At 42.7% G+C, this 72,089-nt stretch overlaps 1 protein-coding gene across 1 annotated transcript; it reads left to right on the forward strand.

The window, feature by feature from the left end:
• The first annotated feature begins 3,310 nt into the window (after positions 1–3,310).
• On the forward strand, positions 3,311–58,757 carry LOC306932855 (fibulin-2-like). The gene is made up of 17 exons (XM_079514813.1): positions 3,311–3,395; positions 7,560–9,082; positions 25,744–25,858; positions 27,300–27,429; positions 30,865–31,072; positions 34,246–34,482; positions 38,580–38,693; positions 41,313–41,414; positions 45,345–45,476; positions 49,374–49,511; positions 50,518–50,661; positions 51,009–51,137; positions 53,071–53,196; positions 54,294–54,410; positions 55,729–55,857; positions 56,386–56,509; positions 57,937–58,757. Exons 2-17 carry the CDS (start codon positions 7,675–7,677, stop codon positions 58,295–58,297), a joined length of 3,714 nt encoding a protein of 1,237 aa, XP_079370939.1. The 5' UTR covers positions 3,311–3,395; positions 7,560–7,674; the 3' UTR covers positions 58,298–58,757.
• The last annotated feature ends 13,332 nt before the right edge of the window (positions 58,758–72,089 follow it).

Consider the following 72,089-nt stretch of genomic DNA (forward strand, 5'->3'; position numbering starts at 1 on the left):
ATAAACATTAAACAAACAAACAAACACATTTTTATTTTTATTTGATCTAACACTGATTGGGCTATGCTGTCAAACAAATCTATGAATCCATCAGCGCTGCATCATCACTTGGAGGCGACCCATTGGCACACAAGAAAAACCTGTGGAGTACTTCCAAGGTCTCAACTTTATCAACGGTCAACACACATTGATGAGGCAATCGGCTAAATCTGGTGAGTTAGCTTATTAGAAAACCTCTCATCTAGCTGGAAGGAAGGCTTTCTAAAACAAATACTAAATAAATCAAGTTAAATATGCAACACAATTTTATACGATAGGCTATACAAAGTGGGAGTCCCCGCTTCATCTCTCTCAGATAGCTAAGCCAAGGGGTCCTTGGCCTGAAACAACAGTGAAGATGCTACAGCATTGGTTCTCAACCTTTTCAGGCTGTACGTGACCCCCCGGAAAGAATCATAGTTGAACTGGGGAGCGGCGGGAGCCCCACCCTGACAAGCACTTAGAATTGTAAAAAGTTGAGGCATTAGGCTACATTTAGTTTGACTTGGTGGCGATAAATATTGTGAAAATGGAGATGAGCTTGTAGATCAGCTACAAGTTTTGCCTCTGTTATATTGTTTCACAATTTGGCCAATGTTTGACCCATGCAGTTATTATAGTATAAGTCACTATTATAATACCGTAGTATTTTATAGTATTGTCACTTTACTGTCCCCCAAAAATAATGTGGGGACCCCCTGGGGGTCCCGACCCACAGATTGAGAACCACTGCTCTACAGTGTCTCTGTGAACACTGTTGGGGAGGGGGAGGGGGGGGCATGCAGGCCATTAGGCGGATTTATCCAGAGGCGGCGCTGCAGTCAGTGCTCTCTGCGAATTAGTATTGGCAGAAGTCACCTTTCCAGCATGCATGGATGGGAAATCACAACAGAGCGGGGCGCAATTACCTTTGGAAACTCCAGCGTGTGTCAGGTTACGTTACTGTGCACTGGAGAAACCAGGCGTTACTGCAACCAGGTCGTCTCGCCCCAGGGAGCAGGGAGAGGTCAACTACTGGGAGTGCAGGACCATTTGGTCTCCGCTGGTGTGACAAGATGACGTCCCCCTGCAGGAGTCAGGGGGTTTCAAGGGTTGTGAACCCATTAAGCATACGTGCTGTTGTGTGAGCCTTCCATGTCAGGGAAACTCTCAGTTTGCGGCCATTGATCATGAAAAAAATAGGTTTTCATTTCTGCAGTGGATGAAAAATGTGCATATTTTCCCCATTCGCAAGTGTGAGGAGATCACATTTTAAACACCACAAAGGGAGACATTGCCATTACTTCCCAAGTGGAACCTCCTTAATTAGTCCAGTAGTATTGTTACCCACACAGTGGGTGGTCAATGCATTTAGCCGTGTTACATAATCTACAGTATATCAAGTGTACAACCTTTGCAAAGAAGAAAAGCAGACTTCAAATTTAATTTCCTCTCCTGGGGTGTTTTTGCATGCCTGTCATACTGGGGGTGAACCCGTAGGTCCAGAGTACTGTAGGTCTGTGGACAGGCCATGGCGGAGTGACAACAACCCTATATAGGGACTTAGGTATAGGCCTTGTTCCAGGGACATTAAACTCACGTGTCCAGAGTTATTAAAAGTCGGCCTGGCACAGGTCAAGCTGAGATCACACTTATAACTTTGGACCAGAACACAATGTGGCTCTCTGCATGCGGTGTGCAGCCCCAGATACACACTGTGTACAAATCACAATATTGGATGAGATTATGAATGTACTCGGTGACATAGCCTACTGTAGCCTACTTTGTGGAACCTATTAGGTCCAGATGTCTAGTGTTCCAAGATTGGCTTTTGAGATGCTTGCACAGTATAAACCTTTAACTCTGTAAGTGTAACCAAATGATTTGGTTACATTAAGTATACACTCTCAGAGTTACGTACATTGAGGATTTTACTGCGTGTGTGTGTGTGTGTGTGTGTGTGTGTGTGTGTGTGTGTGTGTGGGGGGGTCCATTTAGTTATAAATACATTTATACATTCTCTGTATACTGAGCAGTGAGGATTTTACTGTGTGTGTGTGTGTGTGTGTGTGTGTGTGTGTGTTTGTGCGTGCATGCGTGCGCGCGCGTGTGTACAGTATGTGACGTGTGTGTGTGTGTGTGTGTGTGTGTGTGTGTTGCTGTGCGTGCGTGCGTGCGTGCGTGCGTGCGTGCGTGCGTGTTTGCACAGACTTTTATTCAACTGTTAACAATTACTGAACTGAAATGTGAAATTCAGAGGAAAACAAGCAGTGAAGAAACAAACATTATAAGTGTTACAGAGCCAAGTCCGAGAAGATATTGTATCACTTTCGATGATTCCGATTCACATAAAAAAACATCCTTGTGTGTTTTCCTCTCTTGGCAGCTGTGTGCATATTCATGAGACTGAGCACAGAAAAGACCACTAATGGGGCCACTGACTCTCTGTCATTGATTAGTCAAGGGGGGCCCCTAAAACAAAGTAGCCAATGGCCCCCACTGGCCCTTGGGTTTGTGTGATCAATCTCTTCATCCACTGAAGCTGCCTTTGTCTTCACTTTATGCTGCTGACCCAAGTGACCCCAGAGTTCAAACTCATCAGTTATATTGCAGAAGTGAGGAGGATTGCTTTATAGGCTATACATAGTATACAACCAGTGTGCACCAGGATAAAATTAGGTTAGATACTATTTGAACACTTTAAAAGAGTCTGTATATATGAATTACAGCCACAGAGACAGCCAGATATGATGTAAATGCAATTATACGAAAAGATAGTTTGATGTAGGCTAAAGACATCATGTGATTACATTTGTCTGTGTGAGTTTGATTTAGGACAGACTAGAGTGTAGTGGTGGTGGCTATTTAAGGGAAGAAATTAAGTGAAACGATAACCTGGGCTAAATTGATAGGCCATGCTTCACTGTTAGAACAGAGATAGTTTTTCCACGTCTAAATTAACCACTTACAACAACCTTGCACAAAATAGCATAGGCTAATTATACCAAGTAAATTGATCGGCTGTTCGTCGCACATCATTCCTTTGAAAAGTATGCAGGCTCGCTAGAGCAATTGAATTCACAGATGTTCGCAAGAGAGGCATATTGATTCAAGCGATGATGAAGAATAATTTTGCAGTCATTATAAAGGCGAATAAATATGAAGTTGAATTCATTCCTGACCGCGAAGTTATTTTGGAACAATTCCACAGCAGCAGCATGTTGTCCCGCCCTCCTAAAAAGGGGAGAGGGGCGCTGCTGCACTCACACCCTCCCGAACGGAGCAGAACGCACAGAACGCACAACGTACAAACTTCATGGACAAGTTTCCTTCTGAAGCGCACCGCACACTGACAAGCAACGCAACATCAACGCAAGGTGAGCACATGAAGTTCCATTAGTATTGTTTTAAAATGTCGTTGTCCCGTGTGTGGGACGGGACAGTTTTGTGTGTGTTGTTTATTTTTGTGGAGGATGATGAGATGCTACATGTTTTCCATTCAGCGTGCCAGTGCATAATAATAATACACACTTGCTTCAGTCGGTAAAGCCTGTTCAACACAGATGGAGTGGAGAACATGACATGTTTCATTTAAAATTCGAACGACAATTTACTCAGAGGAAAAAGTAACAATAAGCCATTATATTATTAACCAGATTAAATTGTAGCCATAGGCCTATTAACCAATTTAGATGCTTAAAATCAACCCAAATGAACATTGTATAAATTGTATTTATCAATTTATAGCTATAGAAATATTAGAATATCTATAGAAATTATTATTATTATGAATTCATTGAACAAATGGTTCCTCAGCATGTGGTCTAAATGTTCTAGTCTAGTAAATGGTCACAGGTCAGTGGGAAAAGAAACTGCATTCTCCACTTGCACTTTCACAATGTGTTTTCCTAAGAATCATCATCATCATTAAATGATTCAATTTTGTGGGAACTGGGAAGAGAAACACTACACGCTACGCTACACTACATCATATCATCAGCATCACTGTTTACGGGGGTTTAAAACTTGTCTGTCTGTGATATGTGCTCAATGCACTGCTGACTGACTGAGGACTTTATCTTATCTATCTCTACAGATGCTGGAATTCATTGTATGTTGGAGTATGTGAGTGTGCAACTGTGTGTGTGTGTGTGTGTGTGTGTGTGTGTGTGTGTGTGTGTGTGTGTGTGTGTGTGTGTGTGTGTGTGTGTGTGTGTGTGTGTGTGTGACTGACTGTGTGTGTGACTGACTGTGTGTGTGTGTGTGTAAACTGTATGTGTCACAGTCACTTTGAGCAAAGGGATAAAGGTCACACAAACGTGGCTACTGGGCAGACAAAGCATACAATGACTGTTTGGAATGTCTTGTAGGGCACTGAACTGGTATAGTGAAACAAAACAGTCCAGCCAATACATCTCATTCACAGAAAACAGCCTTATCAAGATTCATTATTTAAAGCTGTCTGTTATGTCAGAAATCAATCATCAATTACATTTTCACGTTCAGTTACAGCAGATGATGTTGAGAGTTTACTACAGTGTATGTCAATTGTCAACAACATTGAGTTTGAACTTTGGCGGTTCACCGCAAGAGCACCAAACCGGTGGGCCATGTGCCAGTTATGTTCAAGATCTGGTGAGATGATTTCATACCCGGACACACAAAGACATCATTATTCCTCAAGCAGTACTGCACTATACTTCATATCACTGCTGTCGGCCAGAAACCTCTTATCTCCATATTCTAACTTTGTGTGTGTGTTTCCCCCCCCCCCGTAAATTAACTCCCGACTTGATCATACTAAAGCATCACACAAATGCATCGACAAGTAGCAGATCTGTTTCGAGCTTGTAGATCTGCTACTTTTGAATTGAAAGTAACAGTTTTGGACATGTGAGGTGAGGTTTCCACCCGACAGAGACGATATCATTCCGTGGCTTTGTCTGGCTGATGAAGTGATAGAGACAGATGTGAGAGTTTGCCAAACTTATATTCCTATATTTTCGTTACCTCTTTCTTTTAAAATGGACAATGCTTCAATGCATTTTGCTTTGACAGAGAAGAGCCTCCTGTCCACCATCCCTGCCTCATGAGGTAGAGAATAATTCCCTTCATTCCCATGGCTATATGAGCACAAGCAGAAATTTCCACCTGCCATGACACATGTTGTTCTCAAAGTGAGGTCTGGACTGTCCGGGAAAGTCCACTAGCTCTTTGGGGGGTTCCAGGAGGAGGTCCCCAGCAAAGTTGAAGCACCCTATTTTATTTTTGCTATACTCAAAAATAGCCGATCTAAACTCACAACGTGTCACAATGTAAGTCATTGTGAAATTGTAGAGCACGGTATTTTCGAGAACAAAATCTATTCAAAAGGGGGGCGAGGAGGCCAAATACATATCAAATTGGAGGTCAAGGGTCATTTATAATAATTAATGTACTGTGTGCTTCAGGTATTGTCTTAATGTAGAGATGGAGAGTTGTGAATTGTAACTCGGTACTGAGAGACGTGTTGGAGCAGGTTTCTCTCATACAACAAGGTGCACAATGAGCAAGGAACAAAAGATATAGCATGTCAACATGGACACACTTTGTTTTGGCCTCTGTCTCTGCCCTGCTTCCTGTTACAATATAATGATATGGTCTTCCATATAGCCTGCCCTACTGTGTGTACGATGTAGGCCTACGCATGTGTGTTGAGTACATACAGTACTGTGCATATACGTTTGAGAAATAGCTCTAAACAATGCACTATTGGCATTATATCAAACATATTTTTTTATACAGAAACAAGCTTGTTCTACAAATTGAATAATATTCAGTCTGTGGTTATGGATATTCAATCTGGACTTTGCTTTAATCTCTGATTTTTAAGATAGACCGTTGAGACATTTCAGCATGAAATGTCATGTCCCTTGGCCCGTGGCATTTATACGGAGGGAGAAACAGGAACGTTCAATATAAAACACCTGTTTTTCAATATGCTCTTTGATTTGAAGTCATATCACTGACTCATGAGACTAAAGCGTAATACTGCTGCTGTAGGCTATGTCAGAAATAATACCAGTTATAACTGAATGCTAACCATGCAGGTATATTATTTGTATGCATTTGATTTTAATGCATGTTTGCAAGAATACTGACAACAACACCTCTAAAACCGGGTTAAATGCATCCATTCTAATCCCAGTGTAAATTTCTCTATAAATTGTCTGTCGGGTGGAAACCTCATTATAAAACAGTTACTTTTCAGGATTCAAATTCAAATTTCCACACAACAGCTCTAAGGTATATTAATGAGTGGTATTCCCCTTTAACTGCTACTTTCGATGTTTTTGTGCGACACTGTATGATGATCAAGTAAGGCATTCATTTACGGAAAAGAAAACACAAAAATATGGAGACAAGAGGTTTCTGCCCAACAGCAACAAAATCCTAATTCATACTGAACTAAGCTGAAGAACCAGTAGAGAGCATCTAAAGTGTGTGTGTGTGTGTGTGTGTGTGTGTGTGTGTGTGTGTGTGTGTGTGTGTGTGTGTGTGTGTGTGTGTGTGTGTGTGTGTGTGTGTGTGTGTGTGTAATTGTATCACACTTTAGCAAATAGCAATGACTTCTATCAGAATATAGCACTATAGCACTTATCTTAACCGAAAAATAAATAAATAAAATATCACTTATACAGCCCCATTAATGGTATGGCACAAGTTTATTATTATTTCTATGTTAGATTTGTTGCAGCTGGAATGGTTTATTATTCCAGCAGCTACTATACTGTAGTGTAGGGCAGGCAGACATGAATCCTGCTGCTGAGTGGATTCATATGCCTGTATGCTGCATGGCATCCGCACACATCTGCTACAGATTCTAGAGAAGAAAACACTTTCTACCAAAATGTGCTATCCCAAACAGTAAATCACTATCTTTGATACGTTGTCATCTCATCTTACTGTTCTGTACAGTGCATTAAAACTGGGGATTTTATGGCAAAGTACAGTATGTCCTGATTTGCTTTTTCTTTTCAACTCTATTTTTACCACCAGACAGAATAATGTCTACAATTTAACATTCTTACCTTTGGCCAAAAGCACCATGCTCCTTCTAGCACTGTGGCAACGGAGAAGGCATGTACACATAATGCATTAGGTAGTAGATGATAAAGGCTTTCAAATTATTACTCATCATAATGCATGGCATGATGCATATACTGTAGTATATAAAACACTAAAAACAGTACATAAAGGTAGCATTATTAAAAGACTGAAAATAAGTGCAGGTGAGAAAGGAACCCATAATCTTAAACAAAGTATTCAAACATAAACATAAGGGCCTGGCTGGAAACAAGTTCTTGAGCTTAGCCCAGATACCCTGGGTAAATATATAGTAATCATTTCATTTCATTTCATTTCAGGTATGACAAACAACAAATACACTTGTGTGCAGTTGAATGTGTGGGTGCCTGAGTCTGTGTGTGAGCAGTGTGCGTATGTGAAATCCTTGTTTGTATTCAAATCAAATGTAATTGTATTATGTTTTACTTTTACAGACTTAAAGAGGCCAGTGAAGAAACTCCAAATCGGAAATCTAGACATCTGAAGAGGAGCAGCCGTCTAACATTCAACTTAAAATTGTAACCTCAAGTATTACTTTTTTGTGCAAAAATGTACAGTCAGAAGTTGACATTATTGTTTCTATGTTGGACGATACTGTGTCTAGAGACCTGTAGTGCACAGTCGTGCATAAACGTGGACTGCCCCGTTCTGCAGAACTGCATCGAGGAGGTTTTGAACCGGGGTGCCTGCTGTCCCACGTGTGTCCGAAGGGGATGCATGTGCGAGGGCTACCAGTACTATGACTGTCTCTCCATGGGCTTCCAGACAGGGAAGGTTCCAGAGGGAAAGTCTTACTTTGTGGATTTTGGAAGCACAGAGTGCTCCTGTCCTCGGGGCGGCGGTAAAATAAGCTGCCGTTTTATTCCGTGCCCCGAGATTCCAGCCAACTGCATCGACGTGGCGCAACCCGCTGATGGATGCCAGCAGTGCAAGCGCATCGGCTGTGTGCAAGGCAACAGGAAATACGAGGCGGGCCACTCCATTCAGATGGACCACTGTCAGGTGTGTCACTGTCCGAACGACGGCGGGCGCTTGATGTGCTCGCCCATCCCTGGCTGCAACGCGCGTAGCATTAAGAAGCCCATGTCGACCACCACCGCCGTGGACAACAACAACAACCCAGGGAGAGACATGAGCCCCCCGCTTGACAGGAGACAACCAGACCCTCCCGCCGGACCGTTCTCCAAACTGGCATTTGGCAACACGTTGCCATTGTATAAGCCAGATCCACCCAATGTGGGCACAGAGGATTATGACTACAACACACTGGCGGAGCCGACTTTATCCACTCAACAGGACCCTGCCCGGTTCCTGGAACCCACCACCATACCACCACCAGCGCATCACGTAACGTTGGGCTCCTCTTCCTCCAGCGTCCACCATGACAGGAGACAGGAACTTAGAGCTCAAGCTGGATGGAGGGGTGCTGGGGACCACCATCACCGCTTGGACCAAACCAACACTCGAGCTGCGGAGGAATCGTCGACACCAGTAACGACAGCAGCAGCAGCCACCACCACCACGCAGAGAGACTCCACAGAGGACCTGCGGCCTCCACAGGAAGCTGCTGATAGGCCCATCAGACGGCCGGCCGAGCTGGACAGAGTGCTGCAGAACTCTCTGAAGGACATTAGTCAAGTGGCACGCGGGAGACACGCTGGTGGTCACCACCACAGACACAGAGATGGTCAGAGGAGCAGCAGCCACGCGGCCAAAGCTCATGGTGACTCCCGCTCCTCTCAAGGCGAGAAGGAGCCAGAGAAGAACAACCCGATGGAGGGCAGACATCCAGATGGGGAAGACGTAGAGCACGGTTCTTCTTCTCACCCAACGGTTCAGTTCAGTCCCACCAGAGCTCCGGTCAATAGGGTTCTAGAGGAGGGGGATCAACTGAGGAGACAAGCCCAAACGCTGCACAACTACCAGTCCCTGCACAGGGAGTCAGACGCATCAGAGCGTAAGTTGATGGTTCTTTTTTTGTTGCAATAGTCTTGTTTGAGTTTATTCGAGCAGTGGTTCTCAAACTGTTTCATGCCAAGGATCCCCAAATTGATATGTATTTTGGCCGCAGACCCCCATCTGAAAGTGTTTTGTGCCAGTAAGACCCCCAGAAGAGAAGATTAGGGTAATTATTTTCCCAAATGATTCGAAAGTTTCCAAACACTTTGAGACCCACTGCAGGATTAGAGTGAGCACAACAAATATACAGTATGCAGCAGTTCCTTTCAAGTGCTGCCTTCTATAGTTATAACCAACATCAACCCAAGATTTCAGGTCAATTATGTAATGTTTTAATATGGAGTAAACACATTAGAGATATTAAGAACAAGAAAGCAATTTAGTTAAATATCTAAATGTACAGTATGTGAAATATGGGTCTTAATTAATTAAGGTAAAATGACATAAATACACTTTTATTCACATTTATTTCTCGATATATTCTAATATTAATTGACAGTACTTTATGGATGCGTTGAAAGCAATTTTATTGTAAAATAAATCAGTTTCAGCGGCCTTCAGATTTCTTCTAAAACAAACTGTAAAGTCATCACTGTGTGATGATGGCTCATAGTGCAGTGATGACAGATGCTGGTTGTCTCTCCATTTTAAATAATAACTATACTTTTCTTCGTTCGTCTTTCACTTCCTGTGCTCGGGCTGAAGAAATCATAATCACTCCGTACAAGCTGGCTTTAGTCCAGGAAAAACAATGATTCATGGAAAGCCTGGGTTCCTTAGAAAGCACTTCTCTACCTTACTCACACTTGTGATTGCACAAAGTATGAAGTCAGTAACTGGAATGCATACAGTATTACACTGTTACACCTAGAAACCCTACCAGAATGATGAAATTATAATTCACCACCCTCCCAACTTGACCCAGTATTTGCTCCTACACAGTCATATGTTCAGTGTAATATACTCTTAACCACTTGAACCCTACAGCACAGCAGGAGTCTTCAATGTTTTTCAGGCCAAGGATCCTTAGTTGACAGAGATGAAGCAGGGACCCCCGCTACATACTCTTTAAAATTGTGTTGCAGATTAAAAAAAATCATAGATTTCATAGATGGCTTCATAGACTTGTTTGACAACACTATCTATATTTTTGAGTGGTGTAAACCACTCCTACAACTGGCTTTGTTAGTCTGTGCAGAAAAAATGAGCATGGTTGCTATGTTCACCCTGTTCACCCGGGTGTGATTTCATTACGTCAGACATGATTTCATTACGTCAGACAGGCTATATAAGACCTTACACCACTCAGTTCACACGGGTGTGATTTTTCATTTACCAAGTATCTTTTCTAATATGTTGGATTCATGTTAATGTGTATTTTATGACGCCTCGGAATAAGGATGCAGTTAAAGTCTACAAATGGACCCTGGAGGCCCGGCCGGGTCACTCTCAGACACTGGGGGGATTTGACTGTGTGTGTACCGTACCGGCAGAACCTCAGACTGTATGTGAGCATCAGCATGTTTGGTTGGAGTTGTCAGCTCCGCTCCCCTGCCAGGCATAAACCATAAACCAATCCATATCCAAGTGCTGAGATTGAAAACAGATAATGATGAGATTACACGGATGCCTGGGAGATGAATTACAACGCGTGAGAAAGTATGAGGTGGAAAAAAATAAATACAAAAATAACCCACCATGTCTGAGAGTGGGATTTGGAAGGTGGTCATAGATCAAGAGAAATTTCGGGTGGTGTTAGTGGTGTTGAATATATTGATAAATCATATTGTCGCTCTCGGGTGGAAACCTTGTATGTCCAAAACCCTTCCTTGTTTCATTATTATTTAAAAAACATTTTAAGTCGTGAATAGCTACTATTTTCACTACTTGAACTTCAGCTATTTCTACTACTTTTGTGCGACACTCTTGCATGATGAAATAAGGCATCAATTAACGGCAAAACGTTGAAATTGGGATATGCAAGCTTTCTGCCGTACAGTGAGGATATCGTGATGATGAACGATGAGGAATACAGGCTTTCTGCTGCTAGCTAAATCAATCTGCAGAGAGTCAGGAACCAATCAGACGAGCCCCGGGAATTCAAGTGGATGAGTTACGGATACAATAGCATAACTAATATTTCAAAAGTATTTTATAGCACAATGTAATCAGTGTGACTGCAAGTTGTATTGTGTAAGCAGTAAGCTGGACCTTGTGAGCCTGCAGATGAAATTGTGATTGATGTCATTTCATCCACAGTGGATCTGATATACGGAATAAACTTGGTCAATATTGTACTAGGGTTTCTCAAAGAGGGTGCCGTGGCACGTACCCTAGGGTGACGTGGCACAAGACCAGGGGTGCAACAGAATACTTTGATAATATTTGGAGTGTACAGTATCAATATCACTTCAGTTTAACCACTTAAACCCTCTATACTTAGTAAGGTGGACCACCAAACCTCGCCAAAAATAGCCAATCTACAAGCTCAAGCAACGCATCACGTTGACTAGGGATGCTGGGGTTAAAGTGGTTAAATGTCAAGTATGAAGTTATTTTAAATCTGTCGTAATGGAAGGTTTTACTCGTGACACAAACTGTACCTTAGGGGGAAAGATTTACATATTTACGTACCGTAATATAACATGTAAGGTTCTATAAAGTAACAATGTAATTCAGGGGTGCCTCGGATGAAAACGTTATATACAGACCAGGGGTGTCCTGAGACAAAAAGGTTTGAGAACCACTGGGTTAGATAACCACTTAAACATTTAGTTGACTGGGGTCCCCCAGGGCTCTATACCAGGCCGTCTTATTTCCCTCTACACCAAATCTCTTCTGCAAAAATCAACACAAATCTTCAAGATCAGCTATTTCCGCAGAATGTCCGACCCAACCTGCTTTTTAGCACACCATATGACTGTTGTTGAGACCTGTTGGGGATTTTTCTTTTCTTCTTTTCAGCACCTGGCCTCCATAGGAATGTCTAGTATGTATGTGTCTACATAAGATGTGTGTGTATGGGAGTGGACAACAGAGAGAGGTACCTGCCAGCTCCATTCCATATAGCATACTTCTAGACCAGTGGTTTTCAAACATGTTCATGTCAAGGACCCCCAAATTGATACGCATTAACCACTTAAACCCCAGCATCCGTATTGTGGGGATAGCTTTGGTGTTGTGAGCTTGTCGATCTGCTATTTTCAAGTTAAGCCGCCACCACCACCATCACCACCACCACCATTTCAAAACATTTTGGTGTCAGGGACCCCATAAGAGAATGTCCTAGTTACTAGTACTTAGATCTCTCTCTCTCTCTCTCTTATTCAAAAACAGCACATCTACAAGCTCACAGCATGTCACTCACTTCGTGCCGCACTGCAAGCTTGTCTGCTCTTTTGAAAATGTTGGGAGGGGGATCCACGGCCATATACATATCTTTTTGGGGGTCCTTGACATGAAAAACGTTTGAAAACTACTGTTCTATAGTACTTGGAGTGTGGACCAAATGTTCCTTATTGTTTGCCCCTGGCACATTGTGTGATGGAGCGATACGGTGCTTGGCCAAGGTCAATTGTAGCTACAATGTATTGTGAACGCCTACTGTATGATTCTACTACACACCCACGCTAGCCATGTATTGTTCCCCGCTGGGAATCAGAGCCGCATTGTGGTATTGTTATAGCTGTAAGTTAGAACTTCATGGTAGACTTGAACTGAAAGAAAACCCTCACGCTGCGCGTCTTTCTGCCCTCATACAAACTTGTGGCTACAAATTAGCTGTCTCAATCTGTGCATGGAGCTGGGTGCAGTCTACTGATGCAAAGCAACTAAGCACATTTTGCCCCTGTCGGCAGAAACCACTTATCTCCATATTCTAAAATGTGTTTTTTTTGGTAAATGAATGCCCTACTCGATCACACTACAGTCAATGTCACACAAAAGTATCAAAAGTAGCAGATCTACACACTCGAAGCGATGCGTTTTGAGCTTGCAGATCTGCTACTTTTGCCATTTTTTTATTTGAATCCTGAAAAGTAATTAACAGTTTTGGACATTCCACCTGACAGAGACGATTTACTCAAGTACTGTAATTCTGAGGTACCTTTACTTTAGTTGAGCATGTAGGCTTTTCAATACTTTATACTTCTACACAGCTAATCTACATCTCAAAGGCAAATAATTGTACTTAATACTACAATTATTTTGGGGAAAAAAGAAAGAAAATTAGTTACTTACTAGTTATATTGTAGAATAGATTTAGAATATTATTACAAACCATACATTTGATACTTTGTCTACTCAAAAATATATATCACCAGCTACTGTTGAAAACAATTCAGTATACTTTAAGTACTCCATGCCAATACCTTTGTAAATAAAAATTAATGTTGAATACAGGACTTTGTTACTCATGTAGTATCTTTTATAAAGGCTTCACCCATTGGTCCTCACTAATACTCATTATAATATGTTACCATGACATTCACTGGTAGGCAGTTTCAGAAACTTGCCTACCATCATGTGACATCATCGTTCTTTAAAAATTCAAAAAAAAAAAGTTCTAAAATAAATAGATGAAAAAAGATTGAATCTATATTCTTAATCAATGGCTTACATTATAGCATGCTAACTTTCCAGGAATAGCAAGCCTGCAGTTACTATTAGCTTGGATTCCCCATCGATGGTGTCACTGGTAGGCGGGTTTCTAAACTATCCACAGCCCTCCTCTGAGACACAGATGGGGTAGACAAAATGGTACCATATTATAATGAGCAATTATATGAAGATTGCTCAAGAAGAAGGTTGAAAATGGTCGTAAAAAAATCTGAGTACTTCTTCCCCCACTGCAGCCTGTCCAGTGGCTCCTGTCTTGTAGTCCCTGGAGTCTGCTAGGGTTCAGTGGTGAAGGTCACTTGGGCTGAGGGAAGATTTCCAGAATGGTGACATGTTTAAGTACAGGCAGGATGAGTCTCTTGCAGAAAGCTGATAAGGCCCTTGAGCAGAGCCTGTTATCAAGGCTTTTAGCAGAGCATGCCAGAGTCATTTGCACAGGAAAAGAGAGAGCATGCATTATATAAAGAACACAGCGGGTACTTCTCACCAAACATAACGGGAGCACTTTGCCTTGAAGCAAGGCCCACGGTAAACTTATTTTCTTTCAGTCGATACATACATACACCCCCCTCTCGTGTGTGTTCTCTGTCTCTACAGAACACCACCCTAAAACATCCGGGACAACGCTCCACACGTCCCAGACACGTCCCTCCCTTCTGGCTCCCAAACTGTGGAACGAACACCCCATTGCAGTCAGAACTGCAGACTCACTCCCAATCTTGTGCTGTAATCTGAAGACTCACCTCTTCAGACTTCGCCTCAGTCTGTAGCACTCACCGTATCACTAGCATGTTATGTAGACAGATGCCACGTTCATTTGAAGATCTGGCATCCTATAGTTTGTATAGTTTCTATGTACATAGTTATTTTTTTTATATTGGTTCTTGGTTTACCTATGATCCAAGATTACTGAGGCACTACACTGTTTCTTTCCATTTGATGTATTACCTTGTGATTACCTTGCTTACTGTACTGTAAGCTGGCTCAATTTTGTCTGCTAATGCCTAAATTGTAAATTGTAGAGCAGTGGCTCTCAAACTACAACAATATGTTTGGTGGTATCTCCCTGGAACCCAAACTTGCAAAAATACATTATGAAGTAACCACTTAAGCCCTACAGTATTTAAAAAGTGCTGAAACCGAACCGCTGAAACAAGCTTTACAACATAATGCGATGTCAGGCTTTGTGAACTTGTAGATCTGCAATTTAAAATGTATGGATTTCTTTTTTGGATTTGTACATTTTTTAAAACTTTTTTTTTTTTAATCGTAAAAAAATACTAGAAATCTATCTATAAATGCACCAAGTCTCTGTCTGTACTGTATGTATGTCTGTGTGTGTAATCCACGTAACTTGAGAACACTCTATATTTGGGCACATGCCTTACAAAGAACTCCATATTTACGATTCTGTAACCCATTTTTCACCCCTGTGGCAATTATCTAATGTGATCCTGGGCTCTACACACCCTCCGCCAACCTAGTCCCCATATATGGGGGACATGGGGAGAGCAACAGACTTGAACTCATGCTTCCTTCATGTCTGAGTGTCCAAGTTGCTCCTTTACACCTGACAGGGGGGAGTTTCCCTGGTTGGACGTAGCGCGTGGAAGGAACACGTTATTCCAACCAGTTCCTTTCCCCTCCATCAAGCGCCCTGGCTGGCCAGGGGGAGGCAGTTTAGAGACCAGGATTACTGCATGTTTTTTGTGAGGGTACCTACCCTAGGGGACACGGGGAGAACATGCAAACTCTACACAGAAAGGCCCTTTCGCCAACCCCAGCCTCGGGTATGGGCACTGATGACGCGGAGGAGGAATCATGCCGCCAGCACCCACAGCGTCCCGAGCGGGAATCGAACCCAGGACCTCCGTGCCCCAAATTCTTTTTTTTGCCAAGGTGCCCCTCCTTGCCAAGTGCCCCGGTGCAGCTGCACCTAGCGGCCTATAATCCGGCCCTGGTGCGTGCATGCATGCGTGTGTGTGTGTGTGTCATGGAGGGCAATGGGGGATGGGGAGTAGTCGTGTGCAGGATGGGTTGTTTAGACTTGGTGAGGCTGGCTGGCCTGGACCTGGTGTAGGATTTCTAGGGGAGCTATAGCTTGTACCTGTTCTGTGTGCAGCACAATGCCCCCATCATGTGATGAATGAGACCACTGTTGTGGCTTGATTGCCAGACGCTACATGCTGCTCCCTCATGAGCGCGCTGTGATTACCCCAGGTCTCCCACGAGGATTCTGGGAGCTCCCAATCCTCCCCAGTAATCACTGCAGCTGAGCTGAGGTTGTACACCCCCCCCCCCCCCCCCCCCCCCCCCTCTTCCTCTTCACACACCCCTCTCATCAACTCAAAGGAGGAATCAATCTAACGCAGTGCTTCTCAAACCTTTTCAAGTCAAGCACCCCAAATTTGTATTCGGTCGCAGCACGGACCCCCATCTGAAAATGTTTGGATGGAAAAACCTTGTATGTCCAAAACGGTTTACTTTTCAGGAAATAGGAAAAAAAAATCTGTATCATGTAGTTATTATTTTAGTCACAATTACTTTATTCACAAATATTTATAAAAACCGACAGATGTATGCAATTAACCACTTTCGCATTCCCTTAACAAAAAATAACAGATCTACAAGCTCACAATAGTAGCACTATACTTTTGTGTGACACTGTAGTATGACAAAGTGGGGCATTATTGATGAAATGCCCCCCCCAACCCCCCCGCACCCCCCCCCCGACCTTGAGAAAGTGTATTGAAATATTTTAATAATAACGTCTGTGGGTGGAAACCTCATAATTGTGTCCAAAACTGAACTTCAGGATTCTAATTCAAAAGTAGCAAAAGTAGAATAAAATAAAATATGGAGATAGCAGGTTTTTTGCCCAACAGCAAACTATATTTTACCAAGTCAAGGTTACGGTGAACGAACATGTGGCTCTAAGCGTATAGAAATCATCTGGGAACCTGAGGTGAGACGGAATGAGTTTTTATCACCAGCACTGTCACGACATGCTGCTTTTCAGGAGAAGATATATAATTTTCCTGAAGATGAAAAGGAACGCGAATTCCGGACATGTTACTGTTCCTACCTTCACTGAAAAATGTCAGAACAAGAGTGTAAAAAAAGAATAAGAGAAAATGGGTCCATTTTAACCCTGTCAGAGTTGAATAAACACTCAGGATTTTTTGCTGGGTACTGTTGTTGTGAGGATCCATTTGACAGAGGCTCCTGTTTATAATCTGGGGTGCTTCCAGGTTGCTTGAAGGAATTTCCAGGCTGCTACAGTATCTATCTATCTGGCTCCAACAACATGTGCTTACTGCTTACTGACCACCAAACGATGCACATGTCACATGTAAATATAAACCCATGGGCTCCAGATGCCTGGAAACCATGCAGACACAAACACGAGCTGGAACCGGAGAGAGCTGCTAAACAGCCAACTCAGATTATTTAGTTTTAAGTATTGAAAAGTGCCGGGAAACTCTCCCCAGGTGAAAAGAAGCAGCTTGGACTCCTCATGCATAGAAGGAAGCATGAGGCCAGTCCGCTGCCCCCCCCCCCCCCCCCCCCCCAGGTTGGCAGAGATAGTGTAGCGCCCAGGATTACATTAGATAATTGACACTGGATGAAAGAAATGGGTTGCAAAATCGTGGGATAAAAAAATAAATAATAATAAAGTACTGAAAAGTATACTCAAGTAAAGTAAAAGTACTTAAAACTTAATTTTGTGCAGAGTAAATGTACCTTCCGCCACTGTAAATAAGAACAGAGGGACTGTACTATTATGGACGGGTGCGTAGCGTTAGTCCAACGTCCCAATAATCCCACACGCATAAATCCGACTACCCAATAAGTCATCTCAGTCTAATGAAGGATTTTTCCAAGAGCAGTTTGAAACTTGACCTCTCAGACAACATTGTTTCATAAGGAATACGTTTCCCCATCACCTGGTCCAAAAGAATAAATGTCTGTAGATGGATTTGCCTGGGCAAGGAATTATAGAATTTCCTGCACTCTGGCGTGGTGTGCATGCAGCTTGGAATATATTAGACATAATAAAGCAACAGGAAATGGCTGCATGGTCAAATTACAGGGCTTTGGAGGGTATTTTGGTAAGGGTGTGCAGGGAAATACATTGAACCAATTTACTACATGTAGGAAAACACAGCCAATATAGGCTCACTTGATGGTGGATGCAGATTGAGGCTCTTGTAGCATATAGCTGTAATAGGTACACGCACATGATTCTGTTTTGTTAGTGTCTTTGTGCATGCGTGCGTGCGTGCGTGCATGTGTCCATAGATTGGTGGTGACTTGAGAGGTTTGCAGGTGGAATGCCAAATAAAACACTAGCAAGGTGCTGTTCTGTCTCTAATAAAACACTAGCAAGGTGCTGTTCTGTCTCTAATAAAACACTAGCAAGGTGCTGTTCTGTCTCTAATAAAACACTAGCAAGGTGCTGTTCTCAGTGTTCTGTCTCTAATAAAACACTAGCAAGGTGCTGTTCTGTCTCTGCAAACATTGGCCACATTTGGAGGAGGCCCTTCTACATGTACAGTATCCTTAATTACAGCCCTTGTTTAGCGGTTTCTGGATCACGGCCCACTTGAAAATCTTGAAAGCATTCGCGGCCCAACCTGACCACTTGCTGTCATGTTGAGGGTCCATTTGGAATCCCTCCCAAGAAACCCTGAGGGTCTCTGGACTCCACTTTAAGAATCACTGCTGTGCACTGCTCAGTACACTACAGAATTGGTTCTCAAAGTGAGTCTGGGCACCCTCGGACCGTCCAGTGCTGCGAGCTTCTACATCTGCAATTTTGAGAATTTGAAAGAATCTCAAAAATGTTCAAACTTTTTTAATCATTTTGCTTCTTTTTTTTAACACAAATCTTCTATTCTGGGGTTCCCTGGTAGGACATATTTTCAGATGGGGGTCCGTGGCCAAATACATATCAATTTGTGGGTCCTTGACAAATCACAAAACGGCTTGAGAGCCACTGGCTTAGGCTACTGTACGCTACTCTGCGAGGCCGTCAGTGGCCTCTCTCTCGGTACGTCATGCTGGTTATTCAACCACAGGGCGGTGTAATAGGTTTCGGAGGTTTTTGTGTGAAACCATCAAAGGCTGAAGCGCAAGCCTGCAGGGCCCTCTTTCAAATAACTGCAAACCTCATGCGTCAAGGGTTCACGGAGGTGGCTCACATCATGTCCATCTGCTTCTGGCTTTGAATGGTAATTAGTAGGATAGCTGTCAATACGCGTGTCTTTTTGAAAGGCGATACAGCTGCTGGATGACTGGAAATACAGTCAGTCAACTGTCATGGGTGATTGGATGAGAGAGAGGCTTGCCTTGTGTTATGTCATAAGCAGCTGCTGTTTGATACAGCGGTGGTGCGTTGGAGATCATGCAACATATTGTATCTCTGCAGGTACTCATGCTGAGGGTTGACTGCCAGTGCCAACCCAATACAGGGTATGCGCGTGACATCATCATATCTGGACGTTATGCGGAAACTCCTACTGAGCGGTGAAAAACTACTTTCTGGCCTTGACAGCCCATACATCCAAACCACTCAATTTGCCACTCACTTTATGCGCATAACCTCAATTCTGTGCTTGATGCACATAACATTATGCCTGATGCTAGGTTCTTGGTTGACCTGTTGACGTCATCTATGGATCTCTGCATTCTATGGAGTACCTTGCTTATTGTTAAGTCGCTCTGGATAGCAGCGTCTGCTAAATCCCTTGGTGCAGTGCAGTGCAACACAACACAACCTTTTGCCAATTCAATTCAAATGAGAATGAAATAGGCATGAGAAATTGCCAAAGTAAAAGTGGAACAAAACAAAACAATACATACAATTCTATATGAATGGGAATACAATTCAAGTGTAAACAGAGCTGTGTTACATTGCAACTTTGAGGGAAGACTATAAAAACAAATGTGCATTTTCTCTCAGAAATTGTATAAACTTTTGAATGTTGACAGCATGTTTTGCATTCACTTGGTATAAAACCAATGTACAGTATGTACAGTATTTCTATGTACCTTGTAATTTGGTGTAAACAGTGCAGGGATACACACAATGATTTGTAGTCCTTAAGGTGATTGTATTCCATTAGACATCCTCCTAGCTGTCACAACAGCTCACAATCTTGCTGCTGTGTTTGTACAACATTATACGTTGGTCCCACATAAGTGGACGGTTAAGAGTCGCCCTTGGCTTCCGCTTGGGTTAGGGGTGGTTAGGGGTAGGGTTAGTAATGTCGGATATTGGGCCGTCAGACTATAAGGCTACGTATAACATCTGTAGTCAATGTTCTCCTTAGTTTTGTATCAGTCACAGTGCTCAAGTATTCTGCCACTGTGTATTCTCTAAATAGCATTCCATTTTGCTCTGGTTTTGGGTAGATCTTTTCCAGTGTGTAAGATAGCTTTCTTTATGTTTTCTTCTGGTGGTTGTGCTTGTGTTTGTGTGTGTGAGTCCCAGAGCTGAGAGGAGAGAGAACTGTCTCATCTCTCTCCAGGGTTTCACTGTATGTGAGGGTATTTCTCTCTCTCTCTCTCTCTCTCTCTCTCTTTGACATCAATCTAACCCTTAACCGCGCAACCAAGTATAATAAGCTATTTTCTGCTATATTTCCTATAAATCAGTCACCCTTGACAGCCATGCAACACCAGACACATGTTTGAACATACAGAAATAGGGACCTCCGCCTCTCTCCACGTGTTTTTCACATTTCACAGTCTGTGAGTACCTATCATATCAGCGGGGCCTGTACAGTAGCACTGCTTCAAGTCAGTGTTGCCATGTCTAGCCCAAGTGGCTTTGGGCTTGTTTTTCTGTAAAGTCGCCTGTAAATATTGGTAGTTGCAGTTTTGCTTGTTTTTAACCCATTCAGGACGGGAACCCCCTTTGGGGTTCTTGTTGCTATCTACAGTATATAGTTTTAACCAGCGGCTTTTCATGTGAAGGACCACCCAATTATATTTGTCCAGCAGACCCCCATTTGAAAATATTTCGTGGCAAGGTTGTGTACAAGATTTGTTTTCAAAAAGTCTATGACACATTGTGGGCTATTTTCAAATAGCCGATATATATAGGTTTAAACTAAAGTGCTCATGTGCCTTAAAGGTGTAGGGAAATGGAAATGGTGGGCATTTTATTTTGAAGTTTCAGACGGTTTCAACTTGAAACACTGCTCGCTTCTGAACCAATCAGAGCGTCGCATCCCTTCAGGCGATGGGACGGTAGCTAGGGACGGTAGCTATGCTATACGCAGGACGCATGGTGTGTGTTTGTTTACAAGTCAGATAGTCGGCCAGCTGTACCAGTTTACTGTTATGTGGCTTACGTTATTCCTACCCTATAATGTTTTCAGATACATATTTTAGCGTGATGATTAAGTTAAAAACCGAGTAATAAAACTTTCTGGATGTTATCTTGAATGGTAATAAAAACGGAGGATTTCTGTAATCAGTAGCAGCTGTGTTGGACAGTGTTGGATGGATGCACAGATATGGGGAATTAAACGGTGAGCTTAATTTTTATTGGCTTTTATCAATGTGGGCCTCGACACGTCATCACGCAGTACGTTTTCGTTTTCAGGAAGTAATTCAAATTCGATTTTTATGGACTTTTGATATAAAAATAGTACAAAAATGAAAATGTACCCGTTTTTTTTGGCATCCAGTATGCTATGCTCATATGATGATCACGGATGTGGTCTAAAAGTGTGAAAAACATATTTTTCATTTCACTACGCCTTTAATAATCGCTTCTTTTGAGTTTGTTTTCATAGACCTGGTTGCTTATTTACTTTTCGAGGCGATAGCCCCTCCTATGTCCAGCTTTTGGTGTATGTAACCCAATGTTTGTCTGAACACAAACATTAAATGGATTTTTTTTTGTTTTTGTGTAAACACAAACATTGCGTAACACAAACATTGATGACGAAGGTGAGGACGCAAATTTTGATTGGCCGGAATGAGATGATCCATGATGATGTACGATGATAAGAGCGCCCCTCACTTCACACAGGTGTGATTATTGTATATATTTTTTGTTTTTGTTTTTGTTCTGCTTTTTCTGCCTTTATTGATAGAGATAGTAGACTGACAGGAAATGGGGAGAAAGAGATGGTGAGTGACACGCAGCAAAGGTCGTCAGGATCGGGAGTCGAAGCGACGACACGCTGTCAGGCAGCATTAGCAGCCTAGGTGCCCAGGAGGCTACGTAGACCGCCCGGGCCACCTGGTTGCTTATTTCCTCGGCGAAATCTGGCAACACGTCTTCATGTCCACAGAGAGGGAATGAGAGACATGAGGCTCAATTAGCGGGAAGAAGCCAGGCGGCAGCCTGCTGATTTATCACCCGGTGGAGCCCAGACATGTCCAGAGTCGGCCCTTTCTCTCCTTCATCTAATACTTTACTCTCACAGAGGGTGATGTCACCCTCACTTTGGGCGAGAGTAGCCTGTCTGGGTCTGATAGGCACATGTAATGACAGGTGTAGAAAAGAAAGGTGTTGGCAATTATGCAGCTGATTTGTCCCGATGCTAAGACCTTCAACCATCCACCATGCTTGGGCATATATTGGGAATTCTGGGCAGGTTTCAAAGGTTTTTGAAAATAGCACATCTATAAGCTCACAACGCATCATGTTGTGAGCTTGTAGACCGACTATTTTTGACTTTTCTAGTTTTGAGAAACTTTAATCGAATCAAATTGATTAGAATTAATTTGGTATCGGAGCCGCAAATCTGTAGTTTGGGCTCCCCTCCACACACACACGCACACTCACACGCACACACACACACACACGTGCGCACACGCACACACACAAACACACACACACACACACACACACACACACACACACACACACACACACACACACACACACACACACACACACACACACACACACACACACACAGAGCAACACACAACAACCTTGCAAGTGAGATAAATCCGCCCAGCTAATTACTGCACAGAAATGAGTTTGCTGCTTTGCTTAATTAGAAGGTCTGTGAATAGATGGGGAGGAGAGACTTGGTCACAGTGCCTGGGGGGGGAAATGGTTCAGATGAGACACTTCATCATTGTTTTTATGGTATAGCCAATCTCAGTGTAACTCAATCTCTTTCAGGCATCATTTTCATTTAATGCGTCCAATTTCTCAATGGAAATGGCCTTTGACTGAATTTTAACTATGTATATATGTGACTAAATTTGACTGAGAGACTGCCATTGGATTTTTTGGATTTTTCGATTTTTCATGTCCTATGAAAGCAGGGAATCATAGCTTCAAATGGACATATTGATTGTTCAGTTTGACCCACCAGTTTTGGAGATATGGCTTATAGAGTAATGTCTTGCAGAAAACAACAAGTTGAGAAAACAGGCTTGAAAGGTTCACTTTTGTGGTCTCTAACATTACACCTAGCTACATGTTTGGGCATTTATTTCATATTTACATGCCGATTTCAGCTCTGACACTTATTTCAGACATGCTCTAGTATGTGAAGAGTCTGCCTGTGCTATTAACTCATTAAAAAAAAAAAAAAAAAAAAGTTTTTCTCCTCTGGTGAAAAGCTGTAATGTGCGCGATGGCAGTCTCTCAGTCAAATCCGGTCACATATCGTCTGTCGGGTGGAAACCTCATATGTCCAAAACTGTTTTCAGGATTGAAATTCAAAAGTAGCAAAAGTAGCAGATCTACAAGCTCAAACGCTACGAAGTTAACATAACTATAAATAAATGCATTTGAAATTAAATTAAAAAAGGTTACTTTTCACGATTCCAACACAAATATAGCAAAAAATGATTCAGGATATCAATCAAATATAGCAACAAATAGCTGATGCGACGCGTTTTGAGCTTGTAGATCGGCTATTTTTGCCATGACAGAAGTATGCAACGTGGCCCTCTGGAGTGAGTGTGGAGATATAGTTGCCCTCTCAGTTGCCCACCCCTGACGATAGGCATTCAGGCATTCATTTACCAAAGTTAGAATATGGAGATAGGAGGTTTCTTCCCAACAGCAAAGATACATACATACATACGTACGTACATCCTACCATCTGGTCAGACACATGGGGCTTCATTTGAGTCAATTTCACCTAGAGAAAATGAATGGGACGTAATGTAAGCGACGAGGAATCATGATGTTCTCTGCCTTATAATAACAGCTGCATTCTCTCCGGTTCAAAGACACTTGTTAGACAGCGGGTAGCGGCACGGATATTTATGCATCAAACAGTCACTGTGCTTTTAACTCTTCAAATCTTCTCATTTCTAAACCTAGAAATTACCTGCTCTCACTCGCACTCCTCTGAGCTGGTTACCTCGGCATTGTAGTTGTGAGTCTGTCAACAGGGGCATTCAAACAGAAACTAAAGGCGCGTAAATCACACAGTTGAAATATTGGAAGTAAAAAAATGCCACACTGACCTCAGAAAGTCTCTTAATTTCTTCGGTGGAAGTTCTCTGTTATGTGTTGAACTTTATCCATCTGGAGTCAGGGAGATATTTCCATTTGGCACCTCATTCTGGCTCTGCAGCGCCTCCAGACACGACGCCGGGTTCAGCCAGCACTTCATTTTAATCAAGCGCCACTCTGGACAAATAGATGTTTTCCAAAAGGTTTCCAATCAGCTTTTTTCTTATTCTTTTTTTCCCATGTCTGTCAATTTGAAGGTGCCTCCGGAAAGGCCACAACACATTTGTGCACATTACAATACAGTTGTATATCACACTGAAATACGAAGTAATGCCTGGTATGATAAATTATACAAAATACTTTAAGTAATGAGCTTTTTGTTTTAATGTGAGATTGTTTTGTTTGCTGTTTATTTTTCTTTGTGCGAATTCTGAAGTTATACGATTGGGCTATAGTGAATTTACTTTTACTTAAGTACTGTATTTAAGTACAATTCTGAGGTATTTGTACTTTACTTGAGTGTTTCCAGTTCCCAATACTTTTACTTCTACTCCACTACATCTCGGATCCAAATATTGTACTTTTACTCCACTGCATTTATTTGAAAGCTTTAGTAACTACCGGTAGTTCCTTTGTAGATTTTGATTATTTTTACAAAACATACATTAACCACTTATATACATTTTGGCCATTTTGATTAGCAGATTTACAATAGATCAGCTATTTTGAAAATATTTATTTTATACATTTTGAACTTGTGAAATGGGACATTCTTTTAACTTTTGGTACTTAAAGTACATTTTGATACCAATACTTTTGTACTTTTAACTTTTAAGTACATTTTGTATTTGTATTTTACTGAATATGTCTATATTGCAGTATTGATACTTTTACTTAAGTAAAAAATGTGAGTATTTTTTCCACCACTGCTAATGTGTGTTAAATCATGGCACACACAGCGATATTTAACTTCAGGTTGTGACTGGGAGGACACGAGCGGTCATGAGTTCTGTCTGCTACGGTGCTTTACTGCAGAACGCACACATTAAATCCAGAATGCACCGTCTTCTTGTTGAAGTCATGTGATAAATTAAGTAAACTAAACACATTTTTGCTCTAAATCAGATGCGCACTATGTTCTCCGTGGTCTGGTGGAAGAAAGAAACCAAAGTGACAACGTGTTGCTGTTTCCTCTGCTCCTCCAGTCCCTTTTGCCAGGATAAGCTTGGATCAATTCTGACCTATTAGAGTCCATATAGAGTTGCATAGTCCTCCTTGACAGTGCAAAAAAAAGTGAGCAGACCCAGCCAGCACTGCCTTTTGAAGAAAAACACAACTTGTTCCGTTGAAATATTGAACAGCTAGGCTAGGGTATCACACAAAATTGACATTTAGAATTTTCAATCCTCAATGTTGTTGCGCGATTTTCACGTCTCGCAGGTCTTCCGAAGTGCTGCTAACTCTTAGATATTTGAAGTGTTTGTTTGATCTGTGTGTGCGTTTGTGTGTGTGTGTGTGTGTGTGTGTGTGTGTGTGTGTGTGTGTGTGTGTGTGTGTGTGTGTGTGTGTGTGCGTGTGTTCCTCCTATACAGCGTCTGCAAAGGAGCTGCTGACGGCCTGCTGTGACACAGGAGAGAAATGGGCTTCGCTTAATGGGCACTGTAACAACATGGAGCTCCCCAGAGCTGACAGACGCTCCATATGCCGGTAAGACCCCTCATTAAATAAGCATTTCCATCATTCTGTACTTTGGTTATTATGCCAGCTCGCTATGCTATGCTGAGTTATGGTTAATTGTGAAGCTATGCATGTGTAGGGACACTGCCCCGCTTGGCTTGTGCTTTGTCAGACTTATTATCGGCAAGATTAATGTGATGAATATTTAAAAAGGTGACTTTATGTTGGCCACAACAAGTTTATGGGTGTTTGAAAATGGCAGCTTTGATGACAATGTTTTATAAGCCTGTTATGATCACTCTGTCGGTCTGTCCATCTGTCCGTGAATTCCGTTAGTATCTGTTATGTAAATATAGAGTGTTTGGTAAAGGAAAGTGGGAAAGGAAATCAGAAAAACAAACAAACTACTACATTTCTACATATTTTCACACCTGAGATAAGATATAAAGGTGCGTGAGCATAGTAGCAGAAAAAAGGAAAAATGCTCCATTGGCGCTACCAGTCACATTCTGTTTACATTTCTGACTAATAAAGTATTAAATCAATCAATCATAGAACAGAGGCTCCCAACCTGGCATGGATCAGGGCCCACTTGAAAATCCTGAAAGTATTCGCCACCCACCCTTCTGACCACTTTTCAGCGATTAGATGGGTGGGCCTCGTGCATTTTCAGAGTGTTTATTTTATTGATCAATCAACTGATCGTGTTCTTTCTGGCATGGATCAATGGAACTAACATTGTAGCATACTTTAATTTACTATTTAACAATTCGGTATCAAAACACGGATTCTTTGTTTAACAAGGAGTTAAACAAAAAATACCAGCGGATTCGCTGGCCAGTCACTGCATCCAACAAAGAGAGCCATCAAAAACATTCTTGAGGCTGAGTGACAGAAAGCCTCAGTAGTGGAGTAGAGCTAGCAGCCAACAATATGTATTATTTACAAGCGACTTTACAGAAGAAAATAAATAAGCCCAAAGTCGCTTATAATAAACAGACAACACTGATTGTTCATGCTGTGGGCGGCTGTGTTTGCTCCCCTATGCTGACATGTCTTTGAAAAGGGTCTATTCTTCTCAGGACCACTAAGGGTCCTCCTGACCTGTCAGTGTTACTGTGTAGCTAGCCTGAGCTAATGTGTTAGGTTTCTGGTCTAGAGCAGGGGTTCTCAACGTATTTGGCTGGGGACCCCCGGAAATGCTTTGGCCATGTCTCGCCCTGGACCCTGATCCAGCTAGCTGGCATGATGGGTCAAGTTCAACTTCAAAGGAAAACGTGAAAACATGACTCACTCACCTTTACAGCAGAGCCAACGGGCGGAACAGCTAACCTGGGTCACAGTCACAGTCCAAACACTGCTGCACTTCATTCTGTGGGCCCTGTATCCGAGCGATACCATCGCTCCTCCTAGGTATACTGATGATAAAGGGTTTAGAAAACCATAATCCTGCTTGTGTTCTATGTCCCAGGACGGCCCAGACTCAGTGCTGCCTGGGCTCCCTGAGAGAGACTCAGTGCTTGACGGGCATGAACGCCGCCAGACAGGGGGCGCTGTGTGACGAGGACAGCGCTGATGCATGTGGAGCTGACCCCGCCAAGGCAAGTTCCATGACACACCCCAACTGCTACAGTTCATACGGTAATGACACACAGCAACCAGTGAGGACACGGCTACAGTACACACTGTAATGACACACAGCAAACAGTCAGGATGATACATACTGTGTAGGGCCTACTACAAGCACCCATGAAACACTTGCATAAACCTTTGCTTTTACGTTGCAAAATGGAAAGCGGCTGCAAAAAAGGCTATAGTGAGCGCAGTTTCTTACTTAATAAACAAAGGCATGATTCATCTGAGCATAGTGGAGAAAGACTGATTTAAATTACTAGAACTGATTCCAGGTACGAATGGAAAACTGCACTGTTTCATCTTAATGAAGCTGGACATTCACTTTCCAGATTTGATTTCATTAGTGGGCACTGGGCTATGGTTCAGAAACCTGCCTACCATCATCGATGGGGAATCCAAGCTAGAAAGTTAGCATGCTGAAATGGAAGCCATTGTTCTTTCTTGCATTAATAATAATAATAATAATAAGGGTAATAATAATAATAATAATAATAATAATAATAATAATAATAATAATAATAATAATAATAATAATAATAATAATAAATAATAATAATAATAATAACAATAATACAAAATAATATAAAATCTTGTAATGAGAATTACTGAGGACCAATTCTATGAAGATAAGGTTGAAAACACGTCAAATGTTTTAAGGCATGGATGGAAGTAAGATATTAGTACTTTTGCAGGACCTGCAGTCACCCTGCAAATGTGTTGAAAGAAGCCTGAAAAGTGTGATGCAAGGGGGGGGGGGGGGGGGGGGGGTCACTTTTTTGAGCATACCAATGCTTTGATGTTGTACTTAATGGCAGAGTTGATTTCCAAATTAAACCTATTACTGTCCAAATTAGCAGATCACAATTGAATTAGTCAGCATGGTAAACGGTGCAGATGGAACCAGTGATCAGTTACAAAGGCTGGAGTAGTTCTTTGTAGCGAGGCCCGGTGCTGTGGGGGCGACCCCCCTCCCCGCCATGATCCAATTACCTTATTTAATTTAGACAAAATGCTTCGAGGCCACAGGAGGGCCAAAGGTTCCCACAGCTTTATGCAGTTTACCTTCCCGAAAGGAGACGTCTCAAGTAGTTTTACCGTGTGGCTGGGGTTTCCCAGTGGTTTTGGGGATATTTGAAGTAACTCAAAGTTGCTGTAGTGCTATAGTGTGTGGTAGTGATGGTGAGTGGGGATTTGTAGCATATAATTATATTATTATGGTTCATCTGCCATCTGAGCTGGGTTTAGGATGAAGTGAGACCGCTGAGAGACCGCTGAGAACATCTGAGCTGGGTTTAGGATGAAGTGAGACCGCTGAGAACCCATTCAATAGCATGGGGCCAACATATCTGAGCTGGGTTTAGGATGAAGTGAGACCGCTGATAGAACCCACTCAATAGCATGGGGCCAACATATCTGAGCTGGGTTTAGGATGAAGTGAGACCGCTGAGAACCCACTGGGTTTAGGATGAAGTGAGACCACTGAGAACCCACTGGGTTTAGGATGAAGTGAGACCGCTGAGAACCCACTGGGTTTAGGATGAAGTGAGACCGCTGAGAACCCACTGGGTTTAGGATGAAGTGAGACCGCTGAGAACCCACTGGGTTTAGGATGAAGTGAGACCGCTGAGAACCCACTGGGTTTAGGATGAAGTGAGACCGCTGAGAACCCACTCAATAGCATGGGGCCAACATATCGCCGCTGTCGGGCAGAAACCCCATATTTTTGTGTAAATTAGCTGCTTGCTATAAACCCTATAGTGTACTTCCTTGTACGATTAGCGGAAGAAAGAGCCGGTCTATAATGCCACATCACAGCTTATAGAGCTTGTAAGCTTGTAGAGTTAATTTTTTTAATTTTTCAAAAGTTTTGAAATCTTTGGTGAAATTATCACCCATGATGACATGTCCAAAAATAGGGATGCAAGGTTGAAAGTTGGTTAAGTGCAGACATTATGTATTAGCCGTTCACAATCCCATATCTTCGGTGGCATTTTGATTATTACCGACCAAGGGAGACCTGATTAATCCTGTGTTGGGGGAAATTCGTTTTCAGCTTCACCCAGCTGATGGCTGCTCAGCGGCTCGAGAGGGAGCAGTTAGGGGTTAAGTGTCTTGCTCAGAGACACTTCAACACATAGACATGAGCGGGCCTGTAGGACAGGTAAACCCATGACCTTCTGATTAACAGATGGCCTGTCTGCCCATTCAGCTACCAGTGGTGGAACATTACTCTGAAGTAAATGTAGCAATCCCACAATTAAATTAAATACTTGCTTGTATTGAACATTGAATTTGTTGATGTATATTTTAAAATATACTTTTTAAATCTAACATGTAAATTATAACAAAAGTTAACTGTAGTGGAGAAAAAGTACCTCAAAATTGTACTTGTCATCATAGAGAACTGGACTTGAGCTACAACTGTACTTTGTACACTTTTTCAGTCTACGTCACGAACGCAACATATTGTGAGCTTGTAGATCTGCTATTTTTGGCTAATGTTACCCCCCAGAATATGGATTCTGAGGTTCCAATTGGTTAAGTACAGCACTTTTCACCACTGCACACTATGGTACAGTACAGTACAGTACACCTCACCAGGTTTATGGCTGTCATTATGTTCCTCAGAGCAACGGGGGAGCAGCGAGCTAGAAGTTGGAAGCGAGGAAAGAGTTGCTCTAATTCCAGCCTTAGCGCAGCGATCCTAATTCAAAGTAAATATTGTCTTCCTATTCGGACCGCTGCACGTGTGTGTCTTTCCCACGCAGGCAGATTTTGAGATGTTTCCCCCAAACATGCCAAACGCTCTACTGCGCCGCATGATCTATCATCTCCATTAAATTATCACCCAGGGTGTGGAGAGACTGCGTGTGTGTGTGTGAGTGAGTGAGTGAGTGAGAGAGAGAGAGAGAGAGAGAGAGAGAGAGAGAGGTAGTTTTTCAGTTTAGTGATTTACATTTAGTTTTAGTTTTCCACGTATTGTAAGTTAAGCCTTTATTTATAGAAGCTGGAAATAGGTAGGATGAAAGAATGCAGGACATCCAATATGATTTTTCTTTTTTAGTTTATTTTAGTTTAAGTTTTTTTCATTGAGAGTTAAAGCTGCACAATGTAACGTTCCTCTTCTACCCCGGATTTGAACCCGGTGTCCTACACAAAGTGCTGACATTTTCTGCCATTGAACTAATAGAGACCGCCTGCTTGCTCAGGGGATAAATTGATTTGTGTCAGATCCTATGGTCAGGCGAGACATGACCTTTGACACAATCTAAATGGGATCTGCAGAGAAATGTCCTTGACTTCAATGACTTGTAAATGGTAAAAGCATTTAAAAGCAATTAAAATCAAAATCGCTAAAATGGCAACACTAATAATAACAACTGTATGTGTGACGGTTCTAGGAGTGCTGCAGGTGCTGTTCTCTGGGGCTGCAGTACCACAGTGAGGGACACGGCTGTGAGGCTCATCCCCACCTGGACCTCCAGTGCAGACACACGTTTCTGACCTGCTGCCAGGGAGAGCAGTCTGAGGGAACCACTGCACGGGGCGATGGCTGGCGCACTGTGAGGGAGAAGCCCTCCCTGGACCCCACCGCCATGCCAAAGAAAGGTACAGTACTGTCCAACACGCACATAAACACCTTTTACTAGTTACAATTTACAATTTAGGCATTCAGCAGATGCTCTGAAGCCAGAGCGACTTACAGTGAGAAGGGTATAAACACGAGGTAATACCTCAAATGCCTAGAAATAGTAATCTAGGACCATAGGTAAACCAAGAAGCTATCACCTGTGACCTGTCTAATCAACATTGAAACTATGCCAACTATAGGATGCCAGGTCAACAAATGAACCTGGCACCTGTACATAACATGCTATCTAAATTAGATTTGAACCTTGCTAGTGCTACGACATTTGTATATACACGTTTGTATTACTACTATACTTGGCATAAACATTGTTGGGCGGTGATCTTATAAATGCAGTTTTTTGTGCCTTTTTTAACTGTAACTCACCAAAAATAGCTGATCTACATGCTAGCTGCGCCGTGACATGTAGTGAGCTTGTAGAACGTGCAACTAATAATAGATCGGCCATAACCCTACTAGTACTAAATACCCTTGCCAGAAACTGGACCTTTTCTTAATTTCTTTATAAAACAGTGGTTTTCAACCCTTTTTGTATCAAGGTCCATTATTTATTGGGCATTTGATGTGTAGATGTGCAGATATTTAACAATAATTTAACTCTTGAGACCCGATCAATAAGGGTCCATTTGGTTACCAACTCTCCATCATTTAGCCTGGGACCACCTGGAACCTCCTCAAGGACCACTGGTGGTCCCCGGACCACTGGTGGTCCCCGGACCACTGGCCGAAAACCACTGCCATAAAACATCAAAACACGTCGTTTATTCATTCTGAGGAAAATCATGGGCTCTAAACGTCACTCTGTTTGTTAAAGTTTTATAAAGGAAGCTTCTATCTCTTTATAACCATAAAACAACCCTTTATCTTGTGAGAACCAGGAAAATTGTCCTCACAATGTGTATTTCTCAAATTCTACCTTTCTTGGGGGGACAATTTGGCTCCACAAGTGTAGTAATACAAGCATGCACACATGCACGCACGCACGCGCACGCACGCACGCACGCACGCACGCACGCACGCACGCACGCACGCACGCACGCACACACACACACACGCGCGCGCGCGCGCATACACACACACGCACGCACGCACGCACGCACGCACACACGCACGCATGAACGTACACGCATGCACACACACGCACGCTCACACGCACGCTCACACGCGCACACACACACACACACACACACACACACACACACACACACACACACACACACACACACACACACACAAACTCAGTGCACAGCAGATGTAGCGAAAGCATTGTGCACAGCCCAGCTCCCTGCCAGGACACTCCACAAGAGAGACGTTTCAATGAGGGGTAGTGAAATACACACCACTGCACTGCCAGAGCAAAGCACAGATTTACACAAAAGATGATCCCTTTACTCCGCTGGCTGCTTAAAGGGAGGCTTTCATTGTAGCGAGGTCTCCCAAAAGAGAGAGAGAAAAAAAAAGAGAAAAGAGATATGGCGCTTCAATGGCCTGCTAGAGCAAAAGTACAGTACAGTATCCTAGTTCAGCCATCTAACAAGGTACATAATGCTAATACCCTATAGTTCAGCCATCTAACAAGGTACATAATGCTAATACCCTATAGTTCAGCCATCTAACAAGGTACATAATGCTAATACCATATAGTTCAGCCATCTAACAAGGTACATAATGCTAATACCCTATAGTTCAGCCATCTAACAAGGTACATAATGCTAATACCCTATAGTTCAGCCATCTAACAAGGTACATAATGCTAATACCCTATAGTTCAGCCATCTAACAAGGTACATAATGCTAATACCCTATAGTTCAGCCATCTAACAAGGTACATAATGCTAATACCCTATAGTTCAGCCATCTAACAAGGTACATAATGCTAATACCCTATAGTTCAGCCATCTAACAAGGTACATAATGCTAATACCCTATAGTTCAGCCATCTAACAAGGTACTGGTACTGCACAGTATAATACCCTATTGGTCACCCATCTAACAACATACAATAAATACGCTAATTCAGAGGTTTTCAAGCTATGGGTCAGGATCCCAAGTGTGGTTGCGGGAAGGTGACAGTGGGGTCGCCACATTGACAACTGAAAACAGAAAAGTATCCCTCCCATTAAGTGTGTTTTGTTTTTGAAAAACATAGCCTGTGAAGTGTGCATTGTCTTTGTTTTTCATTAAGGTTCTGACAACATACAGTATACAGTATACAGGATAAAATGTGATTTCCATTTACAATGTGTACAGAAACATCTTTGATAAGACACAATACCAGCAGGAATCACAGCAGTGTTGTAAATTCATTCTAATACATTATTCCCATTCAAGTTTTATTTCAACGTTGACATTTCACTATAAATCAAGTGTGGCGTCGACATAAAACTTTTGTTATCGTAAAATGGGGTCCTGGTACTAAAACAAAGTCTAAGTTATGCTCTCTCCCACGACGGTGTCGCACATCGAAAATCTAGCAGATCTACAAGCTCATAACGTGTCACGTCAGCGTCAGCGACATGTGATGTGTGCTTGTAGGTCTGCTATTTGAGAACCCGGCAAAAAATAGGCCACTTTCCCTTTGAATTTGCATTGCCGTGAGTCAATAGTCCATCTCAAGAGACTAGCTATTTTCAACACACAACACCACCGTGTGACAAAGTATAAATGGAGCTTAAGGTCTGCTTTTCACTACTCAAGTAAAGGACTATATGTTGTTTTTCTTCTCTCTCAAAAAGCTCACATTTTGTGTTTTTTTTGTAAATGAACGTCCCACATGATCACTGATCAGTGTCACACAAAAGCATCAAAAGTAACAGATCAGAACAGCTGCACTGTTTTTTGTAAAACACTATGAATTTGGAGATCTTTCCCCTTACGTCATCATCATCACAAATGTGTACATAATGCCTAACAAATGATCTACATATTGACACAGTAGGCTACTACCGGTATGTTTAAATATGTAGATGATTTGTTTGTATTGATCTCTCTACCTCTCTTCCCCATTGCCCCCGCCTTCTTCTTCCCCCTTCTCTTATAATGGAAATAACAAAAATGATTTACATCTGTACACCTGTGATGTGAAAATAAAGTTGATTCTGATTCTGATGGTGTGGTGGGTGGTCTCACGCAGTGTCCGACAGCCCGTTCCCCAAAGAGGCCTTCTCCATCGGGGAGAAGGAGGAGGAGGAGCAGGAGAGGGAGAACGCTGTGGTGGAGGTCCCTCCAGAGGTGAAGGACATGGACGAGTGTCTGCTCTACCAGGGCTCGCTGTGTCAGCACGGCCGCTGCATCAACACCCTCGGCTCCTTCCGCTGTGAATGCTTCCCGGGGTACTCTCTCCAGGAGGACGGCCTCGTGTGTGCATCAGGTACAGTAAGATCAGTGATTCCCTAAAACGCCTACGGTTTCCGAGGAGAGTGGTTTCCAAAGTTTTTAGCTTGAGAGAAAGAGATAATTTGATGTCTCCCCGGGACCCAAACTAGTGAAAATAGCCGATCTACAAGCTCACAATACGTCGCGATGCGACTTGTTGTGAACTTGTAGTTGTAGATGCTCAAAACACTACTTTTTTTAATTGGCCTAAATGTTGAAAAAAGCTAAGAGACCCTTTGGTTGTACAGTTTGTAGCAAAAGCTTATAAGCTAAGACCCGCACAGAAGAAAACCCTTTACCTGTACTTTTTGTGGTAAAAGCACTCACACTTTTTTTCTTTTCCCTGCCTTGATATGCTCCCTTCTTCCCCTTTGTTGTTTTTCTTGGAATAATTACACGATGGGAACTGTGCACAAAAACAAATTTCACCCACTTTTTCACATGTAAAACTGTGATGTGACAATAAATCAGATTCATACAGTATGGGTGCAGTAGATTACACACAATTTACAATTTAGGCATTTAGCAGTCTCTCTTAATCCAGAGCGATTTACAGTAAACTAGGTAAACACAAGATAATACATCACATGAGACAGTCAGTGTAGTGCCTCAGTAATCTAGGATCATAGGTAAACCAATGTCATCAGTCTAAACATAATAATATCAAAAAAATAATAATATGTACATTGAAACTATACAAACAAATGAGAAATTAACCTGGCATCTGTCTAAAAGTAACATGCTATCTAAATTACATTTTAACCTTTGCAAAAGACTGCATTGTCGTCAAGGCTAGGGCAAGTGCTACGGCCTGGTGGAGTCTGAAGAGGTGAGTCTTCAGATTACAGTGGTGTAACTTTCCTGAAAATAGCAGATATTATCCTATTAACACAAATGTACTTAGTTTAGACAGTATTTTGTTTAGACTAGTCATTGGTTAGACCAGTCATTAGTCCTACAACTACAATCTATCTCAAACCCTCACCCTAACCCTAACCTCCCACGGGGCAGCACACCTAAACCTAACCTTAACCCATGTCTAACCAATGACTAGTATACGTATGCACCCCAAAATACTTTCAGATGGGAGTTTTGATTGATTGAATACTGTATTAACAGTTTGCTAAAAGTACAGATGAGGTACAAAAGGATAATACAAAAAAGCACTGAGGCCTTGTTTGCATTGTGGTCCTATGTATTAAATGCATCAAGACATATAAAGACATACAGTTCTATACAAGAAATCATCACACTAGGAGCACTTAAATTATATTTACAGAAAAACAGTGGGGCGTAATTTATTTTGGCAAGCTAGAATACGTGTCTAGGTCTGCAGCCAAATACAAATCAATTTGGGTGTCCTTGACTTGAAAAGGTTTGAGAATGAATACTAGCTGTGTATAGTCTCACACAGCCAGATAATCAGAGATCTCTGCCAACGGATACGTCTGGGGAAATCTAAACTCAAATTACAATTACAATTTATAATTCAGGCATTTAGTTCTTATCCAGAGCGACTTAACAAATGTGAGATCGGAATAGCAGAGTAGCCTAAGCCTGAACCCTAGTCAACAAACAGAACGGTAAATCATAGAGTAGAGTGCAGAGAGAAAAATGTAGTGCCTCAAAGAAACTAGCATACAAGTTAAACTAAACAGTAACCTAGCATTTGTGAAAACAACATACTATCTAAATAACATTCTTAACATTCGTGGGCAAGACAAAAACAACTTCAACTTCAAAGAACTTTATTTTCCTTTCTGAACTTCTTTTGTGCAGTGTTTAAAAAGACAAAAGACAAAATACATAGATACATAGATACATAGATGATAAAACTATTACAAAAAACTAGTACTTAAAAGTATATTGTATTAAATATTAATGGAGCAAAGTATGTGTTTACTATCATCAATCAGGTGAAGGTGAAGGGGGTTTAACAATAGTTAAATAGGGGGGGGGGGGATAGCTGATCCCCTTTTGGTGAATGTCGAGGCTCTGTATCGACGGCCAGAGGGCATTAGTTTCTAGTTTGCCGGGTCTGAAGGATGTGTGTATTGTCCTCAGCAAACATATCGTAAGTAACAAAAACAAGAACAAGTGACCAAGATATCGGCACAGTAAGCAGATCCAATGAATGGGTTTTGGATAGCAGAGAAAAACAAACCCACACCCACTGCTTTTAAAACCAATCCTGAGCTGTCCCAGTGTGAAGTATGGTCCTAAAGTCTTGGCAATAGTTGGTTCTGTGAGCCTTTAATTCTCTGAACTTTTTTCACTCATGCAGTTTTAGCCCATTATTGAATTTCCAAGTACCACAAACATCAGTTTAAATGGCTCTACATATCCATCGCTTTAAAATATATATATATATATTTTATGTTATAACGGGTATCCCCAAATTCCCCATCTCTCCAGCTATTTAGTAAACATAAAATATTGTTTTAGGTATAAGGAATAACGATTTCATGCAGGAGATAGAACTCATACAAAAACTAAAATTGGAATTGATGAAACAAATAAATGAGCACACAAAATTAGAACTGGAGCTGGGGGTTCTCTCTCCTGGTTGGATGACATTTGTGACCCACTTGAAAAATGTGTTACTGAACAAACATTATAGAGATTTTTCCATTTATTTTCGTTTCAACCAAAACATCATTTACAGCACCATTTGGCACCATTGTGCACAGCCTCTGAGTTACAAATGGATAAATTAACGGACTTTATTCAGTGTACAGCCTGTCTTTTTGTGTTGCCAGCCTGTCAGTGTCTGCACTTTCAGCAGCATCGCTACATAGATGCAGACAGTTTGTAATACACGTTTGATTTAAAGCTTTCCTCTTGGCCATTTTGTACTTTCCACTTTTTTTATTCAATCCTCGGCGGCATTCCAAATCATCAGCGTCCTGACAGGAAGGCCCCATTTGTCTTTATTTGTCCACATATTCACACTATATTATTTTCCTGGGTTGTGCGTTATGACAGTTCCTTCCTGTCTGCCAAGCCCTCCAACTGGCTAATAATAGTTCTCGTAATCACGCACAAGCATTCATTTCCTGGACTGACACAGAGAGATGCTGCGTACATGCATTCAGCCAATCTGCTGGAGTCAATAAGCAATTGAAGAAACCATTTATTTTTTTGGCACAATTTCAAACTAAAAGTTTTGGACGTGCCGAAGACTTTATGATTGGCCATCTGCTCAGATGAAGAAGGCAAGGCAACGCCATGAAAGTTTGCTGTTTGGGTGGCAAATTTCAACAACAAGGGAATTCAAAGTGCTTCTGATAAAACTTTAACATGTTTAAATGGTATCTTAACTTAGTTTTGTTGAGGCACTACGCTGTTCTCTCTCTATTCTTTGTTTATGTGACCATTTACCTCGTTTATTGACTAAAGTTCATGCTTACTCTGCATACTCCGATCTCACACTGGATAAGTTGCTCTGGATAAGTCTGCTAAATGCCAAAATTGTTTAAAACTTTAAATTAACCGTTAAGATTAATTTTCACAGAGCACCACCTGCCTTTCCTGCAGGCAAGCTCACAATGCATCACGGTGCGACGTGTGAACGTGTGAACTTGTAGATTGTCTATTACCGGCTCACAACACCGACGCAACTAAATATAAATCAGACCTAATCCACGGTAGCTTTCTCCAAACACGACTCGCCTCAAGTCTCGACAGGATTGTAATGTCAGAGAGTTCTCCAGCAAATTACAGTGACGGATGAGAGTCACTAATAAAAGCAAAATGTTTGTCTGCGGGCCATGTGTTTTCCTGTTCCACCTTAACTCCGTATCGCAACTTTCAATCTGTGGCTGCTTTGGCCTCATACCTGCAGATTAAAAAGCACAAGGGATTGCCCAAGGTTTGAAAGCAGAAAGCAGACTAAAGAAGAGGGGGGGAGGGGGGGAAGTGAATGTTCTTAATTACAGTGCAATTAGTTTCGTGATGAGTTTATTTGTATGTATGTATGTGTGTGTGTGTGTGTGTGTGTGTGTGTGTGTGTGTGTGTGTGTGTGTGTGTGTGTGTGTGTGTGTGTGTGTGTGTGTGTGTGTGTGTGTGTGTGTGTGCTTTCTTCCCTGTAGAGTCGGCGGATGAGGAGAACAGACTGAGAGAGGATGACAGGGTTACAGTCGAACCCGCCGCACTTCCTGCCCCAACGACCACCACGCCTGCTGTCTCTCCAGACCCCTGTGAAGGTGAGAAAAAAGTACCTTCGAATGTAGAAATATCTCACAAAGAAATTACACCGGCAAAAAGGGAAAGTCAACCATCAGAATACCACTTTAGTAAAACGTAAAATATCTCATATTTCCTGTATACTTATGAAATGACAGTATATACCGGTAAGCATAGTTCCCGTCTTAAACATGAAAGTCTTCAAATGAACAAAAATGTAGTTGTGATGAATTTGCATCAAATTAGAAAATGCTGAAATGTCATTCCCTCATGGCAGACAATTAATTAGAACACTTCAGAATTCCTCCTCAATAGTATCTCAGATACCCACATGGAATTATGCACATTGGGAAGATGTCCACGAGTGCGACACTTGTTGTACCCATTGTCAGTACTGCACTTACTTGTGTGCTCATGATCATGGGTCCATTATTGTTATTATTATTATTTATTTTGGAAATCCTATTTTTTGGATACCTATCACAGACATCCCACGGGGAACTTCAGTTTTCAGCTTTCAGCGGAGTGGAGGGGGAGGGCAGTTAGGGTTTGGGTTGCTCAGGCACACTTCGACACATTGCTGAGAGCTGGAATCGTTCCCGGGACCTCTAGAGTTCGAGGCGGGCTCACTAATCTTTCAGCTATGACCGCCCTGACACCCCCTATGGCATCGTATTGGTGACATCAAGGATCTCCATACATGGACAAAACAGACAGACGGACGGACGGACGGACGGACGGACGGACGGACAGACAGACAGACAGACGCAGAGACGCAGAGATTATGGACATTTAATGGAACCCATGACAGACAGACAGACAGACAGACAAACGATACAGAGATGATTGGATTTTCAATTCGGGACAACTGCTAGTCTGAATGAATTCCCACTTGGCACAGCATACCCTTAGTTCCTCTGCGAACCAAGGGTGATTTATTATAATGTTAAACTTGAGACTGATGCCTGCTACGTCTGCTACGTAGATGCCTAGTAAACTGTAAGATAAACTGATAGTCACGGCAAGTTTGAAGCTGATCAGGTCATATGATGCTTGGGTTATGCACGAGACAGTCACACACACACACACACACACACACACACACACACACACACACACACACACACACACACACACACACACACACACACACACACACACACACACACACACACACACACACACACACACACACACACACACACAAACAAACAAACAAAAAGTGTTTTGTTCGATATTCTGATAGTAATCATTTATGGAGCGTTTGGTCTCCCAGTCCCAGGCTCTTTAGTAAACATCTAACATTTCAACCAATTTCTGCCAATCAGGAGACCAGGAGAGTGTACCCATTTATCAGCTGAAAATCTATAGTGTTCCAGTTCCAAATGTGCTCATTTCTTTGTGTCATCACTTCCAATCTCTCTTGTTGGCCCTGTATCCTGTATGAGTTCTCTCTCCTGATTGGATCAAATTGGTGTCCTCCTGACCTGAAATGTTCTGTTTACTAAACAGCTGGAGAGAGAGACAGTCAGACTCCTGTTACTGAACAATACCATCAGAATATAGAGCTATTCAACATTTATTTTAACAAAGAAATATCACTTACCCTACCTTTAATCAGAGACTGGGCCGAGCATCATTTTTTTGTTTGGAATAGAAGCTTATTAACATTAACATCCACATGATCCACTCTCAAAACATGATTACGTCAAACTGTGCCATTTTCCTGGACGGTAATTGTGTTGCAAATGTCATGTACTGTACTGTACTGTACTGTACTGTACTGTACTGTACTGTACTGTACTGTACTGTACTGTACTGTACTGTACTGTACTGTACTGTACTGTACTGTACTGTACTGTACAGGCCTGGAGATCTTATCAACGATCTCGGTTCCAGGGATAACCAGTTGCTCACATGAGGTTCATATCATATTGTGCAGGGTCACGTTCACTGGTGAAAAAAGTACTCCACGATATCACAATATAATACACGTAAAAGGCATGTATTCCAATTTTGTGTTGAGTAAAAGTACAAAAAGTGCATAAATCTTTCAAAATTTGTCACATCTCAAGGCATTGTGTGCTTGTAGATCTGCTATTTTTTAATAGCCAAAGTATAAAACATGGCTTAAATGATGAATGCATGTTTTGTATTAATAATCTCAATCTGCAAAGTAATTTGTAATCTAAAGTTTCAAATAGCCTGATTGTAGTGGAGTAGAAAGTACATCACTTTGCCTCTGAGATGTAGTGGAGTAGCAGAAGTATAAATGGAGATACTCAAGTAAAGTAAAACTACCTCAAAATTGTGCTTAAGTAGGGTATGTGATTAAATGCACCCGGTTACTTTCCATGACCATGACTGGTCACGTTCTGTTTGGTTTCCATAGCTCCAGGGTGGGGTGCCGTCACTGTGCGCCACAATTAGGAAATTCAATACAACCAAGGTCAGGGGGTCAACCTGGAAACAGGAAATGAGGTAAAGGGGGGATATAATAAATAGTGTTTATCTGGCATGCGCAGGGCCATAGATCTGTCCACGTTGTCACATGTCACCCTGGGCCTTGTTGTTCTGAGTTGTGTGCTACATTGTGTTGGTGACTCCACTTGACTACCACCTCCGCTTTTGTTTTTTAGAAAATGGCCCCTGTGAGCAACAGTGCATCCCTGTGGACGGAAGGCCACATTGCTCCTGTTACCCAGGATTCTCGCAGGTGGCCAAGGGACAGACCTGTGCAGGTGAGATACCCTTAACCCACAAGCACAATAATAACACAGTTTGTAATTGTATTGCTTACACATTGAATGAAACACCAGAGTGCGAAACAGATTACTAGTTTAATCTAGGAGAGATTCCTGTAGACTCAATGCACTGGTTCTCAAAGTAGGTTCCAGGCAGTGCCGTTGCTACCTATACGCGCAATACGCACTGCATGCGCGTAGGGCAACACGCCGAGGGGGGCAACAAAATGTGCCAAAAAGTGCCAAACTGACCCTCATAATAACAATTTTCTCTGCGGCAGAGCCGCATAATAACGAGCGTCCGTGTGTGCGTCCTCGTAAACGGCAAAAGTAGCCGATCTGCATGAGGAAACACATGCGCTCTCGTCGGGAGGGGGGCAGCACAAATATCCTAGGAGTAGGGCAACCAAATGGTCAGCGACGTCCCAGGGACCACCCAGCTAAATCATTGATAGTTATAGGAACCAAATGAACCCTTATGGGTCTGTTACGTGCCATTTGGTTCCATTTCTACACTGTCGGAATTAAAATACTGAGGATTTTCACAATGTAGTTTGGGGGTTACAGAGATAAAAGATTAGAGAACACCAGTCTGCTCCTAAAAAATGTCTGTGATTCCTTTCTCTGTCTCGCTCCATCACTCTCTCTCTCTTTCCTGCTCGCTCTCTTCAGTAGCCCCTAGATCTCTAGTGGAGATACTGTCATGATGACCTTTACGCTGTAACCCACCCCGAGGGAGATGGAAAGCAGAGTTCTTCTCCTCTCATTCTTCTTCTCATTACGGGCTTACAACTAGATTTACAACGGCATACCAGGCGTGTGCTCTTTGTGTCCATCACTTAATGAATGGGATTTTTCTTAATTTTTTTGGGGCGTAGTGATATGTACACAAAAAACATAGTTCCGTGTGATAGAGGGGTAAAAAATTAACGAAAGTTGCACCGCTGACCCATGGATCATTGGACGACCTGCTCTACCTCCTGAGCCACAGCCGCCCCCCACAGCCGCCTGAGCCACAGCCGTGGCCCCCTGTGCCCCCCACAAAATGACTGGAACTACTTTACATTTCACCAAAACCAGAGCAGAACTCCCACCACGGGACTCAGGCAATCAATTAATACAGTTGCAACCACTATATTAATGGCAAGTATTTCATACAGCTTAAGTTAAAAAAAATCGGAACTATCCCTTTAATAATTAAGGCTGATGTACCGATGATACTAATTAAGGCTTAATTAGTATCAACGTTAACACCTGTGAAGGAAGTAGAGAAGGGTCCAAGTTCTTTCCAAAATGGTGTATGTGCATAGAGCCTATTGGCCTCCTCTCCTCTTGCGTGAGTTGTCTGACTGAGGCATGAGTTTGATTTAATTCTTCTCCTCCGGTTCTGTGTTTTCCAGCATGGTGCTAGAGAGAGAGAGAGAGAGAGAGAGAGAGAGAGAGAGAGAGTGAGAGTGAGAGAGTGTGGTGCAAAGCATACTGACAGGTTTCTCATTGTGTGGGTGTTTAATGCCCATGGGTCTTAACCCCAATCCTTCTCCCTGCTGCCAACAGTACGGCCTGCCTCCTCAAAGCTGTTTGCTACCGGTACTGAGCACTGGTGGAAACATTTACTGCCATGTCTTACGGAACTAAAAAGTAGCAATATTCAATTACTAAAGGAAAAGTACTTGCATTGTTAAAACGTATTTGAAAATTGCAGATCTACAAGCTCCCAACTCAATGCGTGAGCCGTGGAAAAATCCCATTCTTTGAGTGACAGACACAAAGAGCATGGCTGGTATATCTTTAGAGAGAGATGTAAAGCCCGAGAAGAATGGGAAGAGAATAACTGTGCTTTTCGTATGAAGTTAAATATAACTCAAAACTGACCCACTTGCACTATGTAACTTTCCTCTTTTACCTCATTTGAACCAGGTTTCCTGTGCAAGTGCTGATATTTTTACCATTGAGCTAATAGAAACTGCCTGCTTGCTCAGGGAATACATTTAATCTTGAAACAAAAATGACACAAAATCTGTGTCAGATCCTGTGACTAGGTGAGACATGACCTTAGGCTTTGACACAATCGAAATGTCTCATTTAGAAGCTAGAGCAGGGAGACAAAATACAACCACCCCAAATGTATAAGTTATATTGTAATAACATACTCTACCATGCAGATTGGACAAAAGTACATTTTATTTATTGAAAAGTTACATATAGTGCCACTTCAAGTGCAGTACTTACTTTACTTACTTTCGAGCCTTTCTTTGTGGTTGTCACCATCACTACATTTTAGCGGATGAATGGATGATTAATTGTTATCTTACAATAAATGCACCACGTCTCTGTATGTGTGTACGTAGGCCTACTAGCCTAAGATTTAGACTCTCGTAGATTTATTTTATCGATTCTGACATGTTCAATCGACGAGAGTCTAGGTCTCTCGCCCCATGGTGGGGAGAACGGCACCCGGTGCCTCCGCAGAGCTCTGCACATGTGTAATAATATAAGGTGCTTACCCTGCTGCCCCAACTGTTCAATTTATGCGCTGAATGCGTTTGAAACCCGTAGGTCCGTAGTTTTAAATAAAATAAGTGTTTTAATCCATTCTGTCTCGGAATCTCTCTCTCAACTGCGAAACAGCGCCCCCTTCTGTTCACTAGGAAAGGACCAACCTTTTAGATGGTTTATTGAATATACGTGGAGTATGGTCGTTTATGGGCACGTTGCATGCGAAGCATGGGACATGCGGCGTAAACGGCCACGGCATAGAAAGACATGGGGAAGCCAGCATGGTCGTCTAAGGTCATCGCCACACGTAAGCGTGCGGCCTGCGGCTTAGACGGCCAGGGGCGGGGGATGCCATTAACGGTGCCGGTATGATCATCTAAGGTCATCACCTCACGCTAGCGTGAAGTGTGCGGCTTAGGTGGTCGGGGCACGAATGACGTGTGGGGCGCCGGTGTGATCATCCAGGGGCATCACTACACCCGAACGTGTACCATGCAGCTTAGATGGTCGGGGGGGGGGAGGATGCCATTAGAGGTGCCAGCATGAACATCTAAGGTCATCACTACACGCAAGCGTGTAGCGTGCGGCTTAGATGGTCAGGGGCACGAATGACACCGGAGGTGCGGGCTTGGTCATCTAAGGTCATCACCACACGCAAGCGTGCGGTGTGCGGCTTAGATGGTCAAGAGCACGGGACGTGGGCGGCAGTGGGATTAGGGGGTTCAAGGGGGTGTGGACCGATGGACAGATACTTTGGCTTAGGGGTCGAGTCGTGAGCCTGTGCGATGGTGTAGAAACCCCCTCTGGAACCTGCAGAGAAGATAGGAGTAGAAGAGAAAAGGGAGGGAGGGAGGGTTACTGCAAACTAGCACGCTGCCATTTTTTAAACTTGCGTTTAAATAGATGAGGTAGGAGTGGTCGGCCTGGTTGGAGGTGGGTGAGTGGTTGGCATGGGTGGCAAAGGGTGGAGTTGACAGTGGCAGGTGGGTTGTGCTTGGTTGTCTTCTGCTTGGTCAAACCTCCCAAACCTCAGTTGTTCCAACTCCATTTCAAACAGACAGCCAGTATAAGGGCACTAAACGGGAACCGACAGGCGGTTAAAACGGGTGCTATGACGGGTAGTGCAGACTAGGTTCTCAACTTCCATTGTTCCCAAGTAGGCCGGTGGCCGATGGGCACAGGTCTAGTACAAATAATTTGCGATTCATGATTTGTCTGCTATATTTTGATGCTTTTGCGTGACGCTGTAGTATGATCAAGTAGGGCATTAATTTGCGAAAAAACATGTTCAAATATGGAGATAAGAGGTTTCTACCCGAGAGAAATTACTGACAATGACCGCCGGTACAAATAAGTACAGTAAGTACAGTACTTGTAATGTATATATTTCCTCTTTCTCTCCTTCCATGGGCCTGTTTTACAACACTGCAGACATCAATGAGTGTTTGTCCAACCATACGTGCCAGCCGAACGAACGCTGTGTGAACACAGAAGGAAGCTACGTGTGTCAGAGACAGATCACCTGTCCCTCTGGGTACCAGCTGTACATCGACAACTGTCAAGGTACTGTAGGCAATTTCATCCTGTTTTAACCCAAACAAACCCAAACAAACGTTTTTTCAGAAAACTCAGGATGTAGAACAGTGGTTTAGAACAGTGGTTCTCAAAAATAGAAGAAGACAGCGTGTCACTTCATGCCGCACGTCAAGCATGTGCTGTAGCCTACAAGCTCGAAATTGCATATGTACAGCATTTATTTTGTTCTACATTTTTGAAAAATCTCGAAACATCTTCTCTTCTGAGTGTCCCTGGCACAAAACATTTTCCGGTGAGGGTCCACGGCCAAATACATAATCATTTTGGGGGTTCTGAGAACAAAAATGTTTGAGAACTACTGATTTAGAAGACATTTGTAGAATCGGCATCAGGTGTTAATGGGTTAATTTGAGCGTATTCAGATTTTCTATTCTGCCAACTCTTTAATAACTATTTTGCATAACGTGTGTTTCCTTTGCACTTTGTCTTAATGCTCTCTTATGTTTTGTGTAAAGCTATTTCAATTGTCTTGTTGTTGCTATACAAACAAACTTGCCTTGCCTTGTCCTGCCATAACTCCATATCAAAACATTCGCACCAAAACACTCACACCCAGTGACAATAACTAGGTTGTAAATCCCATCAACAGTGCATTCGCCGCAAACACACACACAGCGGCCACAAGTCAGAGGAAAGCACATCATTCACATGAACGTACCACATGAGCACCCCCTGGAGGTTCACTGTTGCCAATGATATGTATATAATTTCTTTATTGAGCACACAGACAAGAAAATGACATGTATTATCACTGGGAGACATGGCCGTAGCAGCGCTCAGTATGAAAATCACCACTCTGGCTTGTCTTTGTGGAGATGGACAGCGGTAACAAACCTTATAGTGTGAGTCATTATTTCCCTAAGCTGTAGATTGTGGCCCTGGGTAGAGGTTCTTTGGCAGGGAAGAGAGACATCTAATACGACGAGATGTTGTTAAAGTGCTGTTTACCACGGCAGTCGGTGGGCAGTTCAGCATCGCTGCAAGGTGCCTGTGAACTCAAAACCATACTCGCACGGACAAAAAGGCAGCATTAAACGATGAAACCAAACACTTAGAGAAAGGTTTTGTAACAGCTGCTTCAGCTTTGGGCAATCACGATAAAAGGCTGGAGATAATACACCAACTTTGTTTCCTGTGCCACCTACTCCCTACGTACCGTATCACCTGCTCAAACGCTGCAGCGTCTCACGGAACAAAGCAAGTCCCCTCCCTGTGCTCAGAGCGAGTGAATTCCCCTTCCCTTAGCATAAACACAGGGTGATTTTCTAAGGAGCAAAAAGGAATAGCTTTTCTTGTCAACTCGCGTTTTTGCAGTCGTCGGTGGGGTTCTTCACCTCGGCGTCTCGGACAATCATCGAATCTCGCCACCGCAGAGCGCGCGCGAACCCTCTGACCTCTCTCTGTTAGCCCGCCAGTTCTGTGCTTCGCCAGGAGCCAATTACCTTCCCATTGCTTTGGTCGTGAGTGAGGTCACTGCCAATCTCTGCCACATTTATCCCTCTGTCTGGCTCGGCCCTCTGTCTCCATCTGTCTGGAGCTGTCAGGCCCTTCGCTCAGCCCCTCGTCGCCGCTTGCCAGAGACGCTCAATCACTATCCTTCTGTCATGTCTGCAGTCCTTCTGTTTGGAGCCCAGGGGGGGAACGTCACGTCACGTCAGAGAGCCGGCCGCGTTAAGGGGCAGTGATTCTCCTGACGTTTTCATGTCGAGGACTTACTGTACGAACCCCGCCCTGTCTGAAAAGATTCTGTGCCATCGACAGTCATACGTTTTGTGTTAGAATGTTTTTGAAATGATTCAAAAAAATGTTTCTTATATTCTTCAATATGTTTCAAAAATAGCTGATATACCATATTTTAGATCGGCTATTGATTTGTTTTGTATAAAATAGCGCTAAATGGGTTAAACCAGTGGTCCTCAAACTTTTTCATGTCAAGGACCCCCAAATGAATATTATGTATAAATAACACCCATCTGAAAACTTAAAAAAAGAAAAAAAAATCACACCCGTGTGATGTGAGTGGTGCAACTCCGTGTGGGGGTCCCCGGGGGGTCCCCAGAAGTTCCAGACCCACAGGACCACAGGCAGGGTTCCGGCGAGCCGCCCCACGTCCGAAACGGTAGAGAAATGAGAGAGTTACCATGTGGGGGTCTCCAGGGGTTCCCGGGGAGTCCCTGGGGGGGTCCCGTGAACATCCAGACCCCCAGGAACGCGCCCAGGGGGCCAGGCCGATTCCGGTGAGCCGTCCCACGTCCGAAACGGTTGAGAAATTACAGAGTTACTGTGTGGGGGTCCCTCTACTGTACTGTACTGTACTGTACTGTACTGTACTGTACTGTACTGTACTGTACTGTACTGTACTGTACTGTACTGTACTGGCACACCCGAAATCATCATATATACAGTTAATATGTGCGTGTGTGTGTTTGTGTGTGTGTTAGGTTGCGCACAGGTGGTGAAAAACAACCATGCTATTTTCGTGCTCAGACCCACCCAGGCACCCAGCCAGGCACCCATCCAGCCAGCCACACACATAGCTCCGTAAGGGAGTGGTTGCACCACTAAAAAAAAATAATCAGAAAATAGCAGATCTACAAGCTCACAACACGTCACATCGGGACGCATTGTGAGCTTGTATATCTGCTATATCTGATGTAAATAGTTATAGTGGTTATGTGATTTTCGATGCTATATTAATACATTTTGCTGAGGACCCCATGGAACCTCCAAGGACCCCTGCGGCTCCTCAAACCGCCCTTTGAGAACCACTGCTTTAGGGTGAAGAAGCTGCACCGTAAGACATAAACAATGCAGAAGATGCACACTCACATGAAAACACTCGCTTCAAAACATGCCAAAAATAATTGTTGTTTTCATCAGAAATCACGACAATTCCCTGTCGTGTTGTTCTGGATAGTCCCTAATGCACGGCAGGAAATTGGACTGTACATGATTGTACTTCCTTCACAGGTGTGCGACAGTGATTGAGACTGCTGTCTGCTCGTCTCCTATAGACGAGTGGCAGGTAAAGGGGCATATTTCATTGTGCCACACGCATCCACACACACACACACACACACACACACACACACACACACGTGCGCACACACACTTAGACATAAGCACATATCCAACACACATACAGTGAGCACGGGGCTAATAAATAATATCTGACAGCTTGTCTCTGGAGATATGGAGATAATATGCATGCCGGTAAACGAAAGCGCTGTGGGACATTGTGTTGTCATGTTGTGCTGTGTTGTAATGTGACTGACTGCTACAGGAAACATTCCAAAGAACGGCCCCTGAATGCTTCACAGTTTTGTAAAGCTGGTTTCGCTGGAGAAGGGATTTCTGTCTCTGTGCTTCAGGTAGAACTCTGACACTTATCCACAGTGCCATCCAGTGGCTAGGTGTGGAACCACATGTATTGTGGTTAAGTGCGGTCAACATTACAAATGTTCTGTACTACTGTTGTAGACCAGTGGTTCTCAAACTTGGGTCTGGTGACCAGGGGCCCTTGATGGGGTTCTAGGGGGTCCCCAGAAAAAACGAGGAACCATTTAACCACCTTAACCCTATTACTTCAGCTATTTTCCAAACATTTTGAAAAATCGAAATAATCTTAAAATGATGAGCTTGTGAACTTGCGAATCTGCTAGTTTCGAAACATTTTGAAATGTCTTAAAATCTTAATTATTAACACAAATCTTCCGTGAGGCACAACAATATTTTCAGGTGGGCATCCCGTGGGCAAATACGTCTCCATTTGGGGGTCCCTGACATGCAAATGTCAAGGAAATTAAACTGAAGCTCCTGTGACGGTGCATGGGTTTATGGCTCATTATCCGTCCCTCTCTACAGATGTGGATGAGTGTGTGCAGAGGACCGACAGCTGTGGTCTTGGCTTTGAGTGTGTGAACATGGCGGGTTCGTTCCGGTGCGATCCCAAACCACGCTGCCCCGCAGGCTTCACCCTGGACATCCAGAGTCACTGTACAGGTAGGAAGAACTTCACCCAGGACATCCAGGCTGGGTCACTGCTTTACAGGTCAGAAGAACATTGGCAGTGTGAACTAGCACAGTGGTCCTCAACCTGTGCAAATAGTTTTTATTTATTTAAGCTGATTCCTAGGCCATGTATGGAGACAGGGCTCCAGTCAGCCACTGAGGGGTTAAATGCCACACAGGTGAGCAGATCAGAGAAGGTCTACAGTGGGGCGGATGAAAGTCAATCCTGTGTCCTCCTGCAGTGCAAAGCCAGTGCTGTGGAATTAGCCCCCAGGGGCAGGAACTGAGGCGTGTTGAGGCAGCTAGCCGCCCCGCCGCCACTGGGAAGAGGACCTAGATGGATATAAAAAATAGAAGCTCTGAGAAATGAGAGAAAATGGGAGAAAATCTCTCTCAGACACAAACACATGCATGCACGCACGCACTACGCACAGTGGTGGAAGTACAATTTGGATTTTTTTTTACTTTTAGTTTTACTTCTACTCCAAGGTAAATATTGTACTTTTACTCCACTATAATAATTATTATTATGGCAATTTGAAAATAGACGATCTACAAGCTCACAACACGTCACAAAGCTCTGCTATTTTCAAAGGACCTTTTTACATTTTATACATTTGAAAACTTGTGAAAATAAAGTACTTTTACTTTTGGTACTTTAAGTACATTTTTATGCCAATACCTTTGTTCTTTTACTCAAGTAGATTTTGAATACCGAACTTGTACTTGTACTTGACTATTTCCACAATAGGGTACAGATACTTTTCTTTAACTAAAGAAATTGACTGCTTCTTCCACCATTGCACACACACACGAGCACATGCGCACGGCGCACACATCACACGAAAATAATCTTTTGGGAATGCAAGTGTGTGCTGATGAGCGGCTTGCTTTGATGTCTGTGGCTGCAGAGTGAAGCAGGAATCTTTCCTTCCATCTCATCTTCTCTCTCCTCTCTCTCTCTCTGTGTCATTATTGGGGTGGCCCCTGGGGTCAGACGTGGATGAGTGTGCCAGCGTGGCCCAGCCATGCAGTCCAGGCTTCACCTGCGTCAACACGGCGGGCTCCTACAGGTGCCAGAGGAGGGTGCTCATGTGCAGCCGCGGCTACCACGCCAGTCCAGACGCGTCCAGATGCATTGGTGAGCTTTTTAACCGCTCCGACCACTGGAACTGTTAAAAAAAAAGTTATGAAATAGCAAACAATACCCAATCTGAGAAAGACTATCCAGTCATCGTGTAGACAAACACGATGACCGGTGCTCATTGTGTGTTGATGTTGTCCTTGGAATTCAACACAGATAAATAAATGCAAGAATAAATATTAAACCTTATTTCTGTCTCTCTCGCTCTGTGTGTGTGTGTGTGTGTGTGTGTGTGTGTGTGTGTGTGTGTGTGTGTGTGTGTGTGTGTGTGTGTGCGCGCATGGTTACGTGCCTACCTGCCTGCGTGCGTGCGTGCGTGTGCATGTGCGCCTGCGTGTCTGCAGATGTGGATGAGTGTCAGGGCGGCCTGCATCGCTGTGGCGACGGCCAGCTGTGTCACAATCTGCCCGGCTCGTACCGCTGTGACTGCGAGACGGGCTACCAGTACGACTCCATCAGGAGGACGTGTGTGGGTATGTTCCCCATCACACACAAACACTGATACAACCTGCATTCTGTACAACAGTGTGTGGGTATGTTCCCCATCACACACAAACACTGATACAACCTACAGTCTGTACAACAGTGTGTGGGTATGTTCCCCATCACACACAAACACTGATACAACCTGCATTCTGTACAACAGTGTGTGGGTATGTTCCCCATCACACACAAACACTGATACAACCTACAGTCTGTACAACAGTGTGTGGGTATGTTCCCCATCACACACAAACACTGATACAACCTGCATTCTGTACAACAGTGTGTGGGTATGTTCCCCATCACACACAAACACTGATACAACCTACAGTCTGTACAACTGTGGGTATGTTCCCCATCACACACAAACACTGATACAACCTACAGTCTGTACAACAGTGTGTGGGTATGTTCCCCATCTCACACTAATGCAATATATCTAGCACATGTGCTGCGATTGAAGGTATACGTCTCTCCTAGAGACCAGGTGTTCGGGTAGGACATCTACTTGTAGGTACAGTAGTACTGCCTGAAGGTCATAAGTGCAATATCCCGCAGAGACTATTTTAACGTTTTGTGGTTTTTTTTTTGTCTTTTTTATTAATGCCGTACTTAATCATATACTACAGTGTCACAGAAAAGCATCAAATGTAACAGATCTACAAGCTCGACGCACGGCGCAAAGTGCAGTATGTTTGCTATTTTTGAATTTGAATCCTGAAAAGTAGCAGTTTTTGACATATGAGGTTTCCGCCCGACAGAGGCGATATTATAGCTACCGAAGCTATACGGATTGTGTCTTTAGCTGTGAGAGTGTACAAATTTGTAGCAAAGGTTCCATTTGTACACTCTCTGACTTTCATTTATGTTTTCAAAGCTTCCGAGCTATTCTGTTATTCTCTCTCTCTAGCTCTCTCTCTCTCTCTCATATCCTCTGACTCTACCACCACAATAATAATAATAATATGCCTCTGTGTCCTCCTGTTTATCATTCTGTTTGTGTTTAGTATCCTGTAGGGTGTAGTATTATTGTGTAATGTTTAGTGTTGTTCAGTGTGGGAGTCGCTGCTGTTTCTCAGGCTCTGCTGTTGTGTTGCAGCTTTCCTGCAGCTTTCCTGCTCTGCAGCCCTTGCAGGGCTGCAGAGCGCATGTTGCTACTGTTGCATCAGGCTGCATGCACGCATTACATGCAAGCCTGCTGTCTCTCATTCAAGTCTGCTGTGGCTCTAATAATGATAATAGTAATATTAATAACTATATTACTGTCTTACTTGTAGTAATGAGCACTGACTGGAGGAGAGAATATCTACAGGCAGTTGGTCCCCTCATGTCACACCCTCATTCACGTGCACACAAACGTACATGCCTAACCATAAACTGGAACCTTTTCCCAACTTTAAACCTTGTCGCTTCTTGTTCGCATTGTGAGCTTTTAGATCGGCTATTTTCACTACTTCTTAAACATTGGTTTTCTAATTTATGGAATTTTTTAAAATTTTCATTGATTTCTTCATGAAATTGCTGGAAAATATAATCATTGAATTTAGTTTTTTTGTCTTCTAGCTTTTTTGTGAATGTTTTGGAATAATAATGAAAAACAAAATGTAGGAAACAAATAATAAATGGACCCATAACAATGACCCCCAAATAAAATGGGTCTCGAGTGACCTAGTGTTTTGGGAACCAGCTGTAGACTAAGCGTAAATCTCTCCAGTCAGGTGAATTCAAAATCACATTACATAATCATCTCATAAACTGATAGTCGGCGAAGACGGCATAATGTAAGGCCTTTGAACAAAGAACAAATGTTTTGTCATCTCTTTTTCTGCCATTTCAGTTTTTAAATCAAACTAAACTAAAAAAACAAAAAAACATTGACAGTGAGTACAACTCCATCCTCCTCCTCCTCCTCCTCCCCTCCAGATGCTAACGAGTGCTGGCGGTATCCAGGCCGCCTGTGTGCCCAGACCTGTGAGAACACCCCAGGCTCCTACCACTGCTCCTGCACCGCCGGCTTCCGCCTAGCTGCAGACGGCAAGAACTGCGAAGGTCGGTGTCTGGCTGCTCTGTGTGTCAGTGGTGGAAGAAGTACTCACATTTTGTTACTTGAGTAAAAGTGCAGGAATGCAGGAATACTCTGTTACTACTGAGTAAAAGTCCAGTATTAAAAATTCACTTGAGTAAAAGTACAAAAGTATTGGCATCAAAACGTTTTTGATTAAAGTCATCATTATGCAAGTGTTCAAAATGTGTAACAAAGTCGTTTGAAACTAATACAGATCAGTTCAACCTGCCCCCCCCCCCTCTCTCTCTCTCTTTTGCTTTCATTGTGTGTTGATTCACTAGTCACGTGTGTCCTTGGAATTCAAGCAAAGATAAATAAATGACAAATACATTTTGTTGAAAAGAGTGCAGGGATTTAAAGTATATTAAAGTATATATATATATATATATATATATATTTTTTTTTTACTATTTTCACTAGTTTGAGAGACATCAAACTTCTCTTTTAGGTCTGGAGCTAAAAGGTTTGAGAAGCTGTCCGAGCCTGGCACAGTGTTTGTGATGAACAGTGTGGCAGCGTGCGCTGGCACAGAACTGACGAGCAATAAATATCACAACAATATCTCCTCATGAACTTACATAATGAACACAAGATTTGGACAGGATACAGAGAGAGGGGGATACAGAATGTGTGTATATTATGTAACTAACTCATGCCTTCAGTGACACAAAAGAGAAAAAGCATAATTTTGGCCACCAACGATTATTAATTATTTATGTTTTTTAATGTTTTGCTGTCGGGATGAAAATCACTTAAAGATGCAATCCGGAATTTGAATGAATGAATAAAACATAATTTTAACCAATCTGTACAGAGTATGTTTATACAAATTCAATACAACTACAGTACATAGTACATCAGCAGTCTGTGGTTGGAGGTCCAGAGCACCGGTTCCCAAACAGTGGGTCGGGATCCAATTGTGCGTGAAGCGGTGCATTGTTGTGAGCTTGTAGATCAGCTATTTGTCACTAGTTGGGGTCCTGGGGAGACATCGAATTTCTCTTTTGGGTCACGGACTAAAAGGTTGGGGAACCACTGGTCTAGAGGGTTTTTAAATCCTTCCCTCTGCTCTGACCTCCAGATGTGAACGAGTGTTTGTCCAGCCCGTGCGGTCAGGAGTGTGCCAACGTCTACGGCTCCTACCAGTGCTACTGCAGAGCAGGCTACTACCTGGGGGAGGACGGGCACAGCTGTGAAGGTCTGACATCGTCAATAACAATCAACGTGTTCAGAGTCAGATTGAATAATGGAGCACTTTTCTTTCCATTTTCAACCTTAATTACCTTCATATCGTTGCTGTCGGGCAGAAACCTCCTATGTCCCTTTTTTCCCATTTGTGTTTCTTCGTAAATTAACGCCATACTTGATCACACTACAGTGTCGCACAAAAGTATCAAAAGTTGCAGATCCACAAGGTCAAAAGTCGGCACAGAGTTGCGCGTTTTGAGTTTGGAGATCTGCTACTTTCGCTATTTTTGACTTTGAATCCTGAAAAGTAACAGTTTTGGACATATGAGGTTTCCACCCAACAGAGACGATCATTTATAATTGGTTCTCTAATGCTCATTATAGGATGGCACCATTTCCGTCTGCTCACTTTGCATCTCGTTGGTGGGCGCCTGGCGGTGGATAGTTCAGAAAGCTGACTACCAATGACATCATCGACGGGGAATCCGAGCTACAATCATGTCCTAGTAATGTTTATTATTGTGTGTTATACATCGGTACAGGCCTCGTATGAGCCCAAAGGCCTTCTTGCCTCCTCCTGGCACTTTGCCCTCCTATATTTTGTGTACTGTTTTTGTATTGGTTTTCAATTTTTGCTATAAATCAAATCAAAAGCTAACGGAAACTACAGCCATTCTTTTCCTGGAAAGTTGGCATGCTGAAATAGAAGCCATTGTTCTTGCATTAATAAAAACAAAAAAAGAAAATTGCCAAACCTGCCTAGCGATGATGGAACTGGTAAGCAGATTTCTGAACTTGTCCTCTTGCCCTCCTCTGTGATACAGCAAGAAGACATGTGTGCCATCTTTTAATGAACATTTGTGAGGACACATTACAGCACCAGTTGTGGGTCTGACGGGCACATTGATTTATTCCTTTATTTTTTGTTTCCTACATTTTGTTTTTAATTATTATTGTTTCAAAACATTTTCAAGAAACATTCCCAATTCCCTTTTTAATGAATTAAAAAGAAAGATTTTTTTGGGGGGGAGTTGTCCATTCATTTCATGGAGAAATCACAGAAAAATCGAATGAATTACATAAATTAGAAAACAAATGTTTAAGAAGTGACGCATTGTGAGCTTAATTGTAGATCTTCTATTTTCACTAGTTTGGGTCCCTGGGAAATGTCTAATTTCTCTTTTGGGTTTGGGAACCACCGCATTACAGTATATGAAGATAGGTTGAAAATGGGGAAGTGGTTTCTTGAATGTTTTTATACATTCATTATGCGTTCATGACCCAGTTTCATGTGATCTACCCCCCCCCCCCCCCCCCCCTAACTACAGACATTGACGAATGTTCCCAGAGCATCGGTAACCTGTGCTCCTATAAGTGCATCAACGTTCCAGGCAGTTACCAGTGCACCTGTCCTGAATACGGCTACACCATGTCCCCCAACGGACGCTCCTGCAGAGGTGACACACACACACACACACACACACACACACACACACGCACCGAATTTATACTTACTTCCAGGATAGTGTCCCTCACTGGACACCGGCACCGATAATTATAAATCGGCCTACACACACCATTTATTTTCTATTTTATTTTGAAGCATCTACGCTCTTCAGCGTATAACTTTGAATCTATTCCACTGAACTCAGCATTTTATTGGCTGTACAAGGATAATTATAATTGGCCGTTTTTCCGGCGGTTCAGTGATTACACTTTATTTGCCTCAAAGTCCTAATTGGACTAATTTGAAAGCTCTTTGTTTGAATGATATCTTTCCCTCCAGACGCCAATTTTGGCTTCACAAGATTTTATGCGTTTGGGGATAATGGAGCTGTTACTCACAGTTCAACTGTCTTGTTGAGACTGAGACCTATAATTCATGCTCTGTAGAGCAGCCGTGTCGTGCCATGGAATATAAATTAAGCTCCACTCCTTTCACATGTCTCCGAGTCAATGAGTCAATGTTCCGCTTGTATTTTCAGATATTGATGAGTGCACCAGCGGGGGCCACAACTGCTCCCTAGCCGAGACCTGCTACAACATCCATGGAGACTACCGCTGCCTGGCATTCAACTGTCCACAAAACTATCGCAAAGTTTCAGACACGTAAGTTACATTGTTTAATCATATCACCTTGGTGAAAATATGATTCTTTAAGTTTTAATTAAACTGACATAAATTATCCATCCAACTATGAATGATGACTTGAATCACTCAAAACTGTACAAGTTGACAGGGGTCCTCCACGGGGTCTATCTTTTTCTTTCCCAGTCTACACCAAATCCCTTCCCTGAATTTGTTTCTCACTCAATTTTGAAATCTTGAATTGTCTTAAACCCTTCTCAAAGTGCATGAGAGAAATAGGACCTAATATACAGGACGATATGCAGGGTACTTCAAGAGCTTTGTTTTACAAAATAAGCAACTAACAAACAGACTTGGAACATAAGGGTCCCATCCCATGCCATTTCGGTGTTTGTTTCGTACTATTAGTACATCAGACTGTCACACCAATGATTTATGGTCAACAAAACAACCACAAGGGAACACAGGGTATAAATACATGCAATAATTAACATGACACAGGTGAACATAATGGACAATTATCACATGATTGGCTGAAATTAACAGGATACAGCACAACATAATTCACAATTAGCTCAGGACTAGCAAATACAAAGTAAAACAGGAAACACTAGAACAATACTTCAAAATAACTTAGAAATTCAACCAGGGAAAATACCACTACAAAATAAAGATTACCACGAGACACGAGGTTCAGTGGAGGGAGTACACATAAAGTAGCAACACCACAATATACAATACTATGTTACAAGTAAAAGGGCTGTATTAAAACTCCAAAAGTATTAAGTACTAAGATTTCTCCAAAATATTTCAAAGATTTGCTTGTAGATCAGCTATTTTTGAATAGCCAGTGTATAAAATAGGGCTTAAAGGTAGGGTAAGTCAAGTGATATATCTTGGTTAAAACAAAAAGTTGTGTTAAAAGGTTAAATTAGACCTATAGCTTATAGTGTTCCAGGGGGAAAAAAACATAAAAAGTTAAAATAGAGGATGGAGATGGAGAGGTTTCTTGCCCGACAGCAACAACATATGTACTTAGTTACAGTATTTACAATTTTCAATACTTTTACTTCTACTCCACTACATCTCAGATCTGATTTGATTATTTTTACAAAACATACATTATAATAGTCGGCCATTTGAATATAGCCGATCTACAAGCTCACAATGTGTCGCCATGCGACGCATTGTGAGCTTGTAGATTGTCTATTTTCAAAAGATTTGAAAACTTGAAATGGGACATTCTGCATAATGAGTACTTTTACTTTTGTACTTTAAGTATATTTTGATCCCAATACATTTGTACTTTTGCTCAATTAAATGTTGAATTTCTGACTTTTATTGCAGTATTCATACTTTCACTTTATTAAAACATGTGAGTACTTTTTCCACCGCTGGTTCCATTCCACCCCCCCCCCCCCCCCACCCTCCTCCATCCACCCTTGCAGACGCTGTGAGCGGATCAGCTGTCCCAACTACATGGAGTGCCAGAACTCCGCTCTGAGGATCACCTACTACTACCTCAGCTTCCAGTCCAACATCCTCATCCCCGCGCAGATCTTCCGCATCGGGCCGTCGCCCGCCTACTCCGGGGACAACGTCATCCTCAGCATCACCGGCGGCAACGAGGACAAGTACTTTGGCACGCGCAAGCTCACGGCGTACCAGGGCGCCGTGTACCTGAACCGGCAGGTGCACGCGCCGCCCCGGGACTTCCTCATCGACGTGGAGATGAAGCTGTGGCGGCAGGGCGCCTTCACCACGTTCCAGGCCAAGATCTATGTGTTCATCACGGCCAACTCGCTCTAACACACCCCAGAGGAGAGAGAGAGAGACCCCCCCCCCCCCAGGCCTGGACACTGTGGAACCAGTGAGACCACCTGCTAATATCACTGTCGCCCACTCTAACCCACTCGGTTTCATCACATGGTCCAACATCACTTAAAGGACGGCTTCACCCATTTTCAACCTGTCTTCATATAATTGGTCCTCACTGATGCTCACTCGTGATGAAATGGTAGCATTTATTTCTACGCGGTCTGTGTCTCATAGGAGGTCGGTGGACAGTTCAAAAACCTGCATACAGCTGTACCAGTGACATTGTTATTAGGCAGGGTTTTATTTTTTATTTTTATCCTAATAAGGAAAACTCATCAAAACCTGTCTATTCCGCACGGTTCTCCTCAGTGACTTGAGCAATTGATCTGAAGTCGTCCTTTAGAGGTGGTGTAAGTGATATTTTTTGTTAAAACAAAAAGTTTATTGTTAAAAAGTTTGACCAGGGTCTCCCCTTGTCTCCGGCTCTTTAGTAAACACAGAATACTTTTTCAGCTGGGTCACCAATTTCACCCAATCAGGGGAGAGTATCCACGACCCATTTATGGCAATCGCCGATCATGTTATACAAGTTTGTCAAACCACCACAATGAAAATATATATTTCTAATATATAGATTATTCTAACAGAATCATTTATGTGACTAAAGTTTATCAGATATCACAGGCTGCACACGCTCTTTCCATTTACATTTCAACTGCAGTATTCTACTCTCACACTCTGGCCTTCTCTTCACATCAAGCTGTTATACATGTTACTAGGGCTATATCAATATTAGATCACATCAACCTGTTACACATGTTACTAGGGCTATATCAATATTAGATCACATCAACCTGTTACACATGTTACTAGATCAATATCATGATATGTGACTACTAGATATCATCTGGGATCTTGCATACCGTGTTATTGTGATATGGCATAACTGTTGTCCTTTTCTAGTTTTTTGTTATAGTGTGATCAAGTAGGGCGTTAATTTACGGGAAAAAAACACAAAGTATTTGTTCAAATCTGGTGATATTAGATTTCTGAGGTGTGGTTTGATACCACACAGGTGATAACAGAAGTCATGCTGTCTGTCTATAAAAGAGTTCCCTGATATCCACAATTATTATTTTCCAATTACATTGAGCTGCTGTTCTTCCTTTGTCTTGGAAGTATTTTTATTTTTTTGCCATTAATTTAATACCGCAGTATATGACATATATGTGTATCTCTGTATCCAGACACATTATGAAAGGATGTATTATATTTTCTATTATGGATTCTTTTTTTATGTTGCAAAAATATTTTTAGTAAAATGTAAAAGCCACACCAGTGTCTTTTTCTGTGTCTAATGGGAAATATCAGGTATAACTTTGAATACGAATGAGATATTATGGTAGGCTAATATTGAGGAGAGGAAAGTCAATGATAATTGTAATCTTTAAAACCTTATTTTATAACTCAATAAATATATTTTTCCAATACAAACACTGTTACAGCAGTGGTACATACCAATGCTGTAGGTAGGCAGCGTTTTGAGCTTGTAGATCAGCAAGCTACATTTGTGGAATTTATGGAAATTCTTTAGACTGTTTTAAATTGTATTCATGACATTCTTTGGGGAAAAAAATGAATTTCTCTTTGACGTATGAAAAAGGAGAGGGGTATTCACTCGCGACCCACACAAATCTGTCCACGACCCACAATTGGGTCCCGACCCACTGTTTGGGAACCAGTGCCGTACGGTAGTAGACCACTGGTTGAGAAACAGCGTACTGTACTGTACTGTACTGTACTGTACAGTCAAGCTGTTCTGTAGTGGTTACAGTATATAGAACCTTCATGTCAGGACATGTCACACGCTATATATCCATGCCTATTTACATACTTGTTCACACCTCACTGGAGTGAGTCAGTGAGATCACTGTGACAATGAGCTCCATCTATCCACACGCGCTCCCAATTTGATAAACGTATCACATTTTTATGATACCATAATGAGAGCAATGATCGTGTAATCTCTTGATATCTGTAATAAAAGGTTACAGGGCTGCTCATGTCTCTCTATAGCTCTAATATATGATATAGGCTATAAAGTTTAGATTTTTTTGTGTCATTATGAAAGAGTTACGGCACCACCTACAGGACACAATCAATAGTGGGGGGTCTTCACTGGTTCCCAAACGTTTGAAGTTTTAAAGTTGATTTCTCCCCAGGCCAGGACCCAAGCTATAGTGAAAATAGCAGGTCCATCGGCTATTTTCACTACTTCTTAAATGTTTTGTTTTCTAATTCATGGCATTTCTTTGATTTTATGTATTCATGATTTAATTGATATCATTGATTGAACAAATGAATGGTTCATCATAATGTAGGAAACCAAAAAATAAAGGAACATTTACTTGTGTGACCCATAAAAATGTGTCCGCGACCCAAAAATGGGTCCCAACCCAATGTTTTGGAGACAGTGTTCTACATGGTTCTCAACCTTTTCAGGCCGTGAGCCCGTCACCCCAAAATAATATTTGAACTGGGGACCCCCCCACCCTGACAAGTTGGAATTGTTGGAGTAGAGGCATTACATTTAGTTTGACTTGGTTCCAGATACTGTAGGCCTACATATCAATCTACAACCTCACAAGGTGAGCTTGTAGATCGGCTATTTTCCCCAAAAATGCGTTATATTAGGCTTTTGACAATTTCGACAATGTTTGAGCAGTTTTCATAGTTTGTTGATTACTTTTTTTAAGGTCTTAAAAGTCCTGACATTGTCACTTTACTCTCATCTGGGGACCCCTCAAAATCATGTAGGGACCCCTGTGGGGGTCCTGACCACAGGTTGAGAACCACTGTTGACCGGGAGTGGTTCAAAATTAACCTTGCAACAGTAAGGGACAGAATATAGAATTGACTTCATTTCTGTCCAGCGCTGTGAATTAATTGAATACAACAAATGGAAACTTGATGAACTGGATGCGTTGGTTCCTTATCAAAAAGCTGAGGTCACTCTGTGCCCTGGCCAACGGGGCTCTGAGGACCCTCGGAGACCATTGTAAACATCGGAAAGGGTGTGAGTGTCTCTGTGACAACTGTATTAATGTAGGCTGCACATCCAAACAGAGCTGCTCGCCAGCTTTCTGTTCTCCCACATGAGTTATAGGGTCAAAGATCATCTCAACAAAAAGAGACCCAACTGCTTTCAGTCATTTCTCTATTGTCTAATTCTAGGCCCTCCACTTTCTGCTTGGCACACACAGAGTGAATGTAAAAGTGAAAGTGCAGACTTTAAAGTAAGCTAAAATGTGTGCCATTGTTAGGCTGCAATTAAAGCTCCATTTCTGATTGATGTTCCTTAATTTTTCTTACCACTAAGTTTTCAAACTGTGGGTCAGGACCCCCGGGGGGGTCCCCAAATTATTTTGGGGGGTCCCCAGATGACTTCCTTTGTCACTCAACAGTAAATAAGCCAACATACAGTAAGTATGATGTACATGAATTATGATGTACATGAATTAAACCATGCATCAAAATGGGGGCAAAGGGGCAAACATTTTAAGAATAGCTGATCTACAATCACAAAGCCTTGTGCTGCAAAGTGTGACCATGTAGATTGATTATTTTCACAAATGTATTTGTGGTAGCCTATCAAGTATAGAACAAAATGTAATTCCTCAACTCGAGCAAATTGCTATATGTGCTTGTGTCACGGTGTAGGACTCAAATGCAGAACGACCAGGCACAGGCAGAGAATTTAATGTTCAAGAGGTTTTATTATCAAAACAGACACTGGGAAAATAACAAGGAAGTTCAAATATACTAGGAGACTAGGAAATTAGAACTGACAATCAACACTGGGATAGGCTAACAGGCCAACAGAACACAGGTGACTGGGGTTACACTAATACAGGGAGGTGACACAAGGCAGGAGACAGCAAACAAGGCAGACAGGAAAGCACAGAACACTACTACAAATTTAGATGTACTTAGAAAACAACAAACTACCAGAACAAGAATAATATAATAAAGTAAAAGTCCTAAAACTATTTACACATTATACAAAGTCCAAGGGCAGAGGAGCAGGCCGTGACAGCTTGTGAGCATGGGGGCTCCGCGGTTCATTTGATTATTTTGGGGGGTCACGGCCTGAAAGGTTTGAGAACCACTACAGTACCTTATATCACTGGTTCTCAGCGTGGGGTCCAGAGACCCCCAGGGGTCCTTGAGGTACAGTAATGGTCTGTGGCTCTGAGTTAAATTAACCTACAGTGTAGATTGGGGTCCCAGAGACCGAAATCATATCAAACGGGGGTCCGTGCTGTGTCAACCTGGGTGTCCTTGAATGTATAAAGGTTGAGAATCATCACTCCCTTATATTAAGGTCTATATTTGTGTTTGTTAATAAAAGGGTCCCCCACCCACCTGACTCAAGACCCAAACACATCCTGTGTTTGAGGTGCCAGTCCACGTACTTACAATGCACGCCACGAGCCCACCGGCTGTGATTGATGCTCCTTTCCCCTAATTAGCGTTATCTGTCTCTCTAGATTAGCTGCTACTGTGCTTTCAGGGTCAGTGAATCACGCATCCCTGGCGAAGGGAAGCCAGCCAGATCTATTATGGTTTTAAGGACACGGCCAGGAAGTTATGAACTGTCCCGGGAAACAAATGGAGAGAAAAGCCATCGAGCTGGAGAGTAATGAAGCTGCTCCTTAATGCAGGTCACTGTGCTGCAGTTCAGAATGCTGGGCATGTTTTATAGACTGAATGATTATCTGCATGCTTTGTGTTTAAATTAAAATAAGCTCTGTTATAATGAATGTGTCTTTTGTAAGGAAGACAATAAGTCAAGTAATGATACATAATGACGTAGTGCTGCGTGTGTGCCCCGACCCGGCCTGGCCTGGGCCTAAAATGTATGCTAATTAGTAGCGCGACTCTGGCTCTATGACACAAATTAATTTTTTTTATAATAATAATGTATCTATATGAAGATTGTGCTGACTAGCATTTCACTTTTACTCGATGATTTAGGGCCGGGTCGGTAAAATGTATATGCTAATTAGTCGGGCTGATCGAGCCAGGCCTCGGGTCGGACCAGTTATAGGGCCGGGCCTTAATTTTCAGGCCTGTTGAGAACTCTAGCGGTTGCATGCTGCTGCTGTACAGTTGCATGTAGGTGTAGTGTGTGGAGGAGCGAGGCAGGATGGGAGCTAAGGACGGTGAACCAATGGAGGTTTGTTGTGCTGCTGCTGCAGACAGAGCTGTGCAGAGATCAGGTGGTCATCACCTGAGGGGGAACGGCTGTTAATGGGCATTCTGAACAGAGAGACAAGCACAGGCTAGCGCTGCCTCTTCCCCCGGCTGCCATAAACACCAGGAACTATGCATCATTAAGACCCGCGTTCGCTCGTTCGTTGCTGCTCCGTCGTGCGACGGTGTCCCGCGTGAGCTTGTAGATCTGCTGTTTTAGTTTTCCGTGACGTGTGATTGAAATTCCGTATTGAGGTGGCTTTGGGGCAGTGGTTCTATCTGGAGGACCAGGGCCACATCTGACTAGTTGAGACGATGGGTGGGCATTTTCAGAGCATGTTTATTTTAATGATCACTGAGTCGATTTTATTCTGGCTAGAAAAACAAGAAAAAATTGTATAATCTTATAGTGATTTGCCAGTTATTTGGGGCCCTAGGCCCACTTACTGAATTCCATTGGGCCCTGGCTGACAGGTTGAGAAAACGGTGCTAATAGTGTCTGAAGACAGACTGTTGGCTCATACCATATTGAACTGCTTCCATCATACAGTCTGAACATCAGAAGCGCTCAAACTGTTAAGGCTGCAAAGGGAGCAGATGTCCACCTGTACCCCACTCCTGTGTTGTCTTTGATAGCCTATACGGTATGTCCTAAGTCAAAACATATGTTGCCGCTTATCAAAAATGGAAATGAATTAATACATATTTATTCTATTCTATTTAATTTAATTAGCGACACTCATTATGATTGGCTCAGTAAAATTGGCCCTGACCTTGTGGCTATGCACAGTAAAAATGCTCAGTTTTACATTAGTTTAAATGTGCACCTTTACGAGAGTCAAATCAAACACTGAGGATTTTACAGCGTGGGCTGTGTTAATATGTCTATGGTTAGTATGTCTATGGTGCTGATTTGGACTGGATGATAATGAATGATAAAAAAGTTCAATACGTGGATATTTCTAAAGTCCACACTGACAGAGGGAGAACGAGGTATGACACCGTAACCACTTAAACCCTATATGGTTGACCGGAGTGCCACAGGGCTCTGTACTAGACTAGTGTATTGTCTGTTTTGTGTTGTTGTGGGGAAAGCTTTCACAGAAACTATCAATACAGCGCGTTTTCCCACGATACGGAAGCTGGGGTTTAATGGGGAATAGCCTACCGCTCATTTTCAACATTTCAACTATGTCATCAATTTACCTTAGAGTTGTTGTGTGGAAATAATAAAAAGTCCCCGCCTTCTGTTTAGCCTAGGACCTACATAGGAGGAGGTCTAGAACTTGGTGTCATGTGATCAGTGACATAGGGAAGGTGTACTCTGCAGGCCAAAGAGTGCAGGAGACAGTCCATTTCCTCCACTTCCCTGTGCATGATTAAACCACTTAAAGGGGATGAGAGCCGCAGCCATGATCAGATGCAAAAGGTCCTCACGATGAGGAGAGAGAAGACCGTGATAGTTGAGGAAGACATCAACACATCGTTGCTGTTGGGCAGAAACCTCTTATCGCCACGTTTTAACCCTTTGTGTATATTTCATAAATGAACGGCCGCCCTACTTTGTCACACTACAGTGTCACAGAAAAGCATCAAAAGTATAGCAGATCCACGTGCTGGAAACACGGCGTGAAGAGCTCCACACGGGTCCACGTGTGTTGTGTCCGTGATGATGATCGGCCATTTTCAATGCCCGACGACATTGTTGCACGTTGTGATGGAGAAGGAAGCAAAAACAGACAAAGGATTTTAGAAAACAGAGACCATGTCTACCTGGAAAGGCGATGGAAAAGGAGAGAGAGAGAGAGAGAGAGAGAGAGAGAGAGAGAGGAATTTGCCTGAGAGGAGAATAAGGGAAGGTATGTGAGGCTGCCTGTCAGGCTGAGGCTTGGTGTCATCTCAAACGCACTTCAACACAGAAAGTGCTGCACTATACAGTGTTCTTACAGTATGCACCGTTCCCCAAAGGAACCGATTAGGCTCCCAGTCACAGGATCTACTGTAATCCAATACCTCCAGCATCCTCCTCTCGGTCCTGTATACAGTATATGACCCACTAGGATGGGAGGCCATGCAGAAGGAAGCCAGTCAGAACAGTCAGGAGTCACTCAGGACAGAGTAAACACTGGTTCACTGAGAATGATAATGACTTTATTTGTCACAAAGTGCTTTATACAAACATGTTAAAAACAGCAAACAACCAAGCAATACAAACACATGATCAACGGAGTAAACAATTTACAGCTGTAGAGGTGCCAATTAAAGGCAAATATAGTCCAAAGACAACCGCTTAACATAAAAGCGTGTTTTCAGAAGAATTTGGAAGGAGAGGACTGATTGATAAACAAACACTGAGAATTTGACACTGATGTAGTCCCAAATGACAAAAATCATATCAAATGAGGGTCTGTGGCCTAATGAATCGAGGGTCCTTGAAATTGAAAAAAGAATCACTGACTAAAAGGAATCAGCCTCAGGGTGGATCCACACAGGAGAGGCTTGACCTGAGGGGGAGCTCCTCTCTCTCTCTCTCTCTCTCTCTCTCTCTCTCTCTCTCTCTCTCTCTCTCTCTCCTCTCTCTCTCTCTCTCTCTCTCTCTCTCTCTCTCACTCCTTGGGTGGGAAAGATTTACTGGATCCTTAATCATAGGTCGACACCTTGGCAACGGGCCCTCTGACCAATGGGAGGGAGGCTCACGGATGATGCGCTTCCTCGTTAACTGCCATCTTGACAGAATGCAATGCCAGACATCTGTGGCATGTGTGACTTTTGACACGGGCGGTCGTGTGTTTTCTGCTTTCTGGAAACGATGTTTCGATTCAATCAGATACGTTAACGACACACGAGGAGGAAAAGGATCATTGTGAAGTTCAGGGTCAGGCTCTGGGTAATAAGGAGCATGCAATGAGCATGACAGATGGATAGATGGATGGATGGATGGATGGATGGATGGATGGATGGATGGATGGATGGATGGTTAGAGAGAGAGAGAGAGAGAGATTCTTCCTACTGTAGGCATACACCATCCTCTGATGATGTTGATTATGGTGATAATGATGATGATGATGATGATGATGATGGAGCTGCTGGTGATGAAGATAGTAATGATGCTTAGTCATGCTTGTACATACACTGCTATCTCACTAAAGCAAACGGTGACTGCACGGGGCTCCATGGCGGCTTAACCACTAATCTATTAAGGTAATGATAACAAAAGGCTCCCCTGATTTCAAGTTGTTAAATTTCACAATATTCAGCAAATGAATTTTTGCAAGATGCAACAGGCACACTGCAGTGCTTCTTCCATGGCTGTCTGCATACCGATGTGACCGCAGTCTAACTATTACTCTTTATCTTTGCCCCCTCCGGCACCACAGTGAAAAGCCTGTGTTCACCTTCCAACAGAAAGCCTTTTACTTCAAGACCTCTGCTGCTGCTGCTGCCGCTGCGGGGATGTATATACATTTTGTTTGTGTTTACCCCTACAGCAAAGTATTTTCTCATGACAGATCCTCCATTTACGCCAGCGTCAGATGAGAAGGTAACATAAAGCGAGGGCATTAACTTGAATTCTCCCCACACTGACAGAAGATTAGGAATTAGAACGATCAGAGGGAGACAGATTCATAATGAGCAGTTATTAGCTACACTACACCTCAAAGGCAAATGTTTTTACTCCACTATAGACGTTTTTGAGAAAATACAAAACATGCATTAACAAATTAAATTAAATTTTGTCTATTAAAAAACGGCAGATCTACAAGCTCACCTAAAAAAAAGAATAGAGAAATAAAAAAAACTAACATTTGAGAACCATTTACAGCAGTAGTCAAGTAAGGAAAAGTACTCACCACTGCTTATGATTAGTTAGTGCATGATGTAAATAGCAGATCTACAAGCTCACAACGCGTCACGGACGTGCCGCGTTGTGAGCTTGTAGATCTGCTCTGCTATTTACTGAGCACGACACCGGCACGCAACTAAGAATAACTGAGACTTAACACCAGTGGTGGAAAAAGTACTCCTAGTGTTTACTTAAGTAAAAGTATCAATACTGCAATGTAGAAATACTGTTACAAGTGAAAGTCCAGAATTCAAAGTTTACTTGAAAGTACAAAAGTATTCTCAAAATGTAGCCTACTTAAATAGCAGATCTGGCCCGGACGGTTAGCTCAACTGCCAGGGCACCTAGGCTGCTGAGCCAGCCTGACTGGGCTGCTGAGCCAGCCTGACTGGGCTGCTGAGCCAGCCTGACTAGGCTGCTGAGCCAGCCTGACTAGGCCTCTGAGCCAGCCTGACTAGGCCGCTGAGCCAGCCTGACTGGGCTGCTGAGCCAGCCTGACTAGGCTGCTGAGCCAGCCTGACTGGGCTGCTGAGCCAGCCTGACTGGGCTGCTGAGCCAGCCTGACTGGGCTGCTGAGCCAGCCTGACTGGGCTGCTGAGCCAGCCTGACTAGGCTGCTGAGCCAGCCTGACTAGGCTGCTGAGCCAGCCTGACTGGGCTGCTGAGCCAGCCTGACTAGGCTGCTGAGCCAGCCTGACTGGGCTGCTGAGCCAGCCTGACTGGGCTGCTGAGCCAGCCTGACTGGGCTGCTGAGCCAGCCTGACTAGGCTGCTGAGCCAGCCCGACTAGGCTGCTGAGCCAGCCTGTCAAATTACTTTCAAAACTATCAATAAAGGCAGAAAAAGCCAAAAAAATATCTTAAAAAAAGAAAGAAAATAGCAGATCTAGAAGCTCACAACACATTGTGATGTGACGCAACAGCCAAAGTTTAAATAGGGCTGAAGTTGTTAATGCATGTTTTGTAATAATAATATAATCTACAAAGTAACTAGTAACTACATTTTTTTAATTGTAGTGGAAGAAAAGTACATTATTTGACTCTAAGATAGTGTAATAGAAGTATAAAGTATAGAAATTTGGAAATACACCAGTAAAGTAAAAGTACAGTACTTGAGTACTTTTATTATACTGTAGTTTGTTCTGCTGTCCAACTCCTGAGCCACCAGCAGTATAGTGTTGCTTTGTTAGAAAGATTGACGCCTCTGTGTTTATCCGCTGTAAATCCAGGTGGCAGTTTAGCAGCAGCTCCTGTCCTGAATGACAGCTCCTCAATATTCTTATTCACAAACACAAGCAGCAATCAGCATAAATCATGTCACTCCCAGCAGCCACTTTATACCACATGCACTTGAAGAAATATTATTCTAACGGCAGGTTGATTTGTTGTTATTTCTGTCTAATTGTCTAACTTGTCACTGATGCGCACTCTTATGACTCAACGAGCAACACGCCCAGATAATGGTTGCTGGTGGTGGAGAGGGAAATTTCCCTAACTCTTCACATTAAGGAAGGACTGCCTAAAGGAAACTGGATGCGTTTACTGCCGCTTGTTCTCGGGAAACTGAGAAGTTCATCGCAATATATTTGCCAGGCCTTGTTTTGGAAAACAACCCGAGCCAACATTATCCTTCTTATCTAGCTGACAGACAAAGCCACAGAGTGCCAATGGAAAGTCAGGCTGAAACAGTGTCAAGCACTGTCTTGTAAAAAAAAAAAAGGGACACTTAACATTTTGAACACTCAGAATACATTCTGAGACCTGTCAAAAACAGTAGTACAGTGGTTCTCGACCTTTTCAGCCCGCGACATCCAAAATAATCATGTGAACTCATGGGGACCTCCACCTTGCCAAGCACTGCAAGAATTGTAGGAGTTGAGGATTACATTTTGTTTAATCTCTCAAGACAGATTCAGAGCTCCGCGACGTGTTGTGAGCTTGTAGATCTGCTATTTTCAAACATTTTAGCACTTTACCCTTTGGTATGTTTTGGTGCTGATACTTTTGTACTCAAGTAACATTTTGAACATAGGCCTTTTACTTGTAACAGAGTATATTTCTATATTGTGGCATTGTTACTTTTACTTCTTGTAAACTATCTGAGTACTTCTTCCACTCTTTTGATTGATTGATTGATTGAAATATTTATTAACAGTTTGCAGAATTACAGTACATTTCAAGCACAAACTCAATACAAAGACTGTTAACTGTGAGTGGACGACCCAATTAAGCATTACACTTGTTTACAAGAGGGTCCACCATGTTCAATTCATCAAAACATTTAGAGACGTACAAATAGACACTTCTATATAGTCAAAGAACAGAACAGGAATTCATCATAGAGGTAAAAAGGGAAAAGAGACATATACAGTGAGGGGGAAAAAAAGGTCAGTTTCGAATTGCAGCCGTCCGTAGGTGCCCTTTGAGAGCGGTTTTGAAGGAGTCAAGGGATTTGCATGTCTTAATGACTGTTGGTAGGGCGTTCCACATTTTGGTGGCATAGGAGCGAAAATAATTTAGTCCCTTGTTTGTGCCGAATCTGGGTTGTACATGGTTCGTTGCACTCCCTCTGAGTGCATCTTCACCTCTCACAGCCTCTGCACAATTCCCATTTCTGCCAGTATAGCCATTTTATCGGCGTCTAGGCTGCTGCGTCTGCCCTTGAATTGAACCATGATGAGTGCTCACCAGTGCTCACCAGTGAACCACATGAGATCAAAGACATTAATATGTCCTTAACTCTAGTGGTGTTGATGATCCGATGTCAATAAAGAGGTGTTGAGGCGGTAAAGTCCCTGACCACTAAAGGATAAATCAGGGCTTAAAAGGGTTTCTTCATCTCTTTGGTCTGAACTATAGGCTTTAGGTTACTTCACTGCTGTTGGACCACTTAGATACCACGGATCAGTGGTTCTCAAAGTGGGGTGCGCACCTGTGCGGGGATCCCCAGGGGTCCTTCAGGGGGTTCCACGGGGGTCCACAGCATAATTACTTAATATCATCACAATTATTCTAACGACTTAACCATTTTTTATACTTTGGATATTCAAAATATATATATATAATATATATAAGATATACAAGCTCACAGATATTTTTGAAAAATCTAAATAGATTTAGATTTAGCAAATCTTTGAATACATATATTTTAAATCTAACATTTTTAACTAAAATCTTTGCTTCCAGAGGTTTCTGGAACAAAATATTAATTTTGGGGGTCCTTCACATGAAAAGGTTTGAGAACCACTGCCATAGATCCCAACATGGTAATGAGGCTCCTCCAGAATGACCGTGATCCATGTAAAACAGTATCGTTCTGCATCTTGAGGCTGGAGACCTTCTCTGCATGTTGGAGGTAGTACCACAGAACAACCATTACTGGATTCCTCCTGCTCTTTCCCTTGTAAGATAGCAATACAATAACAGCATATATTACATAAAGATTGTATAGCATATTTATTTTATAGCTTTATAATATGCATGATAACTTAAGGAAAGGATTGTAGGCCTATACGACTACATTGGCCGTGTTCGGGGGAGGGTGGGGAGGTTGTTTTTCGTCGCGACGCTGGCGACTCCCAACTGACTGGTCTGTCAACGGGGAATGTTGAACGGGAGGTGAAATATAGAGGTGCTACGTCCTCCCGGTGGGGGCTCCTCAGTCCTCACTGGCAGGTGAGCCAGTATAGGAACAACACAGAAATGTGTGTGGAAGGTCAATTGGCATAATGACTAAATTGACAAAAAATGGTAACAGTAATTTACCACAAAAAATATATATTAATAAAGAATTAATAAAATAAAAAATAAGGTATACCAAAAATAATTTGGGCCATGCTGGTCAGTTGCCTGGCATCGAACACATAATCGATATCTCCCCAAATATGCTGTTGTGTGTCGATCGTTCCTTATCTAACCATCTCTGCTTCGTGCCTCATACAAGCAAAAAGAAAAGGCTATTAAGTAAACAAATCACATTAGTTAGTGAAGTATGGAACTGCATCCCTCAAAACAGCACCTGTTAAGCCCAATTGATGCTGCATCACATGACGGTGTCGCACAATGAAAATAGCTGCTATACGCTATTTTGGATGAGCAACACCGTCCTGAGACGAAGTATGAATCTGGCTTTAAGGTGGACACATTACGTTATGGACAGAACAGGAGAGCAGAAAGAAGAACAAAAAAGGAAGAAAAAAACAGCCAAAAAATTCCTCAGATAAAGCTGGGAGAAAAGGAGCTGTCATGAATGTGATCATTGTTTCCTTCTCTTTGGTGTTTCACATCATAAAGCTGCAGGAATGTAGCTGCATCATGTTGGAGCTTTGACTCAATCCATTCAGACTCTTTGTTGTGCAGTCATTCAGATCGTACACTACACACACGTACACATACACACACACACACACACACACACACACACACACACACACACACACACACACACACACACACACACACACACACACACACACACACACACACACACACACACACACACACACACACGTACACTCAGTGTATGTAGTAGTGAATACACTCACACACTCAGCTATCAGTCATCTACTACAGTTCTGATAGCCGTGATCAACAGCAAGGTCATTCAGTTACCTGACTGCACACTCCCTGCAAGTCGTGTGATTCTCTCTCTCTCTCTCTCTCTCTCTCTCTCTCTCTCCTGTATGT

This window comes from Electrona antarctica (assembly GCF_951216825.1).
Source record: "Electrona antarctica genome assembly, chromosome: 2".
NCBI classification, from domain to species: domain Eukaryota; kingdom Metazoa; phylum Chordata; class Actinopteri; order Myctophiformes; family Myctophidae; genus Electrona; species Electrona antarctica.

Excerpts from the sequence above, each read along its gene's own strand:
- LOC306932855 (XM_079514813.1), top strand. The coding sequence starts at position 7,675 with ATGTACAGTCAGAAGTTGACATTATTGTTTCTATGTTGGACGATACTG. Across the intron at positions 34,483-38,579 it reads CGGCCTCGTGTGTGCATCAG|AGTCGGCGGATGAGGAGAAC; the intron begins GTACAGTAAGAT and ends TCTTCCCTGTAG. Across the intron at positions 49,512-50,517 it reads CATCCAGAGTCACTGTACAG|ACGTGGATGAGTGTGCCAGC; the intron begins GTAGGAAGAACT and ends CCCTGGGGTCAG.